Here is a 61633-nt window from a genome sequence, read left to right as displayed (position 1 = left end):
AACATAGTGGCTTGGCGACCAGCATGGATCCAGACCATCCTGCGCATCCGCGCAGTCTGGTCAGGATCCATGCTGTTCGCTAACGGTTTGTCTAATTGCAATAGGCTTTGAAAGCGACTAGCATGGATCCTGACCATGCGCAGGCTGGTCTGGATCCATGCCGGTTGCAAAGCCACCATGTTGGTTTTCTCATGGCGCGGCTCAAATGTCTAATTTATGAGTGAAACAAGTAAAATACATGATAAATAAATACTTATTGTGACTGTAAAATAATGAAAAATGCTACATGTTAAAGAATGGAAAATGATGCAAATTTATGCTTAATTTGTGTTAACTAAAAGAATGAAATAGTAGCAACTGTTTGATGATTTATAGTATAGTCTAGTGAGAAGTGCAATAAATAATACCACACGTCTGTGTGTTCGAGTTTAACGTCTTTTTTTCAACATTTTGTCCTATAAACGACGGTGTCTACTTATATAGCACTGAGCACAATGCCCAACCTCACTGGAATGTGTGACATGATATCTCACCCAGTCACATTATACTGACACCGAGGTGACCACATGTAGTTCCAGACCTAGCACTATTATCCTCTTAATGCTCAGCGCCAAGCTTACACCTTTGGTATGGCGCGGCCAGGGATCGAACCCACGACCTCCCGCACTTGGAGCGGTCGCTCTACCACTAGGCTACCGGTGCGGTTCCCCACATACTTATGTCGATCAACTGATCACAATTAATATACATACCTAGATTGTACCTATTATCATTGCGCCCAAGTGCCAGTAGACAGGCTAAAATAAATTAGACAAAAACAAGGTGTTTTAAAATAACACATTAAAGAATATCTTTGGACGCTGAAGATGTAAAAATACTAAATATTTTGTTATATTTACATTCAATCATTTTGTATGATGTACAAACATGAAAAAAAAATCAGAGGAAACATCAAATTAAACAAATAACTACTTTTGAAAACGTGCATGCCCCCTACATACTGATATGTAATATCTGGGTAAATGTTTAATCAATTCCATCCATGAACGACAAAGTTACAGACCGGACACGAACTCACGATAGACATTCAATAAAGGGAGATAATTCAAAACGTAAGACGGGTTGATTATGGTCCATTGCACTTCCTCTAAATACCCTCCGTCATTCCCTGCACTGGTTTTAGAGTTATGTCCTAGGCAATAACCTTCAAAAAAGGGGATATAAAAAAGCAAGAATGATAGTGTTATGGTTTTTGCGCATGAGACATCATCATGTCATACTGACCATTGATGCTAGATTTTTTGAAATCCTTCCATGAATGACAGTTACATACTGTACATCAAATCCGGATGGACATGCAATAAAGGGAGATAATTCAAAAAGTAAGAACGATTGATTTAAGGTTCTTGCACGCAACACATCATCATATTATGCTGAACATTGATGCAAAGTGCTTTTTTGAAATCCACCCATAAACAGTGAACAGACCGGACACGAAATCAGGAAGGACATTCATTAAATGGAGATAATTCAAATAGTAGGACGGGGAGGTTTATGGTTCTTGCACGCGACATATTGTCGTATCATTATTATTATTTGTGGCAAGTTTATTTTTTGAAAACCATCTATGAATGACAAAATTGTAAACCGGACACGAAAGCTGGACAAACGAAAGAACGAATGGACGGAGTGACGGACGCAACAATTTCTACATGCCGCTACCAAAAGGCGGTGCATAAATACCCATGACTGGCCTTTGGAACAGGTAAAACAGTACAAAATGTAAAGTGTTATGTGTATTATCGTACAAATTTGCACTGGTAAAATACCAAATGAGTATAATTTCGATTTACATATTTCAGATATTAGGCTACTCACTGTATGCATAAGGTGTACCTAGCCGACACTATGGATGCGTGTCTATGCGACTCTTGTGAAGTTTCTAGCCAAAATCACTATGCATTTGTCATGTATATGCAGGCTTCTATTTACGAGCGGATAATTAGTCGGTGCACGAGGTGATTTATTTCACATATTGTTTTATATAATATCAGAACGTTTCCTTTAAAATCTGTGTGTTTCTTTGAAAAAATGAAGGAGTAATACAAATGTTGCATTCCATTATGATAATAGAGATAAACTATCAATTGTGATGTGATAATGCAATTTTATGTACAAATATTGTGGTTGAACATGTACACTAATAGTGTCTGTTACTTATTCGCATTTGAATAAGGAATAAGTAACAAAAAGTACCTAGTTACTTATTCCTTATTCGAAAAAGGAATAAGGAATAAGGAATAAGTAACCAACTTTCTCGTCATGACTTTATATGGTATTAATTAGTCTGTTACTTATTCGCGTTTGAATAAGGAATAAGTAACAAAATGAATCCAGTTACTTATTCCTTATTCGACGTATATCAGTTCTCGGCGAAAACGATGTGACATGTGTTCAGAACACGTTTTGTAGGTGTTATAGTGAGTAATAAAATCAAGTTGAAGAAATGATGAACGAGATGAGGTGTTATCTTAAGTTCATTCATCTTTTACTTTTTCCAGTTCTAATTATTCGACTTCTGCAATTTTCTGATGAAAGAAAAATGTCAAGTGTTCGGAACACGTTTTGTAGGTTGAAAAATGTGTTACTAAATCATATTGAAAAAATGGTGAACGTGATGAGACTTAATCTGGTGTTTATTTCTCTGTTACTTATTCGCGTTTGAATAAGGAATAAGTAACAAAATGAATTCAGTTACTTATTCCTTATTCGACTTTTATCATTTCTCGGCGAAAAAGATATGACATGTGTTCAGAACACGTTTTGTAGGTTTAACAGTGAGTATTTAAATCATGTTGAAGAAATGGTGAACGAGGTGAGACTTTATATGGTATTCATTAGTCTGTTACTTATTCGCGTTTGAATAAGGAATAAGTAACAAAATGAATCCAGTTACTTATTCCTTATTCGACGTATGTTAGTTCTCGGCGAAAACGATATGACATGTGTGATGAACGAGATGAGGTGTTATCTTAAGTTCATTCATCTTTTACTTTTTCCAGTTCTAATTATTCGACTTTCGACTGCAATTTTCTGATGAAAGAAAAAAGTCAAGTGTTCGGAACACGTTTTGTAGGTTGAAAAATGTGTTACTAAATCATATTGAAAAAAAAATGGTGAACGTGATGAGACTTAATCTGGTGTTTATTTCTCTGTTACTTATTCGCGTTTGAATAAGGAATAAGGAATAAGTAACAAAATGAAACCAGTTACTTATTCCTTATTCGAGTTTTTTCATTTCTCGGAGAAAACAATATGACATGTATTCAGAACACGTTTAGTAGGTCTTAAACTGAATAATTAAATCATGCTGAAGAAATAGTGAAAGCGATGACACTTTATTTGCTGTAAATTTGTCTGTTACTTATTCGCGTTTGAATAAGGAATAAGTAACAAAATAACGTCAGTTACTTATTCCTTATTCGAGTTTTTTCATTTCTCGGAGAAAACAATATGACATGTATTCAGAACACGTTTAGTAGGTCTTAAACTGAATAATTAAATCATGCTGAAGAAATAGTGAAAGCGATGACACTTTATTTGCTGTAAATTTGTCTGTTACTTATTCGCGTTTGAATAAGGAATAAGTAACAAAATGAATCCAGTTACTTATTCCTTATTCGAAGTATATCAGCTCTCGGCGAAAACGATATGACATGTGTTCAGAACACGTTTTGTAGGTGTTATAGTGAGTAATAAAATCAAGTTGAAGGAATGATGAACGAGAAGTGGTGTTATCTTAAGTTTATCCATCTTTTACTTTTTCCAGTTCTAATTATTCGAATTCTGCAATTTTCTGATGAAAGAAAAATGTCATGTGTTCGGAACACGTTTTGTAGGTTGAAAAGTATGTTACTAAATCATACTGAAAAAATGGTGAACGTGGTGAGACTTAATCTGGTATTTATTTCTCTGTTACTTATTCGCGTTTGAATAAGGAATAAGGAATAAGTAACAAAATGAAACTAGTTACTTATTCCTTATTCGACTTAATAATATTTCTGGGCCAAAAAAGACATGGCATGTGTTCAGAACACATTTTGTAGGTATTATAGTGAGTAATTAAGTCATGTTGAAAAAATAGTGAGACTTTTTTTGTTGTTAATTTGTCTGTTACTTATTCGCGTTTGAATAAGGAATAAGTAACAAAATGAATCCAGTTACTTATTCCTTATTCGAGTTTTATCATTTCTCGGCGAAAACAATATGACATGTGTTCACAACACGTTTTGTAGGTGTTATAGTGAGTAATAAATCAAGTTGAAGAAATGGTGAACGAAGTGATACTTTATATGGTATTAATTTGCCTGTTACTTATACGCGTTTGAATAAGGAATAAGTAACAAAATAACGTCAGTTACTTATTCCTTATTCGAGTTTTTTCATTTCTCGGAGAAAACAATATGACATGTATTCAGAACACGTTTAGTAGGTCTTAAAGTGAAAAATTAAATCATGCTGGAGAAATAGTGAAAGCGATGACACTTTATTTTGTTGTAAATTTGTGTGTTTCTTATTCGCGTTTGAATAAAGAATAAGTAACAAAATGAATCCTGTTACTTATTCCTTATTCGACTTTTATCATTGCTTGGCGAAATAGATATGAGATGTGTTCAGAACACGTTTTTGTAGGAGATTAGACTTTATCTGGTGTTAATGTGTCTGTTACTTATTCGCATTTGAATAAGGAATAAGTAACAAAAAGTACCTAGTTACTTATTCCTTATTCGAAAAAGGAATAAGGAATAAGGAATAAGTAACCAACTTTCTCGTCATCACTTTTACACAGTCGTGTATATTATACTAACTTCCGTCTGAAAACCAAAATAATGTACTTTCGGCAAAATTAAAAGATCGCCTAGATTTGAAATGTATTAGTGCACATACGAAGTGCATAAAAGATGTATGGGTTTCTAGCAGATGGTGTATTTTTTGTGGCTCTACGATGTTTCCTATATGTTCCATCCATACAGTATGGATTGATAAGGATTGGTTACAGTCGTCGGTTTATAAACAATGTAGCTGAAGTCAATACGATATTACTGTCGTATGTCGTGTCGCATTGTCGCGTCGCGACGGACGACATACAACATGGTCCTAATAATATTCCGCCAGATACATTACTACTTTTGTATTACCTTTTTCTGTTTGTCAGTGCCTATTTTAATAATTTCCTACTGCATTGTGCAATTAATGGTATACAGTGTATTAAAGTAACAAAAACGAGTCCGTGTTAAAGATGAATTAAACACCAATATATCAGCAAGACTTTTGTTTAGAACACTTTAAAATTATGTGCATATATTGCATTTGGCAGGCAGTTCTCCCTAACGGAAACCGACACTACATTTTATCTAGAGTGTTCGAAGAAAAGTAAGAAGTAAGAGCTATTCAACTCACCGGGCGTCGGCGTCGTCATCATCATCGTCGGCGTCACGTCTTGGTTAAAGTTTTGTGTGCAAAATCAGATCACAGTAGTCATTTCATGTATTAAATTGAAACATCCTAGTCATCAAACCTACTGAAATAACCAAGTATGGCCACTCTTGGTTGACTTTGATACAAATTATGTCCCTCTTTAGCTCGCCGTGATGGGATTCACCGGAGCTAATCACCAGCGTCATAGACTCGTCATCAGACAGGTTTAAAATTCTTTCAAATTAAGAATCTTTATAAATATTTACAAGTAATGTAAACTTTGAAAGGAATTCGCAGGATAATTGCATGCCAGTTATATCCTTCGGACACCTTTCAATTTGAAAGAACGACGGTTACATTTTAATTGATTGAGTGTTCTGTTCATAAAAAATAATTTTTTCAAGGTAAGCGTCAGCACAATGAACTGCAGCTTCATTTGCCTAATTACACGAAGCATTGCAAATAACAGCGTAACTAAAAATCCCGAGATTGAGAATAATACAATGTACGTCCAAGCATAACCCATAGAACTGTAAAATTAGGAAAACAAGTAAATGAAAACTGTCGTGTATTGACTCGCATCCTTAGGTGTCGGCTAGACCTACCTAATGCATATTCGGAGTTAACACTCAGTGATGGGATCTTTGAAATAAAAGACGCGACCAAAAAAAAATGAAAAACAACAGCAACGAAAAATCAATGCCGCTCAAATTTGTTTATTCCCCCTAATATACTTAACTTTTGTTCATAAAGTGCTCTGTGGGCCTGTGAAAAGCCGTATGAATCTACTTAAAGGTCCAATACTAAGGTAAGTGAACATTTTAATTTCTTTTAAAAAGCACAGAAACTATTTCATTTTATTGGAAAATGAAAGTTGGTATGTAGAAATTCGAAATAAATCGCAGTTTATGTACAATTATTTTTCTATGAAGTATGAAGAAAGTTAAAAAGACCTGGGGGGTCATTCTGTCGATTCATTGAAATTTCAACATTATACACATACATTTCTTTGAGTTCCAAAGACCTTCTGTAAATTTTGACCTGCCAATCTTCATTATTTAGTGTCTTGCAGAAGTCTATGCACTGGCTATGAAAAAAATTGCCAACTCACTTTCCCTTAGTAATGGACCTTTAATAATGTATCTCTAGAACACAGTAGTCCAATCTCAACACCATTTATACAAGAACAGAACAGAACAGAACAGAACAGAACATAAGTTTATTTTTTCTAGGAATTGAACCAAACTTTCTTTTCCAACCACACAAATGATAATAATATACATGAAGGGTAGATTATTGCCTAAATGCAACCCAGATATGAGAGTATTTTGTCTGTCTGCTCGCCTGTAAGTGTGTAACATATCTACGTACACACAGTATATTTGTCAAAATCTGGCGCTTTACCATATTTGACATTTAGTTTCATCAACTGAAATTTGCATTGTCTATATCCGGAATACAACCATAAAACCATAAGACAAGGTACCGCTGACTTGCTGGCCTCCACGATCTATCTCACTGTCTTCTATAAAACTAGAATAAGATTTTGAGAATTAATTTGCCCAACTCTCCAGAACATCTCATGGGTCCCTATCTGGTATATCTGGCTCGAGGGTAACTGTTTAAGCTGTAACGAGGCACTACCTACTTTTAAAGTGGGCAATGGAAAATAACTATCGACCCTCATCACTAAAACTATAAAACACGAATTTGTCTCGTTCAATAGTTTCCGTATAATATAACAAATCAACTACCTATGTATAAAATGGTCAATGGATTTAAATCATCCAGCATCGGACAACGACTATTGACTTATCAGTAAACTATAAACATCGGTTTCTTCTCGGTAGATAGTTTCCTTATAAGTATCAACAGTCATGTTCCTCGGCAGAATAACAACAACAACAACAACAACAACAACACATTTATTAGCAAAAAATCGGCAATAACATGCCTTTGGCTAATGAACAGAAAATAAAACAACAACACATTTTATATCTTAATCACAATGTGCACATACATGCAGATATTTAACAATATATTTAGATAGTACTATCAAATATAATTGTGGTAACCATATATAAATTATACAATTCAACACAAAGCTTCTTCACTTTCCCAGTTTTTTGAAGTATAGATTTATAAATCTGGATTCCTTGCATTATATGCTTCTTTCAGGTATTTGCAAATTCCTAATACTGTTTTCTTTTTATTTGAAGACATCAGTCTATTGAAAAGGTTAATATTTGGCCACGATGTATTTGGTAAGAATTTAGTGCGAATATGGCTATACTTTGGACAAGTCAATAAAAAGTGACATTCAGATTCGACAACGTTGAAGTTACAATTTCTACATATCCTATCAGTTCTATTTATTCCCACATATCTTCCAGTTTCAATTGCAAGGGCATGCGAAGATAACCAATTTTCTCAGATATTCGTTCTCAACAATGTCAAGATAGTTTTCATATTTAAATTCATTCTTAAATCTAACATAATAGTCAAGTTTAGACATACTATGGACACTACCACTCCAATTTTGAACAAACTGGTCTCTCAAACGACATTTTAACACATTAAAAGAAATATTTTCATCAAAATTATTCCAAAGATACCCGTACCCAAGACTCTCTAAAAGCGACTTAACCTGTTTAGCCCAAAATGAACATCCAGCATTATATGTCTCCTTATATTGTATTTGATAAATGTTATACATCTGCATTCAGTGATTCCCTATTTTTATTAATTCTCACCCAGTAATTCAAAACTCTCTCTTTGCATAAAACAGATATAGGTTATCTTCCAAGTTCGCCCAGAACAGCCATATTTGGAGTAGATGGTTTAACTCCTAGAATCTTTTTACAAAACTTTATCTGAATTCTGTCTAAAACATCTGTCTTGTAAACACCGAATACTTCCGCACAGTAGAGTAAAATAGGTTCAACCATTCTATCAAATAGTAAAAACTTGGTTTTAACATCGAACTTAATTCTTGTGAAAATAGAGTATAAACTATTTATAGCTTTTAATGCCTGGCCAGACAAAGATTTCATTGCACCTATATCATCAACCCATTGTATTTGAAATTTACCCCGAGATAACAGAATGAATCTACAATTTCAATGTTTTCATTGTTAATATACCAACTATAATTAATGTTTGTTCTCCCTTTTCTAAAAACACAAATTTTTGTCTTCTTAACGTTTATCTTTAAACCCCATTTAAGGGAATATGTATATAAGCTGTCTAACTGTGTCTGTAGACTTTGTGCGCTAGTGGTAAACAACACCATGTCGTCCGCAAATAATGACATATATATGCTCAATAAGTTATGGTCTGTTTCAGTCAATGAATTAAAATCAAGATTTTCTGTTACATCATTTACGAACAGTATAAAAAGTATGGGCGAGAGTGGTTCCCCTTGTTTCAATCCAAGCCACACATCAAAAAAGTCAGACAAATTTGCATGCACTTTAACACAGGCTGACACTTTTTGATATAAGGACTTTAACATTGTTACCATTTTACTACTAACACCAGTTTCAATCAATTTGTACCATAAAGCATCCCAAGCTATTGTATCAAAGGCCTTTTCATAATCGATAAAAGCGCAATAACAATTTGCGCAGTTGTTCAGACTAAAGGATAAACATAGAAATTATGTTTGTTTTCAAATGTAAGATGTATATATCGCACGTTCTATCAATAATAATTATAACATGTGATATATACGTTTTACATGAATGTGAAAACAAACAAATCTTCGCTATTACATGTTTAATATGGTTTTAACAAAAATTAAATCATTTCGCCCGCGCAACGGCCGCACAACATGATGACGTCAGCGTAACGCCTCGATGTCCAAATATTCACGCAAGACTAAGTAAATTAGATTTAAAAAATCTATAAAGGTATGAACAATAGATTTTTTCGTTCACGCACTAATTACCGACATTTACTTATACCTTTGATTATTTGTAACTCTCTAACGCATTCATGCAAGTAGCAACAGATTTTAATCTCAACTCGGAAAAACAGATTTGCGTAAACGATAATGACGTCAAACGACGTGTGGCGTTACAAAGACGCACATGACATTAAGTTCCATTTCGATTTGTTATTTACAGCATAAAATTATGAAATTCTCGTAAAGTATCTTTATTTGAGTCCAGAAATAGAATATAACCAACATAGCGCAACTACAATTTTCACCCCGTCTCACGGAAGAAATTAGAAATAATACACAAAGCTTGAAACTATATCTCACTGATTTTTTCAAATATATCACCGAATAGCATAAATATATTTCACTATAGTATCTATAAAATATAATAAACATGATTATATAACATGGAAGATAAAGGTCTGTTGTGAACAGACAAAAATCTACCAAATGCATGGAAAGAGAAACTTTAGCTCTATATACTTTTCAAATTATAACAGTTCTTGCTCCCAAACACGGTATTCAATAATAGAATTTCTTCAAACTTTGCATATGAGTTAGAAACAGAAAAGTAAAAAGAACCAAAAAACAATCATATGTCACCGTGCTTGTTTAGGAGTTGTCTGCCCTTAAAACTGGATTTTTCTTCAAATTTACATATTCAAGGGCAGATAACTCCTGAACAAGCATGTTGACATTCGATATTTTTTAATATTCTGTTTCTAACATAACACTGTGTTCATATACAAAGTTTGAACAAATTCTATTATTGGGAAATTTGTTACCTAAAACTAACGCATGCGTCCCTAAAATAATCATGTAAACTGTCTTTCCCTACTTCTTAATTCCTCCTGTAGCTTATTGATCAGGTCTTTCTGTTTGTCCAGTGTCACCTGCAGCGTTTCTTGTCTCTCCTCAAGCTTTGACAGCTTCTTCAATAACTGTTAAACACAGGTTTAACTAAGCTCTGTTTATAAATATGCATGTAAATCACTATAAATCCTATTACTCTACACATTGGATTACTTTATGGACTACATTTATACACGGTTGCCTAACAATTTTAATAGTCAAACTTCATTGATCCGACCAGGACCTACTGCTAAATAGTGAATAGGTATAGCCCAATGCTGTCACTAGTGGGTATAGTAGTTCGGCACATGTCTATAATTTACTCGGCCCTTGTTCGATGATGGGCAGATAGTACACACTTTATCGCAGAGTGGTAAAAATATTCTGTCACGAATATTTCATAGGTGAACTACTTACCAAAAGGAAGCCTTTAGATGGTAATAGTTTCACATTGAGGTATCATTTACACGATCTTTTTACGATCTCGGGCAAATTATATCCCATTATTTACTTTTTAGCGTCCAATGTTATGACTTTTTCAGAAATGAAAAGTAAACAACAATGTATATAAATCGGCGGCCCATAGTTTGTGCTATATGACCAGTCTATATTCAATACATGTTTGATGGCTAATAAGTAAAAAAAAAACAAAAAACAAACAAACAAAAATCTGTGAAAATTAATTTCTGCTGTCGTGTAATAAAACACTTACTTAATAGCTTGCCGGTCTTACGGACCTCGGGCAATAATGTTTACTATTGACTGACAAAACATTCAATAAGTGTACACTGTTTACCCTTATCAGTAAATTGTTATAGAAGACTAAGTCTGGAGAGGGTAAAAGTTCGGCACCGGGCTACAGTCCACTGGATCCTTAATATCATACAACTAGCTACATATAAAGCTGACAATGATTAAAATTATTCTGCTACGAAAACCGACAATTTAGCCTCACAAATAACTGATTGTCTAAGACAAAGTCAAATGTTTGTTTTTAAAGGGCAATAGTCAATCTTCGAGGTAGAATAAATTTAATTTGTTGACCACTTGCAATATAGGTAGCTTTTACATTGAAGAATGTATTTCATGATTTCTTGGGTAATTTATGTGGAAATACAAAATCGATTCAGATAAACTTTTAGCACCCGAGCTAAAATGAATCAGTATAAACTAACTACCTCAAACTTCTGGATTTCAACATCTCCAAGCGTCTTCGTAATATGATCTGGAGTTTCGTTCCTTTGTACATGGACATAAATCCCTCCAATCAGGCATGCAAGTACACCAACAAATATAGGAACCATCCAAAGCATGCATTTACAACAACCAATTATTTCCTTTTTCGTATTTAAGATTATATCTTATGACTACCCGAAAGAAATAGTGAACGCTCGGTCGAGATTATGGCCTGAATACAAACAACAAAAAAGCTTAAATAAGAAGGGAACTGTCTTCATCGGATTTCCTGCAAAATTGATGGTGAAAAAGAAGGTTGTTAGGGATGAATTCTCGGACTGGAAAGCTGTCATGGCAATGAGCTGACCAACAACCACATACAGGTCGGACGCGAAAAACAGACATCTGAACCGTATCGTTGAATCCGAAAATGACCTCCATATGAACTCTGATAAATCAAGCGAGGACGAGATCAGTTCTGATGTTTCCGATAGTGAATCGGCTACGAGCGATCGTATGGACGCATACAGTCAAGCAATGAGGCAGCTGGAGACCCAGCAGCGGGATATGACGCATCGACCACCCGAATCGAATCCACCGATCCGTCAGGGGGCATCCGAAGGTCCTGTGGACCTACAAGTGTCTGTTGATGCTGAACATTAGGAATTCAGGGGGATATCCCAGAGTAGGAACAATATGAACATACAAAGCAGCAGTGTAGAACAATCTTTGAGAACCGGAACATTAAATGTGTGTTGCCTCAAACGTAGAGCTAACTTTCCAGATTTCGTAGAGTTGATTAGTAAATATGACTTATTTTTTGTTACAGAAACAAAATTAGATCCCACTGATGTTATCTCTGTCCCAAATTACCATTTCATAAGTAAACCGAGAAAGCAAAAATACATAAGGAAATCAGGTGGAATAGGCGCATTTGTTAAAAACAGTCTCAGTAATTTTGTTGAAGTTCTCAAAACCGAGTCTGAATACGTACTTTGGCTTAAACTTTCCAAGGCATGTACCATGCTTGAACATGATGTTGTTTTTGGTATAACATATGTACCCCCATTACAATCACGTTTCTATGATAACGATGAGTTCGAATTGTTGGAAACAGAGATAGCATCAATGAGAAGTGAAAATGACTATATATACATTTCTGGCGATTTCAATGCACACACTGCTGAACTATGTGATTATACGTCTTGTGACGATTTTTTGTCAGATATTTTTGATATGGATGATGATCTTTTTAGTTTTATTGACCAAAAAAGTTCATTAGAAACTAACGGCATTAAGCTGAAAAGAAATTCTGAAGACAAAAAAATTAATAATCATGGCTATAGACTTATAGAAATATGTAAAAATAATAATCTCATTATTGTAAATGGTAGGTTTGGCAAAGATGTTCCAGGCAGAATGACTTTTAAAAATATATCGGTACTAGATTATTGTATTGCAACTGTACAAGCTTTTAAATTACTGAATAGTTTTGAAATAATTAGTTTAGATCAATTGTACTCGGATGGTCACGCGGTTTTGAACTGCAATATTGTAACGAAATGCACCAAATTAGATAATAATCATGTTCAGGCTATAAACAGACCAAATTGGAACCCAACCAAAGTTGAGGAATTTGCAAATAAAATAGATGTTACAAACATACAAAAAATGCTTAATGATTACAGCAACGGGCAAAATATTGATAGCTTGCACTTAGACATGATTTCAGATGAACTTTCTTGTATTTTTCTTAAAAGTGCAGAAACAACCTTTGAATCACGTAGACAATTTGATATAAATAAGCTAGGTAAAAAGAAGCCTTGGTTCGGTATAAATTGCAAGAAAGCTCGAAAGATATATAATAAAGCTCGAAAGAAGTTTCAAAAATATCCGTCTGAATATAACGATATAGCTTTAAAAAATGCATGCCAATCCTATAAAAATACTATGAACAGATATCAAAATTTATACAACAAGCAAAATGAGGAAAAACTTCGTGAAATGCACAGCAAAAGACCAAACGATTACTGGCGTTACCTAAATAGAATTAAGAATAAGAAACAAGTTGACCCTCCTGATCTACAGGATTTGTATAATTACTTCAAGGACATAAACAATATTGATGAATAAAATGATGACGATGATTATGATTTAATAAACGTTGTTGATAGGGATGATAGTTGCCTTAATATTCCAATTACAAAAGTAGAAATTGAAAAAGCTATTAAGGGTTTGAAAAATAACAAGGCAACTGGGATTGATGGGATATTAAATGAGTATATTAAATGCACTTTTGTTAAAATGTTACCTATCTATGAAAAACTGTTTAATTTAGTCCTAGATAATGGTATAATTCCATCCAAATGGACAGAGGGAATAATCAAACCTATATATAAAAATAAGGGTGATTCACAAGACCCTGGAAACTATAGGCCGATAACTCTTTTAAGTTGCGTGGGAAAACTTTTCACGTCAATTTTGAACAACCGTCTAAATGATTTTATTCAAGTAAACAACATATTATTGGAAAATCAAGCTGGGTTTCGAAAGAATTATTCAACAACAGACCATATATTTGTTTTAAACTCACTAGTAGAGATATTAAGAAGCCAGAAAAAAATGTTGTTCTGTTCTTATGTGGATTTTACAAAAGCCTTTGATACCGTCTGGAGAGCTGGTCTTTGGCGTAAACTCACGAATAACAATATAAAAGGCAAATTCCTCCGAGTGGCACAAAACATGTACAGTAACATTAAGTCGTGTATCTCTTCAGGAGAGAACTTTTCTGATTTTTTCATATGTAACTCTGGCGTTCGTCAAGGAGAAAATTTATCGCCCGTGCTATTTTCCCTATTTCTGAATGACTTGGAACAATTTCTTACCAATAGGGATAATTCAGGAATAAGTCTAGGTCAAATAAACGAAGAAATAGTAAATATGTTGAAAATTGTAATCCTTTTATACGCAGACGATACCATTCTATTGGCAGATAACGCAGTAGCTTTACAAAAATGTTTGGATGACTTTACTGAATATTGTAATTTGTGGCAACTTCAGGTTAACATAAACAAAATAAAGTGATGATCTTTGGTGCACGAGATACACGCCGTTTTTCATTTAAAATTGGTACGACGGAACTCGAAATTGTTAAAACATATAAATATTTAGGAACTTACTTCTCAAGTTCATGTAGTTTCTTAAATACAAGGAAGCACTTAGCCGAACAGGCCAGAAAAGCACTTCATTTCCTTTATATGAGAGTTAATAATATACAGTTGCCTATGGATCTAATACTGAAACTGTTTGATCACACAGTACTCCCAATTCTCACATACTCAAGCGAAATTTGGGGTTACGAAAATACATCATTAATTGAAAAAGTTCACTGCGAGTTTTTACGATATGTTACAAAATTGAGAAAAAGTACACCTATATACATGCTATTTGCAGAACTTGGTAGATACCCTATTGATATCACAATAAAAACAAGAATGATTGGTTTTTGGAATAGGATTGTCACAGGTAGTAAAGATAAACTTTCCTATAAGATATACCAGTTTATGTTAAACCTACCAGACTTTAACTCTAAATGGATAAATTATATAAAAAACATATTTACAAACACAGGAAGAATAGATATTTGGAATAACCAAGAAACATTATTGTGCAAAACAGTCAAATTCACAATTAAGAGAACATTAATAGACCAATATTTACAAAAATGGAATGCATCTTTGCAACAATCGTCAAAAGGTCAAAACTATTCAATCTTTAAAGAGTCGATTTACCTTGAAAATTATCTTTTGAAATTAAATAAGTCACTTTCTACTTATCTACTAAGATACAGAACAGGTAATCATTTTTTGCCAGTCGAAGTTGGAAGATGGGAAGGAATTGACATTTCAGATCGCAAGTGTTTTCTATGTGATAAGAATGATACCGGTGACGAAATGCATTACCTTCTTATATGTCCTATTTTCAAGGAACAACGATCAAAATACATTCAGACGTACTTTTATAGATACCCAAATATTATCAAATTCCGACAACTTCTCAACGAAATTCGCCGCACAAATTAAGAAAATTGTGTCTCTTTATCAAGATTATTTTAGATTTTTTCAAGCCTCATTATTAAGTTATTATAAGACCATATAAATCATCTTAAATAATGTTTTGTGCTAACATATATTATAGAAAAGGTTCATAACACAATAAATAAAAGAAAAACAAAACAAAACTTACAAGGTCGTAATATCCAGACTGAATCACTATTGTCTGCCGCTCGCATTAATCTTACAATAAACAAGAGCTGTCCGTAAGACAGCCAAGCTCGACTATTCGAAATATTGTCACAGAAGCAGGAAATTATTACCCAAAATGTGAAATATCAAAAGAGTTTTAAGTTAGAAAGGGGACATAATTTGACCAAAATACATATCAGAGTTATGGGACTTGATGTTATCAACTAGTTTTATAACCCCAAAGAAACATGTTAAGTTTCAATTTAATATCTGCATTAGTTTTGGGGATAGTAACTTGCATGTAAAACTTTAACCAGAATTTTCTAAGTCCGAAAGGGGGAATAATTTGCTCAAAATACATGTTAAGAGTTATGGAACTTGACCCAGTGAGGTTGGTAATTGACCTAGAAAAAGAATAAATAGGTTTCAAAGCTATATGCCTTTTGGTAATAGCTGTATGTACTTGCACGCAAAACTTTAACCAGGATTTTCTAAGTCCAAAAGGGGGCATAATTTGCCCAAAATACATGTCTGAGTTATGGGACTTGGTGCTATCAACTAGTTTTATAACCCCGAAGACACGTGTGAAGTTTCAATTTAATATCTGTAGTAGTTTTGGAGATAGTTACTTGCATGTAAAACTTTAACCAGGATTTTCTAAGTCCAAAAGGGGGCATAATTTGCCCAAAATACATGTCAGAGTTATGAGACTTGACCCAGTGAAGTAGGTAATTGATCTAGAAAAAGAAAAAATAAGTTTCAAATCTATATGCCTTTTAGTAATAGCTGTATGTACTTGCACGCAAAACTTTAACCAGAATTTTCTAAGTCCAAAAGAGGACATAATTTGACCAAAATACATGTCAGAGTTATGGGACTTGACCCAGTGAGGAAGGTAATTGATCTAGAAAAAGAAAAAATAAGTTTCAAATCTATATGCCTTTTAGTAATAACTGTATGTACTTGCACGCAAAACTTTAACCAGAATTTTCTAAGTCCAAAAGGGGACATAATTTGGCCAAAATACATGTCAGAGTTATGGGACTTGACCCAGTGAGGTAGATAATTGATCTAGAAAAAGAAAAAATAAGTTTCAAATCTATATGCCTTTTAGTAATAGCTGTATGTACTTGCACGCAAAACTTTAACCAGAATTTTCTAAGTCCAAAAGGGGGCATAATTTGGCCAAAATGAAGGTCAGAGTTATGGGACTTGGTGCTATCAACTAGTTTTATAACCCCGAAGGCACATGTGAAGTTTCAATTCAATATCTACATTAGTTTTGGAGATAGTAACTTGCATGTAAAACTTTAACCAGAATTTTCTAAGTCCAAAAGGGGGCATAATTTGCTCAAAATACATGTTAGAGTTATGGAACTTGACCCAGTGAGGTTGGTAATTGACCTAGAAAAAGAATAAATAAGTTTCAAAGCTATATGCCTTTAAATGATAACTGTATGTACTTGCATGCAAAAACTTAACCAAGGTGTGACGCCGACGCCGACGCCGACGCCGACGCCAGGGTGAGTAGAATAGCTAGACTATTCTTCGAATAGTCGAGCTAAAAATGTCAATAACCAATCAAAACACTTAACAGAATCTAATTTGAATAATAATGAATGAAAAAACGCACGACTAAACCGTATCAAAACCCTTGAATGAAAATAACTCCACCCTTAGCCGTCAAAACAATTTTTTACGCACGACTTGCATGATTTTTAAATACCGGTCGTCATTGAAATCCGATAATTACCTTACATTTATTTCTACTGCATTATAGAAATTATTATTTTTTTCCAATACAGCGATTCTTTTTCTTTTGAATTGATATAAACGATAGCATAAAGGTTTCTCCCCCTTTTTCTTTCTTTTTTTTTTCATTCTTTTTTAATTCTTCTTTTTTTTTACCTGCATCTGGTTAAATGATCGTTTTTTTTTAGTTTTCTTCAACTTTTCTACATTTGTACTTATATAAGAAATGTATACTTGAAAATATATCTAATGTATACCTATACCATGTCGCAAAATATTTAAAACATTATTTTCACTGTATACTCATGTGTCATGTATATGATTTGAGTTAATAAAGTTGTGTTCTCTTCTGTTCTGTTCTGTTCAATTTTTTCTTTCGCTGGTTCATCGTCTGGTTTCGACATGTTTAACGAAATTATACCATTGTTATTGTTAAATACAATACACTGTTATAAACAGAACTTGAATGTAGTATATATTGAATATAATCAATACCAATATACAACCAATACAGGTAAAATAGTATTGCAATATGAATTATTTCCCTTACTACGTAAAGGGTTTATATTATTGTTTGATTGTTATGGTTCTCATGCATCTCTGAACTCAGAAAGGTTGTCAATGATACAAGTTAATAGGGTTATTATAACAGTAGTTTGATCCGGGATGCAGTATTCGGCTCGAGTGGATTTTGCCAGATCGGATCTCACGAGGCGCGCAAGCGCCGAGTGTGATCCGACCTTGCAAAATCCACGAGAGCCGAATACAAAGTCCCAGATCTAGCTACTGTTATAATGACCCTTTTATTATATACATTTACCATTTTGATTATTGTTTTGTTCTTGAGCGAAATCTTCAATGTTTATCGATATTAAATGGAACTTAGTGAATTTTTTATGTGCGCTATTTATAGAAATGTGTCGGATCATGCATATTAATGAAAATAGTCCGGCAGCATACAATACGGAAGGTACAATACGGAATTTGAAAGATACAATACGGAATTTTTGTCTGTCTGTTCATATTTGATTGTGAAATACAAGCCGATTTTTTACAGAATGTGTATAGGTATATAATAAAAGTGTATACTGTAATGTTATACAAAAATATTTTCTGTATTGAAACGTTTTAATGAAAAAAAAAATCATAATTTTTAAAAGTTATCGTGCGGGATTTATACAATTCGACTTTCAATAGTTTAAGATGTATATTAATGTCGTAAAATTGGATAATCAAGAGATAATTGTAGAAAATAATTGAAATGCTTGTAAATAGTGCTAATACAAATGGATCCATTTTTTTTATTTTCTGTCACTTGGAGATTGCAACATAGATTATGTAAACAACTGAATTTAATTATCATGATAAGTGGTTACAGGATTATACATTTTGTTATGTCACAATTCAGTACAAAGACACGCGCACACACATACGAACGTGCGCACACACGTACACAGAATATATATATGGGGCCTCTGTGGCCGAGTGATTCAAATTTTCAAATTACTTGCCCCTCACCGACGTGGGTAGGAACGTCACTAGGGGTGTAGAATTTTTCATGTGAGGAAACCAACTAGTTGGCTGACGGAAGATTGGTGGTTCTACCCAGGTGCCCGTCCCTGATAAAATAATGCCCGGAGGGGTACTTTGGGACCTCCTCCAATATTAAAAGCTGGAAAGTCGCCTTATGAACTATAACTGTGTCGGTGTGATGTTAAACCCAACAAACCTAACTGAATAAAAGATGTATAATCTTTCGATTTAGTAAGACCGTTCTAATGATTTTATCCTGAAAACTCAATTGACACATGGAAGAAAAAAGAAACCCAACAGAATGTAAATAATGACATTTACATCTTTAAACTCTCTGTAAATAGAATGTAACGTTAACTTTAGGTAAAAAGAATAAAACTCTTCTGAAACTTCATTTAATGACTGAGATTTCTTCTCCAAAAACTCACCAGAATGCAGGATTTAGTGTTTAGCATATCATTATTTTCCTGCAGAGGACCCAATCTGACTAAAGTACATCTCCTAATACGGTACGCTTAGGATCTGACAACGAGCTATCGATAGCCTCGTTCTGGCGACCCTTCCGCTAGCCAATCAAAAGCTAACTTACAACATTCTGCAAGCTTTAAAAAGCCTTGGTTTTTGATATCTACAATTTTTATGTCGCAAGATGTCGGATAGCCAGTTAGCTCAGTCGGTAGGGCACTTGCTCTGTAAGCGAGAGGTCCCGGGTTCGAGCCCTGGATTGACTGCAAATTTTTCTTACTCTTTGACATTCGAACAAGTTGTCTGATTGGTTCAAATAAAAATAGATTTGCGAAAATAAAAATAGCAATATTGGAAATCCAAAATATACAGAAGACGAATGTGAATGGATCGTTCTCAGATCTTCGTTTAGAAGATCAAGTACTTTAGTCAGATTGGCAGAGGACCCTCATTCATCTGGTTGTAAGACTTTCATCACTAGCATCATAATAAACCGAAGTTCAGGAGAAACAAGACAGCAGACTAGGTTTCTTTTGATATTTTGCTTTTCCCTTCCTCTACATACCTAATAGAAAGGTTGCATCTTGCATTTAAGGCCTGGATAAAGTATTTATGATGTTTGTTTATTATTATTATTATTATTATCATCATCCATCATTATTACTTCCTCGCCATCGATGACAACAACGTCTGTCACAGTAATTTCGAAAGAAAAAAAAGATAAAACATCTTCAGTGGTAAGTATTTGAAATTATAGATATGTGGACTATTACTTTGAAATAATAGCCCCGTAAAGACTCTCGGCAGTTTTCGTGTAATTACGTTTTAACCTAAACCAGTTCGGCATTCTACGGTCTTAAATGTAGCAAAAACACGCATATAGCTGGTGAATACTGAAATAGCATACCTGAGAGATTACTTAACTGAAATTCATTACGAGTCCAATACCTTAAATACAGTCATCACGCGATTGCTTCTTTGATAGTTCATTTGCGAGCAAGAAAAACATACTTGAAATCTTTCACTCATTTGATTGTTGCAAAGGTGAAAGAGAATACCTTTACATATCAAATTAAATTGAGATTTCTCTTCAAAAGCTTATGTGTCAGTGGATTAGTTCAAGTCCAGTATTAACTATTTGCGATGCTTATGAAATCAAATCGTTAACATTTAACAGTATATACAGTAGATCTAATTATATTTTCCAGTTTTATTTTATTCAGTATCTAGTTTGATTTACACACAGAAAAGCTGCAAACAATTTTTTTTTCTTGTCACAAAAACTCCGTCTTGATTATGTTGAAAAGTAACGTAGAGCATGTAACTAGTTAAGCTGGTGCTCTATTAAAAGCATCAGGCGGTAATTGTATTACATAATATTCATTCGATTATGTTTTTTTCACGTTAAAAAATTCCATATGATGTTTAAATAATTTCATCTTGTGATTATAGAAAAGTACTGCCTATCAATACATTGGATTTATATATAATGAAGGTTTATTTTCTCTAAGTACCAATGGCTGTAATACTTGCAAAAATAAATCGTAAAGCAAATAAAATGCTTAATTTGTTGTTTGTGCTGCTTGTCGTGAGAAAGCGCTCATTTCTTTAAAAGGATATCTTTTTAGTGCATTTGATTTCAATACGATTTTGTCACTTAACATATTTTGCAAAATAATCATTTCTATTCAAAAGTTCAAATGCTGTCAAAGGCTAGAAGATGTTGCACCAGACTTTCTGACTAAATCTATTCCGATCAGTTATTGAGTTCATCAAGTGCTGTTGATAATATATTCATACATGTCAAGATTTATCAAAAGGAAACAGTAATGCATGCGTTATAACGTATACAACTACTGAATGTAAATACTCAGTGAAATTTCCACTATAATCAGTATTATTTTAGATGAAAATAAAAAAACTAAAATGCACACGTAACACCTACGTGTTTTTCAAAAAGTATCTATATCTGTTTACCAGATGGTAGAGGAATTAAAGCTTTACAATTTTGTAAAACGACACCTTTTTTATTTAGATGTAAATGAGATGTGAAACCAAAATTTGTAGTCCTGTTTGGCGCCATATAACCTATACTGTGTTGGTGCGCCATAAACCCAAATGAATAAACAAGTCAAATGGTTAACCGCGGCCAGAAATTTGTACAAACCGGACAGAAGTTGCGAAATTGTCATTTGTGCAGGAAAGAAGCGTTTACCATAATGTCCAGTACTGGACAGGTATAGTGACCATGCACGGACACAGCCAATTTTCTCAGAGGGGGTCCGATCCCCTGCCCCACTCCCCCCCCCCCTGGAAATTTTGAAATTTAGCACTTCATTTTTTGCATTCTGGGACAGTTTTATGAAATAACCTGTTAAATTTGAGAAAATGATAAAATCAAGCTTTCTTGAAGGTAAAATGTTTAGTTTCTTTTAGATAAATAATATGAATTATGTCGGGGTCGTATGTAGCAGCAGCCGCATATACTTTACATGCAGTCCTAATTTTGCCTTTTTCGAAAAACATTTTCTTTCCTTCTTGTCTTCTTTCCTTTTTTTAAAGATTTTCCAGAGGGGGTCCGGACCCCCCCCCCCCCCACCCCTCTGGATCTGCGCATGGTGACATATCATGCTTTCTGTTTATGCTTGGTTAAATTTCAACAGAGCACAATTGTCTGAACAGTGTACAAACTCATTACTGTTTTTTCAGGCATGGGTGGAAAAAAAGTGGTAAACTATGAAAGCAGTAACATTTTTATTTAAAAAAATAAACAATGAGACAAACATTTCTTGCAAATCGGACTGACGTTTCCGGTTATTTTACCCATGCCGGCAAAACCCATCTGGCACCCCCATGCCAGATGACTCTCGTGTCGTTAATGACAACTACTGGTTCATACACTAATAATATATTGTTTATGTAAAATACGAAAAAAGCAGGTACCTTGATAGTTTCTCTCCATTCCTTATAGTATATTTCTCGGTTCAAAATACGTTAGTTTACCATAAAAACATAACGTTACGCTACAAACGACAAAACTAAAGTGGAACTTTGTTATTGTGCGTAACGCAAAACATCATGACGTCACTTCTGCTTACGGACGTTAATTTCCCGCGCTTTGTGTTCATTCTCCACTATAAGAAAGAGGGCTAAAAAGAAACTATTTCTACCTTTTGTAAAATACGGTATGCAAGAAAAACGTCTGCCAGAATAAAATGCTAATATGTATACGATATGCAAGAAAAAATATCAGTCATGTGTTTACGAATCGGATGAAAATATCCGTCCCTCGGCCACCTGCGCATGGGCGGTAATTCGGCAAGCATCATTACCGCCCAATGCGCAGGTACCCTCGGGACGGATATTTCTATCCGATTCGTAAACACATGACAGATATTATTTTCTCACTTATCGGACAGAAAAATCTCTATTTTTAGAAATGCTGGAAAATCTTATCTCACATGGGTTATCCCACACTCCTGTGACGGACTACTTCATGCACTGAATATACATATTATTTATGTAAAATAATTAAAAATCAGGTACCTTTATCTTTTAGTTTAAACATATTTATTCCCAAAATGAAGTGCATATATTGATACAAATGTCATACTGTGATGAAAGCAAAACAGGAAAGGATAAGAATGAAAGACAAGTCTTATAGAATTCTTCTCCTTAGCGGACAAAATATAACTGTATGAGCGTATCGAACTAAAGTCTGTAACGGGGCTAGGAATATAGTCTTAAAATGTGTAAGAAAAAAAAATATGAATCATTACTGATGAAAAGAAAAAAAAAGGGGGAGAACAATGCATGGTGAAGAGAAATATTTACATAAAAGTGGAAGTGAATTTTGAATGATAGAATAAGTCAAACGTAGAAGAGAAACGAGAAAGAGGCAAGGTATTGGCATGTCTCAGGGTTGCTAAGAGAATCTTTTACTTTCGGATATATATGTCTGTACATGAGTGAATATAGTCATGTCATCCTGATCAGAAAGGTCCTGGTTTCCAAATAGAACAGTATCCAAGTCAATTACAAAATTCCTCAAATTATCAAGAAGATCGTATCGACAACGATTAAAAATTCTGCACTCAAAAAAGAAGTGGAAATTAGTTTCAGTCTGTCCACACTGGCACAATGGTGTGGGAGAAATATTTTTTAGGTAAAGATGTTGATTCAGTGCACTGCATTTTGTTCGTAGTCGTGTATGGAGCACCTGGAGTTTCCTGTTTCCGGTGTAATAATAGGCCGGAGTGCGCTGCTTGTTTTTATTTAAGTTACTTTTAAATGATGAAAGTGTTTCAGAATAACGGATATCTGGTCTCAGTAGGTTCCAATCACATACAACAGAAGGCAAAAAAGAATTGAAATATAATGTTGTTCTAGCGGGTACACCATGTATATTTTCAGAGTTTCTTAGGTTGTAGCAGTTATCACCAGAATCAGGAACTAGAGAGGATAGATATGCTGGTGTCAGATTAGATTTCATTATGAAAAACATGATAAGTCGATGTTTGTAACGTCTGTCGGAAAGTGACTCCCAGGGTTCTTCTCTTTTTAGGTTTTCCAAGGAAACAAGTTTGGAAGCTCCAGAGACAATGCGAGCACATTCATTTTGAATTTTGTCAAGTTGATCCAATTCATACTTAGTACAATTGCCCCACACTACGTCTGCATATTCGAGTATTGGCCTTATAAACGAAATATATATGGTTTCAAGGGAGCGACGGTCAAGTGAAAATTTCAATTTCCGCATTATATATACCCTTTTCCATGCCTTTTCTACAATGTAGTTGATGTGAGAATGCCAGCAACAATCATTTGACAGGAAAACACCAAGATGTTTATGTTCAAGTACCTCGGGAATAATCTGGTTAAACATTCGAAGAGGAGGATGTTGATGAAAGTTTCGTTTTCTTGAAATTAAAAGGGCTTCTGATTTGGAGGGATTGAATGTAACAAGCCATTTTTCTGCCCAGGATGATATTGTTTGGATATCAGATTGGATATTATCTTTTCTCTCCGTTCCTTATAGTGTATTTCTCGATTCAAAATTCGTTACTTTATGATAAGAACGTACCGTTAACAAACGATAAAACTAAAGCGGAACTTTGTTATTGTGCGTCACTGAAATGTCATGACGTCACTTCTGCTTACGGACGTAAATTTCCCGCGTTTTAAATAGTTCCATATTTGCATGCTTGTTTTTATTGTTTTTGTTGTGGTAAGTGAGAAATAGAATCCATCATTGGTGTTCGGTGAAGATCGGAAATCCCAACCCGAGGGCGCACCGCTCAAGTCTTAAACTCGGCACAGCCTCGTTTAAGACTTGAGCGGTGCGCCCTCGGGTTGGGATTTTCTGATCTTAACCGAAGACCAATGACAGATTCTCTATATTCCAACATCTTTGGACGGTTCAAAAATCCCATGTTAAACATACGATAAAGCCCGAAACGCGTGAAAATGTTCCGAATGTGAATCGGGTGAAGTAGGCGCTCTATGTATAGAGTTAGATTATGCGTCTAGATTGATTAAACTGGGCGAGTCTACTTACTTATTACTTGAGGATGAAAAAAAGTCGTATTTACGCTTATGAGACCTGTTTCATCCATAAGTAAAGAATTCACAGGTCCATCATGAAATATTTTCCCCAGCGCGCATATACTTTACCTATTCAATATGATCGCCTCATCGGCCGCGATCAATAAATAAAACGTCACCTCTCTGATTCAAATGTTTATAAGTTTGAAAACGTAATACTTTATAATTATCGAATCTTCTATTAATTTCTGTGAGCAAAATGCATACCAAAGGAATACAGATACATTATATATGGAATTTCGTTCCGAGAGGGGAGGCATCATTTAAAGCTTGTATTATCTATATTTTACATAACGTTAGAGGTTTTGCATATTTCATAACCTTTCGTGAGCAGACTCAATCAAACAGAGTCTCCTTGTATGTTGCTTGCTTGAGATCTATGTTTCCAAAGGATATTTTCATATATTTTATAAGCTATATAACAGTCTTTAAGCTGTAAAAGGTCTCCTTGTACTGGGACTCAGTGTGGTCATATTTCTGGTCATTTGTGAACATGGGAACTATTATAGAATTCTTTTTAAGCAGATGCTAGAGGCACGGAAAGGATCTTTTCAAAATTTTTATCATACTTCCATAGTAAACACACCTACTTCTACTAAGCGAAAATTGTTAACTGATTTTTTATTTATACTTTAAGTTAGATCATCATAACTGATGTCAAATTACTTATCATAAAGGATCATTTTTGTGCCAAACCATTTTTGTAAATGACAATAATAAATGTTTGGTGAATTCTTTGCAAAATACACTATATAAAGGCCTTCCACCTGTTTGCTTTTTGCCTGCCTTGTTGAAAAAAATAGTGAAATAGTTGTATATAACAGCGATTACAGTGAAGCAGGTTTCTAAAATTTCAATTGTGCTGCAATGTTTATAGGTGCTCATCTCGAGGGTAGTGTGACTCTTGTGTATATACATTTCTGTAAGTAGTATCTCTATCCCGGTAGCCCTTTATATATAGCAAAACTGGATGGATTATCGTAGACACTTGAAGTACGAGTAGAAGAGAGTTAACCTGAAAGAAAACACTGCCATCAACTAATACATCAATACTTAATCTGTTTAACACTCAAAGAAGATAAGTTTTGTGACATTCTTCTAAAAATATTTTAAGTTAGTGTTGCAATTTCATAAAAGGTTTTCGGAATTTGGTAACAGGCTGTTATTTATATCCATATTGGACTTTACTAGTATTTCTATAATAATAATAATAATAATAATAATAATAATAACTTTATTTTCTGAAGGTGACATACTAAGTGTACAAATACAGATATTTTACAACTTATTTCCAGTATGGCCTTCATCTGATATACATTCACACATACACACAATCATACAGTCAATTTATAATTTAACATTTATACAAAATACACATATCAGAATTACTTAAATTTTCTCGACAAACACGTCTCAAATTAAAGAAGTCTTAAATAAACGTAATGTAACAATAACTATGTTTTAAAAGAATTACAATGCGTCACAAAGATTATACATGACAATTAAGATACATACAAAAAAGAAAGTCTGTCCCATAACATAATAAATAGTTCCAGATTTGAATAATAAGATAGTATGAATATTATTATTATTGGAATAGAATACAGTAACATCAATTCAACAAAATTCTTGTAATTACAAGTTATTCATTGCTAAAAGCTATTGTAACAAGAGAAAATTCTTTAAATTATGCTTGAAAGTAGTTATATTATTATTATGAAGTTTAATGTAGGAAGGAAGTGAATTCCGTATGTGTGCAGCTTTGTAGCTAAATGTTTGTTTCAGGTAGTTCGTTTTAGGTTTAACAATAGAAAGATCCATATTTTCGATTGAGCGCAGACTGTAATGATCATTATGAACAAAATGTAGTAAATCTGAAATGTATATAGGACAATATCCTCTTTTACTTTTGTACACTAATAATGAAATATGGTATTTGCACCTGTTCTCAAAAGATAGAAGTTTTGAATTTCTTAATACTTCATCAAAGTTGCTACACTTTGATTTTGTAATTATTTTTATAGCGCGTCTCTGCAAAGATGTAATTTTATCAGTGTCCAATTTGTGACAAAGTCCCCAGACATTCTAAGAATGAAGATATGACAATCATAGTCATTATTCTGATAATGTTTTCGTGCGTTACAGGAATGAATTTAGTTTGTAACACTTGAAATCATATCGAAATTCGTAAATAATTGTCGAAATTAGACTTTAATCTTTATAGTGTACCTTAATAACTGCGTGTTGGCGCTTTACAACCTTAACTTTCTTTTAATACAGGCCAACTTACATGTGTATAGGATCCCTCGTACGCCTCATACCACTGGAACAATGGGTACTGAAATAGGCCGCCTATTCCTCCTGCAAACAGTACCATACCCATCAAGTTGTTGAAATAGTCGGCTGGAAACCTGTTTGAAATAAATACATATTTATGCATGTAGCATCAACAACCTTTTTATAAGACATTCATACTATAGTCTGTCCCACCTTATTTTGGACCTCCGATAATTTATTTATACTGTATATAAAACTGTCAAAAATGACATCGTTAATACCAGACGGTTAATATCTCTAGGCACCTTTTTCATTTTTTTCAAAAAATGTAAAACGAAGTTAAAATTCAAGATTTTATGTTTTTCCCCATAGACTGTAAAATGACGCGACGTTCATTTCAAGATGGCGGCGTCCATACAAACGTCATTTGGGGGTTTGCTCAAAGTTAGCGACGTCAGATATATTTATTGTTGAATAACAGAAATGGAAAATTAAAACAAACTTTGTCAAAAACTTGTAGTATTTTTTTGTACGGAAGACCCTGAATTAACATTTTACTTCAAATTAAAAGTTATTTCTGTTTCAGGTTTTCAGCTTTTTTTCTGAAAATGTGTTTATACTTACTCGTTAGCATTGACGTAAAATAAATACATGTCTCAAGTCAAGTGCGTATCATTGTTTCAGCCGTAACTATCATAATAGAGTTGGGGACAGCGGAGATGCGCGCAACCTATTTAACTCATTTTCATTATTGGTTACTATTGTTTATAATCGTATCAAAGGTTCGGATGATAACAGTCTGTTAAAAGGTTGTTTTTAAAAAGCATGTATACATGTTTGTGTACTGACTGGTGCTCATTATTTTTAGTGACCGTTCGATCAAGGTAAATTAATGATTTAAAATATATATATTTCAATTTGAGACAACCGCCTATATAAGGGACTACGTTAAACAAATTAATAATTGCCTTTTTGCTTTATAATAACATAATACCAGTTTTTCAATTCCATCCTCGCGTCTTCATTTCTCAAGCTCGGCCGTTCAGTGAAATCCAAAGTGGCATGTTAAAACATTTTTGTGCTATTGATGGGTATGTATGATAGACCTGTTGACAAAATAATATATATGAGCCGCGTCATGTGAAATCCAACATAGTGCATTTGCGACCAGCATCCGCGCAATCTGGTCAACTGCCTACTGCAATTAGAGAAACCGTTAGCGAACAGCATGGATCGTGACCAGATTGCGTGGATGCTGGTCGCAAATGCACCATGTTGGTTTTCTCATGGCGCGGCTCAAATGACCTTTTGAAGGGGTAGCATGTTCAAACGCGTCAGTTACTTTCATTTTCGATGATATAAAACACGTGTTTTTGTGTGTGTTTTTTTTTCACCAAGAAGTACGTATACGAAACATATACTTCTATCACAAACGGGACAGTAGATCTACATAGCTATATCGAAAATTCAACTAAAAACACGTTGAACGCAAAACAATAACAACAACAAAACACACACACACACACACACACACACACACACACACACACACACACACACAAAACAACAACAAAAAAACAAAAAAAAAACACAAAAAACAATTATTCCTTAAAAAATGATTTGTAGCAATTCAAACTTTATATAGATATTCAGTCGAAAAATTCGTACTTGCAGGAACTTTACCGTACTGTGTATAGGTTGTAAAATTCTGATGTCAGTTGGAAAACTAACTGCTGGTAGCTTTGTATGATCAATGAGACACCATTTCGCGGAAAAATTCAATTCACGGAAGGGTTCTGTGCTTGTTGATTGATACTCAGGAACATTTTCGTTATTTTCCGAAAAAACGAGCTGGATGGGCCCCCATTCCGTTTATGTCCTGACGTTCAGTAAGGACTATTAAATTAAGAAATGCAATAAAATTGGACAGTGTTCTTGCAGCGGGATCATTGTAGACTGTTCAAAAGGTGCAAAATTGATTATTTTGGCACGCTATTTTTCATGGATGATGTAAACCTTTCGCTTTGATAACTTTCTTTATTCTTGTATGAGAATCCTGATCTTGTCATTAATTAAAAGCACAAAACATGCACGCAATTTATAAAATAGCCACCCAAATTTTGCTCATAGGGGAAGTGCAATATTGCGACTCGCTACATGTAAGACTGTCCGTGCCCAAAATTTTCGCATCTAAGTGTACCTTGCTACCTTAAACTAGCTTATTAAGTAAATCTACTCATCAAGTTCAATACAAAAATATACTCAGTATCAATTGCCACAACTTGTAACTAATGCAACTATACTCAGTTCCAAAAGAAAGTGTGCACTTTTTAAGTTTAAATATTTCAAAAAATTCCCCGACGTTTTTGTTTCATTTTTTCATACACTAACTCTCAGGTATAACTCAAAATCTAAAATGCACACCAATTTGTTAACGAACTGATTTAAATTTTGGTACCAAACATTATAAGTTTTCATGAAAATAACCGAGAAAAAATAACAGAAAACTAAGTGCACACTTTCTTTTGGAACTGAGTGTATAGTCTACACAGAATATCACTGCGGTCATGTACATAAGCCGTGATATAGTCACATGCCAAATGAATCCTATCATACGGAACAGGCCCGGATAAAAAACTTTTGACGTAGTGGGGGCGAGGTGTGGCACCAGTCTAGAACGAAGATGTCACCGCCAAGGTGCATAGCGAGGTATTGGAGGGGATGCCATTGCCCATGTTTGGGGTTTTGGGGTATGAAATGGTGTCCTCTGGTGCATTTATTAGTGGGTGTACTCCCCTCATTTTAGTGGGGCCAGGGGGCTTTCCCCTGGAAATCTTTGAAATACCGGCATAAAAAGGTTGCTTCCGGTGCAGTTTTTGGTCTAATATAGATCTAATAATGGAGGGGTTACTCCTTACTTCTCTCTTGATGTGTGTGTGTGGGTGTATGGGGGGGGGGGGGTTCGGGGGGGGGGGTCAGGGGCTCTCCCCCTTGAAAAGTTTGAAATACCTCCGGTGCGTTTCTGGGTACAAATTTTGAGAAAAATTATTCCTTTACCAAAATAGGTTTAGTAGTGTGAATCTTTGGTGAGTAATATGAGTAGGCCTATAGGTCACTTCTCAGCCAACTGGAGGGGGTAGGGGAGGGACACGGGCCCCCTCCATCCGGCCCTGGATCATGGCATGCGGAATCTCACGAAACTTGAGAACTTATGTTGACAGCGAAACATTTGTTGGTTTTCGTGTTGTTGTTTTTACGCTTGGTTTTACGTCACACTGACACAATTACAGGGGCGTACATGGGCATACGCCGATACGCCTGTACGTACAATTAAATTCGACACCGGGCAAATAAAACTTAAAGTGTGAAAAAAATGCAATAAAATGTAAAGCCTAAAGGGAGTTAGGCGGCTATTTCAAGTTCTTCGTTTAACAATATCATCTGCATGAGATTTAACAAATTCGTTTTTGAAATAGATTTATTTGTTCCTGCAATTATCTTGTAAATGGTAAGGGTAGATTCCTTGCAAGCATAAGGCACGGCAAATACTGCCAGAGCCGCACATCGCCAAATAGGCCCGCCTTAAATAGAAACACAGACGCACATATGCATGCACGAACACAAAAGGAACACTGTTGGTAACACCTTCGATATTTTTCTTCAATCGAAATCACATATTGTTTACAAAAATATTTTATCACCAGGGTAGAACCAGCGACATTCCGTAAGCCAGCTGGATGGTTTCATATGAAGAATTCAACGCCCCGAGTAAGGCTAGAACCCACATCTTTGAGGTGCAACTGATTCAAAGTTAGCGACCTTAACCACTCGGCCATAGAGGTCCCAGGTAAAACATTTGTATTCAAGCATGCAAATGGAAAACAAAAATACTTGAGTCAACTGTGGTTGCAAGTAAAAAAAGCTTGCGCTTAATATAACATTTAACTTCTATATCGATGTGCAATTCAATATATCAATCTACATTCAGATCAGGATACCGAAATACCAAAGCAATTTACGCAGTCTGAATTTTCGTTTGCAAAAATTGATGTTGTTTACGTTTTCTAGAAAATGTTTACTTTCATGTGAGAAAGATAATCAATCATTATTTGATAAAACCTGACACATTCGCAATGTATGGGTAGACGCATTAAATTTTATCAAAAACCTGTCAAAATCGGATGTAGAAGTCATGCATGAAACTAAAGTAAACATTACGATGATTTCAAAAACGATAACAACAAAAATAGAATATGTGTACACAATCCAATCAAGACTCTCTCTCTCTCTCTCATCTACCCCATATTCGCAGCATCGCTGTTGGCTCATGGTTATCTGGCGTTCAGTTAAAAATGATCCAGGTACGCCCCTGATTTAGGTCATTATGGCGACTTTCCAACAATCATCTGTACACTTTACAGGTAGGAAGTCAAAATTTCAATTTATAAATATAACGCACCGTTACCGGTAACGTCAAGGTTGTTTGTTTTTGTCGGTGATAGAAAAATCCCTTTTTACACGTTTTCTTTTAAAGTAGATGTATCGATATACATAACGGAAACAAATTAACTATTTTTCTAAGATTTAGTTCTGGGCTCAAACTTAAAAGCAAACTGAACCATTCCCGCCTTTGATTTAAATTTTATCCAGTCAGACTGGCATAGTCGACAGCTAATTTGCTTTATCCTCTTGAATTCAGGACTCAGTAAGCTTCAGTATTTACTTAATTAATTATTGTTGGGGTAGCTATGCGTAAGAGAGCCAACATGTGCCGTCTATGCACTTGATCGCCCGAGATATTTAGTGACGTCATATATTATATGACATAATTGGAATTACTTTTAGCGTTTGAAAAGTTATTGTGTCATGGCGAGCTACTTCAATACACAGGCAATCGGCGTGTGACTTTGACCCCTTATGAATGATAGACCCCCCACCCTGTTCTCTACAACCCAGATCCCCAACATAATAACAGAAAAACACATTTCAAAAAAAAATGCTATATATAAAAAAAATAAAGGTATGGTACTTTACGGCCAAACATTAAGGAAAAAATGGAATTGGCCTCAGTAAACGATCTCACTGCGTACACAATTTTCGGTCGATTTTTGAAAATCTGGTCTTAATCACGCATAAATGCAGAATCTTACGGTAAACATGCACTTTGGTCTCAAGGCTGCATCATTTTGATGACAGTGAGACGCTATTCTTTGACAAAATCATCTCGTACACGATTGTGACCTAACCCGTATATTTCTCGGGCCAATAGACCAAGTCAATGGCAGCCACCTATTCCCTTCGTTATTTCCAAGCACAATCTGGCCATCTTTAGAAACATAAATTAATTAGGACCGCTTACCTTAATACTTTTTCCAGTTTCCGTCAATAACGATGCATCCAGCGTTGGGAAATTTCTCTCAAAACATCAGCTGCCAATGTTTATACGGCGACCCGGAATGGTTTTTACTACGTAGCCTTTTTGCGATTGGTCGATTCTGGAGGTGTGTTCTCCCGTGAGCTGGTATAAAACATGGCGCTGAATGTTTTGAGAGAAATACAGCTCGGGAAATTGACTGGATGCATCGTTATTGACGGAAACTGGACGAAGTAATTATAGGTAAGCGACTAATTATTTATGTTTCTAAAGGCTGGCCACGATTGTGCTTGGAAATAACGAAAGGAATAGGTGGCTGCCATTGACTTGTCTATTGGCCCGAGAAATATACGGGTTAGGTCACATCGTGTACGGATGATTTGGTCAAAGAATAGCGTCTCGCTGCATCAAAATGATGCAGCCTTGAGACCAAAGTGCATTTTTACCGTTAAGATTTATGCTTTATGCGTTGATTAAGACCAGACTTTCAAAAATCGACCGAAAATGTGTACGCAGTGAGATCGTACTGAGGCCATTCCTTTTTTTCCTTAATGTTTGGCCGTAAAGTACCATACCTTTATTATTTTTATATATAGCATTTTTTTTTTTTTGGAAATGTGTTTTCCTGTTATTATGTTGGGAATCTGGGTTGTAGAGAACAGGGTGGGGGGTCTATTATTCATAAGGGGTCAAAGTCACACGCCGATTGCCTGTGCTTCAATATGTAGAAGGCTATATTCTAAGGAGGCTGAAGCAGTTGATGTCTTTGTATCGTACAGGTTCTTCCTGGATTATGCATTTGGAAAATACTGTGATTAAAGATATTGTTTCAAATGCATATTTCAGTTATTTGCCTGAAATTCTTCGAAAGACTGCCCCAGATTGACTGGATCAATTTTCGGATGATGGATTTTCAGTGTAAAACTTCTGACTTTAAAAATATTGTGCATTGAACTGGACATCGTTTGGAAGGATTTAAGGATAAATGGAATATATCGTTGGAAGCCCTTGAGCCGTCCCTTCCCTTGACCCGTTACCATGTTTAGTTTTAACTTGTATCTCGCGAGATCTATCACCGCACATGTGCAGACTGTGGAAAAACTTTTTACTTCCATTTTAATTTTTTTCTTTGAAGAAGATGATGAATTATGCAGAGAAAACATAAATTATTAGCATAATTTCATTTTGAATCAACTAAACTTATTTTTATTCCCATCCTCCAAAGATTCATCGAAGATTCTTTGTATAAAAGCTTATTTTCAGGATAAAAATTTACGTCTGCTTTGTTTACATTCCCTCAATGAGTCACGGATGTGACAATAACTTGGTGTGACGATCACAAGGGCATTCCAAAATGGCCGATATCTAACTGACATTTTGCTGTTTTTCTGTTTAGTTTCTTTTTATAACATTGGAAAACTATTCTGAAAATATTGCATGGATTGAAAGGAATAGGAACATCTATTAAGGTAAGATCAAAATTTTCCTAAAGTGTTAGAGATTTTAAATGCATTTTTGCTGGAAATCATTAAAGGGACGGCTCATGGGCTTCCGAGGATAATGATTAAAGGAATTTATAACTGAATACTTTACTTAATGGCCGGATTCTTTCGTGCAAAGTAAGTTCTTTTTCTCTTTTTCATTTTTACATTTTTCAAAATTTCGTTTGTACTGTATACTAAATTGTAAATTCTATTTCAAACCCATTAGAACTGTTTCTTACGGGAGGAAAAATAACTAGAATCTAGGTGTAAAAAATAAGCGTGAAACGTCCCCAATGAATAACACGTGAAATTTCCCGAAAATCTCCAAAATAGAGAGTATTTGGCAATGGCGACCAGAAATAAACAACAGCGGATTCCCATAGAGAAACTGAAATTTAGTCGCACGGGAAAACCAGACGATTGTTTCAAAAATCCTTGAAATTCTCGAGGGTGACTTTTTTTTTGTTCACAAAAACATGTTTTATGTTCTACCTACCTGTGATCTACCTGTGTCCAGGGCCGTAGTATTAGCCTAAGCTTTAATGGCCCCTCTTGTCAAGTTCCTCATCATACAATCCTCTTCTCTAAATAAGTATTTTTAAATCAATGTTCTCATACTGCGCTTAGTAACAACTACTCTTGAATTTCTTAGTATTCCATTTCTCATCATTTAGTAGGCATTTAAATTGATTTAGATTAGTTGCAGAAATTGTTTCTTCTGATAAATTATTCCAAAAAGAAATTGATCTCTGACTGAAGGAACTTAATCTCATATTGTGTTTACACTTTTTGCTTTTAAACTTTAGATAATGTCCACTCAAATCGTTTTGAGCCAATGAAAACAAACTGTCCCACTTCAAATCATCAAGATTATGAACTGATTTTATAAATCTGGTCATATCGGCACGATCCCTTTGATATATCACAAGACCAAGTTTTCTTAACCTCTGTTCATAGTGTAAATTTTGCAATTGATCTAACGAGCTTGTAGTCGCCCTCTCTGAATGTCTTCTAATTTTCTTTATATGCTTCTTTAAGTATGGAGACCAAACACATGATCCGTATTCAAGAACTGGCCTTATCAAAGATTTATACAGAGGCAATAACATTTCTTCATCCAAGTATTCAAATGACCTGTAGATTAATCCTAATATTTTCTGGTTTATTTGTAATATTTGTAATGTGTTCATCAAAAGTTAAACGTTCATCAAAAGTAACCCTAGATCTTTTCGGAAGGCACTTGCTCTACTTTACGTAATTTCCATCTGATTCTCTAATGGTATAGGTGAACTTATCATTGTTTGATCCTAATGTAAAACCTTACACTTTTTGGCATTAAAAGTTAATTTCCATTCTTCACTCCAATCACACAGTCCATCTAAGTCTGATTGCAATTGTTCACAGGCCTTAACAGTTGTCACTTTTGAGAAAAGCATTGTATCATTCCGCAAAAATTTTAACTATACCAGATACAAACATCAGGTAACGTCATTTATAAAACAGAGAAGCAAAACCGGGCCAATAATACGCTGCCCTGAGGCACGCCACTTGCTCTTTAGACCGTGATGATAATGACGACCCAATCCGTACGCATTGTGATCTGTCAGAAAGAAATACCTTTAATCCCTTAAAATGTTCCTCTTATGCCTAACTATATAGTTTGTACAATAGACGGTCATGTGACACACGGTCAAATGCTTTAGGAAAATCTAAATAAATCTATTGGTACTGCATTATCTATTGACTCCAGACAATTGTCTAAAATTTCTAGTAGCTAACATTCACAGGAAATCTACCAGGTCTAAATTCCATACTGATTTTCTGAAAACAATTTGTTACTTTCTACATGATTCACAGTTTATCTCTAATCAATTTTTCACACAACTTACAAACGACTGATTCAAACTCACTGGACGTATAGTTTGATGGATCTTTTTTATTTCCCTTTTTAAGGATAGGTGATACTATAGCTTTCTTCCAATCTTCTGGAATTTCTCCCTCACTCAATGATTTATTAAATACAAATTGTGTTAGTGGCTCTGTAAGCTCATTTCTGGCTTCATATAACACTTTTGGATGAATATAAGTCCGGTCCTGGAGATTTTGAGGATTTAATTGAAATCAAGACTTTCGATACTATTTTCGTGTGTAACTGCAAATTTTCTAGTTAAAACTCATTAACGTCTTCTGTTTTTATCCGTGTGAAATGGTTTCAGTTCCTCACAAAAACACTCTAAAAATATATTCAACATCTCCGCCTTTTCAAAATCTGTTTTAGCTTTCTGAGTTATCTGATTTAGTCAAAGTACTGATTGAATCTCTGGTTTTTCTCTTTGAATTTACATACCTCCAAAACGACTTATTGTTAGTTTTAACTTCACTAGCTATTTTCTTCTCATAACTTTTCTTTGATTCTTTAACAACATAAGCACACTCTTGCCTACTTTCAGCATATTTTTCATAATTATCTCTTGACCTTGAATACTTATACTTTTTCCAAAATTTCTTTTTCTTATTAATTGCTAATCTAACATTCTTGTCCATCCACAATGGTGTAGTGTTCTTTGATCCCGTTTCATTTCTTCATATCAGCCCAAAGTTGAGGTCCAAAATTAGGTGGGACAGACTATAGTTCATTCTATTTCACTGAATTGTGAATGAATTATTAATTTCATTGCACTATTGTGCATTTTAAATTTTTTACACAAGGAGTATAAGAAAGAAATTATATTTTATTTTCATACACGGAGCAAGTCAGCAGTGATATGTCTCATAACATTAATGTAAGTTCTCTATACGCATTTCTAGACAATGAGAATAAACTCGGTTTTTACGTACGCATATCCCATAAAGGCAACACCAACACTGTACAGTGACGTTCGGAAGAAGGTGAAGAAGACAAATGCAAAATACGGGGTCACGTCATTTTTGATAAAGCAAAACACTGTAACGCATATTGAGTAGAAGATGACCAAAGATACCGACAATACTGCAGGTAAATAGACACTTTTGATTTTACCGGCATCTGCAAAAGAATACAAAGCATTGCGTGTTTGCATTATCAAAACAATGGAAGACATTATTGTACACAAAATCATTTGTATTTCTTGCAAGATATGGATACAATTGTCGCCAAAACGCTATAAAAGTTTAACATGTGCTCCATTTTCCATTGCCATTCCCATTTCTTTCTTTATTGGATCAATTGCTGTCACAAGTACATGAAAACAGTTTCAGCTATTAAAATCGAAATTCCTAAACATGAATACTTTAATGTGTCACTTTAACTGGACTGGGTCTCACCTAGAAAGAATCAATGCGAACTAATAACATTGATGTATATAGTAGAAACTTTAAAACTGTTCTCCCAAGAAGCTGCTTAGAAATAATTTCACAAATATGTTTCTTCAACAAAGGGTTAAAAATTTGATCCTGTTCAAGTATCAAAAAAATTAAACGAATAATTTTAAGCCGTTCATTCGATTTAGAAATAATTTTACAGAAGATTTGAAACCTGCTTCATTGCATTATTCCATTTTGTATAAACATAAGCTGGTCTGGTTTTCCTTTTTATATTTAGAGCAAATTCGTGGAAATTTTCAACAATTTCTTGTCAAAAACATATATGATTTTAAAATTTTACAAGAAATACTACTTGATAGCCACCGACCAATAGCATTCAAAATAAAGTGGTTCAGTTAATAAATAAGACCAAAAGATGCATCAATATTTCAGATTATTGCAGAAACTTCACTGTATCTGACCAAGTTTAGAAACTATGGCAATTTATTTAAACAATGTTGACGGGAAACTGTCTATGAAAGATTTTTTTTTTATAAATTTTCATTTGAATTGAACAAGTAGTTAAGGAAGATATGAAATAAAGCGAAATGTGGATGACCACGTGGTGACGGACAATTGACGTAAAGGTGTACGAATATGATAAGAACGAACTTATACCATTTTACATAACAATCTGTACTTACTTATATATCGTTTACGGTGATAGTCATAAACAAATCCGCAAAACAATGCAGAGAAAATGGTCCCCATAGTCATGTACGAGAAAGTCGAAAGCATGTCACCAACTGAAAAGAACAATGAAAACTTTAGAGAAAACTCTTAGTATGTCTATCCCTTATCATATTGAATTTGGGTTTGTATGTACTGTTCTCAAAATCAAACGTTTACATATTCGAAAAGGATTCGGTATTCTCAATGGTTTATATCAAAATTAATAAAAATATTGCAAAAGATGAATAGACAACTTTGAATGTGATATTGCATTTATATTAATTTATTCATAACATATTGATAGTACCTTTTGTTTCGTCTTTGTGGAAGATACTCTCAAGCCACACGTTTAACTGTCCAATGAACGTTATAAATCTTACGGCGTGAATGAACGTCCAGTAGAGGTGAAAGACGCATGTTACAGAGAAAATTATCGAACACAAGGACGGCTTAGGTTTATCTTTTGCCACCTCAAGATCCAAGCTACTGCCATTTTCTGTAAAAAGATACTAGGCCAGTTATTCTGATATTTGTAAAGTTTAGCTAGTTCTTTAACATACGTTTCATTTTTCATTATTTAAACTTGTTTTTCTTTCTTTTTTGCAGCTAGATGTCATATGATCGATGAACATTCTGGCGTCGGACGGTTGTCATGTTGATCCCTTTAATGCCAACATATTACGTTTTAAACAACTACGGAATGTGAATTTTAAAATCGGCAAGTTTTCAAACTAACGAGAAAATTTAACGAGAACCATAAAGGCATTGAATTAAGATTATTTAGAGGATAATCACTGGTTTTTTTTTTTCATGAATAAGATTTGTATTTTCATCGAGTGTTTGTTTACATTCAATGCGAGCGATACCCAAAACAATAGGCTTTTTGCACAGCCAAGATTTAGTCTTATTTTAAAGGATATCAAATATTAAATTGCTTTTGCACGAGTTTTGTTCAACTCGCTGGTCCCGATAATTTCGACATATTTTGCGGTTACATTTCCTGGCGTTTCTTTCCGTCCTCAAAGGAACATTGCTTGGAAGACGGAAAACCATTCAGATTTTATTGAAATGACGTGTACTCAATATGCATACATACCTGACCAATTGTACCTTAAAGGGTTTGCAATCATAGTGTTTTTCTAATATATTTTGACTTGAAATAGTTAACTTCACTCTCATTACATATTTTTCTCTTCAAAGAATACCGAAGTCACCTACGACGAATACTAAAATAGTTCCGGAAAATAAGTAAAAATGTAGAAATTATGTCTCACTGCAGCAACAAATATAGAGAGTATGTTTCACTGCGTGGCAAATACAGACGATTTGTATCATCAATATATTTTCAAAATGCCACTAGAAAGTATATAATTAATGCGAATGGTCAAGTTTTAAACATCTTTTCAAAACAATTACCAGCGAGTTCCTGTTGCAGTGATTTTGGAAGTTCATCTTGATTTTCCGTCTGTTCTGTCTTTGTTTTATCCGTATCTGCTTGTTTCAGCTGCAGTTTTTTCTGTTTCAGCTTTATCTCCATCTCTTTTAGATAGTCATCACCAATAAACATCTTCGGGAGGAAGAGCATTGTGCTGATAGTGGTTATCACAACAAACACAACAGACATAAAGATATAGGACGTTTGTCTCGAGATGCCATTTTCATATGCAATCTGTACAAAATAAAGACCTGTCCAAATCTATGCAAACATAAACAGTCTGTATAACATAAACAAACCAAACGTCTGAGTATATGATAGATTATGTATTTTTAATTTCTACAAAACAGATGTAATTAAAGCACCAATAATGTCATAGACACTTGTTTTATACATAAGCAAAACGTGATGATCCAAACAAGGTTAGTGTTAAAAAAAAACTTATTCTCACCCGCTCCTTGTCTCAAATGTTATAGCAGAAACATGTTAAACTAAAACAGGACTCGTATTCATTTAAATTTGATATTCTTTTGAAGCGGAAATCAAATACTTAATATTTGGCATTCCTAGGCAAATTTGAATTACAGACTTTAAACTGTCATGAATACGCATTTTTGTATTAGTCAAGTACAAAGAAATATACCTGAACAGGTTTGAATTAATTTCTAATCATTCCTGGCGTATAATTAACACATACGCGCACATATTTAATTTTTAAATTAATATACACGAAAACATCACTTTCTGTCTTAACTTGTATTCAATTTAGTCTAGATGAACGCTGTATAGTTTTGACATGTGTACCCATCATTTTTATGCCCCCGGCATCTACTGATGCGGGAGGCATATAGTTATTGTCCTGTTCGTCCGTCCGTTCATTCGTCCGTCCGTCCGTGCCCGCGAAATGATGGTTAAGTGACTGCATAACGGTACTTTCTCTTTGATGTCATTCATTCCGTTCTGTTTATGTGGCTATTTTTCTTTTTATGTGACTGTTAGAACAATAGAGAGAACAATGGGGGTGTCACATAAAGACCGTTTCGTTAGAACGTCCGTCCTTCCGTCCGTTCGTCCGTCCGTACAAGGTTAATCAAATGGGACCGTTTCGTCTAGCATCAATACCCCTTACTAGAATGACTTGATACTAATGCAGATGTAACCTGTGACCATTCCTCATCTTCAAACATCACCTGACCTCAGTTTGACCTTGACCTTGACCTCGTTTTGGATTTAGGTTGCTTTGTATGGGCCATATCTTGGTTAACCAAATGGGACCGTTTCGTCTAGCATCAATACCCCTTACTAGAATGACTTGATACTAATGCAGATGTAACCTATGACTATTCCTCATCTTCAAACATCACCTGACCTCAGTTTGACCTTGACCTCGTTTTGGACTTAGGCTGCTTTGTATGGACAAGGATGCCACCGGGGACATCAAGCGTTTATTGAACGCAGCTTCTTGTTTATAATTCAAATATGAATTGATTTGGTAAGTTCTAGAATTTACAGGGGGCTCCGTGATCGAGTGGATAATGGTCGCTGACTTCAAATTGCTTCTCCTTCACCGATATGTGTTCGGGCCTCAATTCGGACGTTGAATTTTTCTTGTGAATAAGCTGGCTTACAGTAGCTCGGTGCTTACCCATGATGAAATAATGCACGGAGGGGCACCTGGGGTCTTCTTCCGGCATTAAAGCTGGAAAGTCGCCATATGATCTATAATTATGTCAGTGCTACGTTAAACCTAACAAACAAACTAGAATTACACATCTAGAACACTATATACGTTACAGAGAGTGATCTATCTATAAAGTTGCGGAAATCCTGAGAATGATTATAAATGAAAGGCAGATCTTACCAACAAATCACGATATGATTTGCTTACCCGAATAAGCTGTTTGTTGACTGATGAAAAATCAAACAGTCCTACAAATAAGGACACAATAGTTGACTGTACTCGTGGATGAAGATACGCTACCTATATGACAATGGAAAACATTAACGGTGAAAATGAGGTATCAAATCAATTCAAGTTTAATAGCAGTGTGAAATGATGTGTCAGGTATAAAAAGTAAATTAGAGCTACCATTTAAGGCGATTCGGACGCTGATTTGAAACGTCGAAAAACATGTTGTGGCTATGACTATGGATATTCTGACCTGAATTGTGCGTTCTGCATATCGTTCAGATGAGGTGAACAAATGATACTTAGTCTAGTTTTACATAAATCTTCCTCCCCAGAGGTTAAGAAGATATGACGAGGACATGATGACCGGGCGAACATGCGTTACTCCAATATAGCCACTATAAACTTTGTTGTTATTCTTACCTTACCATAATACAAAACCAGTGAGATAGATTGAAAAGGGTACTATTAGTTAACAGCTTGAAACGCATCAAAAATTACAAAATTACGCCATGGTTGCAACGGTGCCTCCTGCTGAGCCAATACGATATCAACATTACACGCAATGGCAAAATGCTACATGAAACCACGTGTAGTCAATACTAGAATATATAATTATATTCGCCTATAACTATAGTCACGACGCATACGTTTTGCAAACTGATTAGGTTTTGTCATTTCTGGCTGCATCATCGAAATAAATCAGAATAGGTAAAATATACATATTAAGGTAACTTCAGACAGGTTGCGATTCCATACGTGTTTCTTTCGTGTGTTTTAGGTAATCCAACTGACAGAAGACCAGATAGAAATTTTATTAAAGTAAGACGTTGAGTACGTCAATGTAATGTACGGAAAGGTGTCCATAAGGGGCAAAGAACTGCTCCTTTTCAATCGCTTCTCCTCAATTAACGGATTCGACAAATTGTGCTGTATTCTTTTATAAAACAAATTGTTCACCTCAGTCTTGCACCAGTGGTAAGTTCCTAAACCGACGCTACTTAAAAATTCGCGCAAGGTCTTTGTGTGTGTTTGAAAGAAAGGAAAACCATCATATAAACCAGTGCATATGTAAGTGAAACGTCAACAAAAAAAATCGAGAATGTTGCAGTATTCACAGTGGCACAATAATTGTTGAAATGGCGATTGAAAGTGGTTTTAAAATGATTCTAAATGTGAAATAATACATTAGACCATTATTCAGTCACAAGGTCCAAACAGTGATTTTAAAATTTCGTTTCAAAAGTTGTATGAACGCAACCTACTAAGGCCAATGTCCACTGATTTTGATCGTCAGACCCGCCGACTTAAATTGCTGCTATAATAGAGAAAAAAAATGAAATTTTAACAAAAAATTCAGATATTGATGATCGTATATTTCCGACAGTAAGCAGACATTTTTGTGTCACTTGTGAACAAATCGCATATAAGTTGCCATTATATTTCAACAAAATAATGCAAGCGATATCATAAAAACACAGGTTCAAATGTTGTGTTTAAGTTTATCATTTAACCTTATTTGTTTTATTCTTACATTCACACATTACTCATTTGCTTTTTTAATTTATTGGCAGTTTTGTCTATTCCCTATTTCTGGTATTCTTATAGATCATAATTTTTCTTGCATTTCAGTTCAGTTTTTCAGTTGATACACAAGTATACTGTTCATTTTCGCTTTCTGCATCCCTCTCTGTATATCAATGTTTAAAATGTCACTTTCAGAATCTATTAGTCAGATGACAACTGACTTTTGAATATGAAAAAATATCTATAGCGCGCTCTTTACCATTTCATGCATTTAACCACTGCAAGTAAATTTGGCGAAAATGACTATATATATTTAAATGGTCATGTATTTCCCCCTTCACAAGCATGTCTGTATACTACACATATGGATAGAGTATGACATGTATACAACATCTCACTTTGAAAATATTTTCCTTGTCTTTTGCCTGTGGTAAATCCCTTCACATTATTATAATAGCGTCCGATCAATTCCATTGAACTGTTAGCTACAATAAAAATTTATAAATTTGAAACGTTCAGTTGAACATGTTCTAAATTTTGATACCTCAGACAATTTTAAAAATAAAGAATGAAACCTAATACATATGAAGAGTGATTGGATCGCCCGTTTAAGTATGAAATCGCAACCTCACATGTTTTAGAAATACCTGTGTATTTGTGCAGGCTATTACCATTCCTGACATTCCCATCCCTGATAGTCCAGGTAGCAGTAGCCATGGTAATTCTATTAACCAGATCAAAGATATATATCATTACGGAAAGTTAGAAAAAGTATAGTCATTTAATTAAAACGACAGCGGCCGGCTGGTTATGGTCACAGATTTCTTATCACCGTGGCTTTTAACCCAGCTGGACTCGGAATAGATCTTGAGAGGAGGCCATGAAAGTAAGTGACCGACATCGTCAATGACGGTGTTTGCATCACTTACGACAGCCTAACTTCCGAAATTGTCTTGTTTCATTTTGCAGCGTCCTTTTACTTGACATAAAAACCAAGGCAAGACAAAATTTTACAACCAGATAGAGCAAACCTTTAAAGCTGCATTAGGGTCGTAACAAGCAATTTCCGCTGTAAATTCAAAGAACTCAAAAATGTCAATGTTAGGGAAACACTGTATACAGATTACGTTCATCTGAATGTTACCAAGGATGACGAAGATGATGATGGTCTTGGGATGTATTAGGTATACCCTAATGTGTCTTCATTAGGTAGGTCTGGTGGTAAAAATATCGAAATGCAAATCTAAACAGTATGTGATCGCGGTCAATCATCGAAGATACTCACATCAATTCCCGTCAAATTCTTTTGCTTGTGTCGGGTTTAACGCCGTTTTTCAACAGTATTTCAGTCATGTAATGGCGGACAGTTAACCTAACCAGTGTTCATGAATTCTGTACCAGTACAAACCTGTTCTCCGCAAGTAACTGCCAACTTCCCCCACATGAATTATCAGCGGTGGAGGACTGATGGTTGCAGACACAATGTCGTTTATCAAATAGTCACGGAGAACATACGACCCGCCCGAGGATCGAACTCACGACCCCGCGATCTGTAGACCGACGCTCTACCTATTGAGCTAACCGGGCGGGTGTTCCCGTCAATGGATTTAATCATTTTGATTTGGAGCAACTTTAACCTATTTAGAGAGGTACATGCTTCTGTAAAAGAGAGGGGTCAGTGATTTGAGAAAATGAGACAAATGATAGTTAATGGGGTCAAGCCAAGCTTTCTTGTGAGGCATTAGCAGTGATTGGAAGAACATTTTAAAGCAGAAGTCAGTAAAGAAGAAAAGTTGAAACTATAAATACTACTTTGAAGGAAATGACGATCCCATTATAGACTTAGGGTAAATGTCGTATAAAAAATGTGCAACCAATATTTTTAATGTAAATTCATTATTAGATCAAAATTAGACTGTCCACCTTTAAATACGACGACCACCATTAATTTTGCTGCAGATATTGTAAGTAAAAATACTTATTTCATAAAAACCGAATGAAAAAGATTTATTTTAGGTTACTGGTAACCTAGCGGTTGTGGGAAATATTTATCAAATAAAGATACTCATCTAATACCCTGGTCACAAGAACGCTACGAGCTCCGTACGAGTATGTTTTCAGTCGAATTTGGGCAAATTCGTACAGCGGCCGTACGGACATCGGTGACTTTTACGAGCGTCGTACGGATTTTTTGAACTCGTAGAGGACTCGGGAAGTCGGTGTTTCACCGAGCTCGCGAGTTGTCTATGAGCTCGTAGAGATTTTCGAAGTCGGGAGCAGCTCGCAAGAGCACCGTACGAGAACCGCACTGATCCTGGAAGAGCTCATACGAGCATCGCAAGATGTCCGTGCGGATTTGGAAAACTGCAAGGCTTACCGATGCTCGCACGACTATCGCAGAGGACTCGTACGGTCAACGTACGATGTCCGTACGATATTAAAGACACCGTGCGGAGAACTTGCGATGTTCGCACGGGACTCGCAGGGCCCTACGATAGCAGTACGGGCTCCGTACGACTTCCTTAATAATTCATGATGGTATAGAAACAGGAGTATATTTCAAGTTCCTCCAGGTACTGTCGACGCGTGGTTCAGAATGGAGCCACATCGTCTCAGACTGATGCACATGCGGCTCGCGCTGCACCAGGCTCGTGCCAATAATGACATTTTATTATACGTTGCTACTACAACAACAGCTAAACGCTCCGCGGCGGCAGCGGAGAAGTACGTGTTGGATAACACCATGGTTGCAACGGCGCCTCCTGCTGAGCCAATACGATACCCTCGTGCACGAACTAGTGCGAAAGTCCCGGGGGTGGGGGCTTTAAAGGGTTACTTCCGATGGAACCCGAGATGTTCCGGGAGATACTGCAGAGAGTTGTACCCCGAATACGAAAGCGTAAAAGTAAGTGTAAATAAATAATTGTAAATATATGTTGGTATGTTTAAAATTATGTAAATAATTAAAATTGCAAAAGCATACATTATAGGAGGCATCTTAACTTACGGTATTAATTAATATTGATTGATTAATATTGACATTGGATGTAATCGCATCAGCTGAGTAGCTACAGATGGACAATTTTCAGACGCCGCCAAACTGGTTTATTGCTGTCGCATATATACCGTACGTGCCAAAGGATATCGTACGAGGTACGGCCGGGCTCCTTGCGAGCTCCGCACGACTTGTCTGCGATGTCCGTACGGATAGCCTACGATTGAATTCTCTAAAGATCGTAATGGGCCCTTACGTACTGTGACCCCACGCTACCATTGTACAGAGATCGTAAAGGATTCTAAAACTAGTGGACTCGTACGATTTTTTAAAACCGTACGGACATCGTACAGTCTTGTGTCCAAGGTATGAGCTGAATACTATCCGTGTCAGTTGTTACCGATCGCAAGAATATGTAGTAGCGTTAATGAGAAAAAAGTGGCATTTATAGGCACCGGCATCCATTTTTTACGCAAAGATGTTTATCTGTATCCCACTGAATAACATACAGCATAAGACTGAATAGTCAGAAAAATATTTACTCAAATGAATTTTTGCGCTTAAGTTTAGGTTATGTATTTATATAACTATAGGAACAAAAACGCCAGGTAAAAGCTTTAACACCAAAATTATATTGTGAGAAATAACAAAAGAAGAGAAAGTGGTTACAGTTGTCACCACAGTCTTTACAAAATTACTTATGTTGGGTGAAAGTAAAAACCATTTAAACTGAATGGAGTTAACAATTTATGAGATAACTGATCCTGTAATGCTAAACTTTAAAACAGAATATCTATTAATACAAAAAAACTGACAAACAATTTCGCTGTATTTTAAAACATAGGTATAGGCAATACTATTGAAATGTGCAAGTCCAAAGCCCGTCCGCTTATTTCAATAGGGAAAGCGCAAAGGATCGTTGGGGGGTAAGTTCGATTCCTGGGCGAGACGAACATGTCTGGAATCATTCGTCATCCAACGCTGATTCATGTGAGGAAGTTGGCAGTTACTTGCGAAGAACAGGTTATCAAAGGACAGTAGATAGGATAACTGCACGGCGTTACATAACTGAAGTACTATGGAAAAATGGCGCTAACCCCAAAACAAACAAACGTATTATCCAACAATTTTCTTGATACAGCATTATTTCAACACTATTATTCCCTTAAAGTGTTTAAAAACTGAATGCATTTGTGAGTTTCCTTTTTAAGTTGTTGAATGTTCACATAATGCTTGATACTCGTATACGTGTTAACATTAATTTTACTAAGTAAAATGCTAAATGACACTGGTAAAGGGTTAACTTTGGTATTGGTTTAAACGTATGAGTAGGTCAGGTTATTCCAAAGTTTATTGAACAACGGAAGAAAATACACACACATATCTGATGCCTCCATGAAATACCCTTTACATTACCAAAAATATTTCGGTTTAGTTTCTTACAAGATTTCGAGTTGGTGTCGTTGTAAGTTTTGCAAATACTTTTAAAATGTGAATCAAGGAAAAATTTACCTGGACTTGCAAAAGCCATACACAAAGTTCCGATCAAGTAGATTATTCTGTTAAACAAAAGACAATTAAATGTACTGTTATTGGCAATGTTAAAGGCAAATTTGATATTTTATCTTTTGTCTTGCATTTGGATTTCACGAACAAATTGCATTGTTTTATTATTCAATCACGCAAGAACTGGAACTTTATAAACAAAAAGACAGACTGCAGACATATTTTTGTCATAGTCTATGAATATCAACTTATAGTCTGGTGGTTTTAGTGACAAAAGTGCTCTAGAAATCATTTTATGAGGGCCGGCATGTTAATGCCCAAAGACAACATATTTGTTGAAGCTTGAACCTTACCCGTTACTTTGATAGCTGTCTCCAAAAAATATAACGATGTTTTATGTAGATTAGAGGGGTCAAAAGGTCATGCTATGAAATTCTGATTTTGCAACTTTTTTGTCTAGCTTTTTTTCAGTGATTATAAACTGGCAATTTTTCTGGAAAATTGTACCCTAAATGTATTATGAAACTATTTTAGTCACTTAGAATTGACGCAAAGCTAAAACAGAACATGAGAAATAGAAACAATGTCTGAAATTAGGGTCAAAGGTCGTGCACTTTATCTATTTACGCTGAGACAATGTCATCTATAGATACTATTAATATGTTATCCAAAAGTGATAAATAGAATTCATTCAAACTTCATACAAAGATTAAGGACATTAAGGAAAAGTGCTTTGTACAAGTGCAATAAATCTATTTAGCTTACTTTTTGAATTATCTCCCTTTATTAAACATACATATAACATTTCTTTTCCAAAGAATAACTCCAAATTTAACCAATCATTTTTGTTGAAATTTTACACAACGATAAAGACCACTGAAAGAAACTGAAGTGTATAAAATGATGAGTCTATCTCGCTCATTTTTTAAAACATTATCTCCCTTTATAGAATGTAGTTGTCTGAACCATATCGTTAAACACTAAATGACATTACTTTCTATTCAGTGGTCTAAATAGTACTTACGTTACTGGCATCTGTTGATCGTTACAAAGCTTTTGTCAAAAGGTTTGTGGTACCCTATTTGCTTAAGGGATTGTTCAATTATATAGAAAACGTATCAGCAGATGGTCACAATCAATACTATAGACATAAAGATTAATATTTACCGTATTATGTACTTGTTAAATCAGACCTCAGCTCCTTGGCACTTACGTTCACATCAATATATATCATGTACAGCACAACATATGACCTTTGATAGTTGTATATTCCCTTTGTCTGCATATTTAAATTTTTGTATATAGTTTAATACAGATATCTTAAGCATTGTTATAGAATATGGGGTTCCCTTTTGGCTCATCTGATTTTTTGCTCGATTATACGAAGTATAAGGAGAGCTAGCCTACTCGACCAGGCGTCGGCGTCTTTCCGCGCCCCAACTTTGCTTAAATTTTTTTTTACACTTTCTCTTTTTTCTATTTATCTCTGTAATTACTTGATGGATTTGATTCAAACTCAAAATAGATATTCCTCATCATCACCCACATCATCTGACCTAAGGGTCATAACTCTGGAACCAATATTTCGTGATTTATCCCCCTTTTCACTTAGATTTTCAGGTTAAAGTATTGATGCACTTTCACTCTATCTGTGTAATTACTGAATGGATTGGATTCAAACTTAAAATAGTTGTTCAACATCATCACCCTTATCATATGAAGCAAGGTACATAACTCTGGCACAATTTTGTCATGAATTATTCCCCCTTTTTACTTAGAATTTCAGGTTAAAGTTTTAAAGCAATTTCACTCTATCTCCGTTACTGCTGAATTGATCTGTTTGAAACTTAAAATAATTGTTCAACATCATCACCCACATCATATGACACAAGGTGCATAACTCTGGTACATTTTTTCATGAATTAAGCTCCCTTTTACTTAGAATTTAAGGTTAATTTTGATGAATTTTAACTATATCTCAGTTATAATTATGAAATGCATATTTAATTCAAACTTGAAGAAGTTGTTCCACATCATCACCCACATCATATTACACAAGGTGCTAACTTTTGCACCAATATTTAATGAATTATGCCCACTTTTTGCTTAGAATATACTTATATAGTGTTTTGATACACTTTATCTTTACCTCTCTTATAACTAAATATTTTTGACTTTGGCTATTGTGCAATATCTTCGTCCACCATTGGAATCACTCTAGTGACAGCTCCAGTTTCCTCAGATATGCCAAGTTTTACTATTCAACATCGAAATAGTCGAGCGCGCTGTCTTCTGTGACAGCTCTTGTTTGAAAATTATTCTCATCACTTGATCGTCATCGGCGTTGGCGTCTGCGTCGGCGTTGCCTGGTTAAGTTTTATGTTTAGGTCAGCTTTTCTCCTAAACTATCAAAGCTTTTACTTTAAAACTTGCAACACTTGTTCACTTGTTCATCATCAACAGCTGACTTTGCACAGCAAGAAACGTAACTCCATTCTGCTTTTTGCAAGAATTATGGCCCCTTTTGGACTAAAAATATCAAATTTCTTAATTAAGTTTTATGTTCAGGTTAATTATCTCCTAAACTATCAAAGCTATTGCTTTAAAACTTGTAGCACTTTATAACCATTAAAAGCTTACTCTGTATAACAAGAAACATAACTCCATCCTGCTTTTTGCAAGAATTATGGCCTCTTTTGAACATAGAAAATATCAGATTTCTTGTTCAAGTTTTGTGTTTAGGTCAGCTTTTCTCCTAAACTATCAAAGCTATTGCTCTAAAACTTGCAACACTTATTAACCATCAAAGACTGACTCTGTAAAGCAAGAAACATAACCCAATCCGTCTTTTTGCAAGAATTATGACCCCTTTTGGACTTAGAAAATATCGGATTTCTTGCTTAAAGTTTGCGTTTAGGTCAACTTTTATCATTAACGGTCAAAGTCACTGCTTTAAAATTTGGAGCAGTTATTCGCCGTTTAAAGCTGCAAGTACAATAACTCTACATTGTTTTTTGCAAGAATAACGACCCCTTTTGAACTTAAAATATCATGGGTATGACAATATTTCTATTACACAGAGACAAAAAAAGATCAGATGAGGATCTGCACCGATAAGGCGGTCCTCTTGTTTTATTTCAGCATGCTTTCATAGTAACATATGTACCGATACTAATATTTACTTTTGAAAAAAATGTACTGCATAACACAGGTATAATTCGATTTTATTTATATTTGTGAGTTCTTATTACAAGTCGCTTTTACATAATTTTAATGAATGAAATGCCCTCTCCCACAATTTACCACACTTTGAGCAATGACTGTCTACCACTGAGTACTAGTATATCATGTTTTGTTTAGCGTACCATTTATTTCACCAAAATCTACGTTACATTAACACTTAAGATTGACAAACTTTTCAAAGTTACACAATAAGTATTAGGTTACAGTGCTAAGTTAACAAGCATCTTACAATGACTTTTGAATAATTCTTTATGTAAATTACATTAAAGTGCATTCTTTCGCCAGATGCAGCTTATTGGTACATACGTTACTTAATTAGATTATGTCCTTTGTGCATCAAAACTCTCTATTGATAGAGAGTGGGTGGCGCAAAAGTTAGCAGACTGGGCTACAGCGGTCCGGGTTCGATTCAAGGTTGCTGCTGATATCCCGACCTGTGTACAGTACTGGTACTGTTTCCAGCACTAGCGGTCTAGAATGTATGCAGGGAAGGTAAATATCACACCTGCCGTGGGCTCCGCTGGAAATATGTTGTTCCATCCATTACAGTTAGGGACTTTCGTCCACTACCCACTTTAAACAAGAAATTTTATCTTTTTTAAAACTTTTATATCAAACCAAGTAAATGTTGTGTTATATACCGATAACCTAGATGAGTTTTCATATAGGAAAGCAGTTAAATATTTCCGAATGCTTATATGAACTCATTGCCCTATACTGCTATTCTCCTAATTTCACATAAACGAATTATTTAACAATACTGAATATTGTTCTGTAATCATGAGTTTACAAGTACCGGTACATGTACATGTTTTAGCGACTCCCACATACAGCCGACATCATCCTTACATGATACATATATTTGTTTGCAATTTTTGTTGATATATTCCAACGACGCCACTTAAATACTCACCTATATAAACAATATGACATGTGCAAAGGTCAAGGTCACATGCACCCAAATTCAGTTTCCTTTTTGTTTGTAGATGAAATTACTTCCCTTTAATATCATATAGTATAATAAATGTGTTTTTTTCAGTTTTAGAACTAATTCAAAATTGAAATTACGATTGGTTCTGATAGATATATAAAAATGCTATTAAAATATTACATTTCCAGAATATGAACACAAACGCAAGTCACAACTTTATTTAAGGAAAATTTTTTTGGCAATTATTTTCTGTTGTTTTTTTTTTCTTTCTTTTTTTCGTTTTTTCCCCAAATATTAACGTAATTGAATGGTATATCAATGAAACATTGATGTAGTTGATAAATAATACCCTTTTAGATGCAAGGTTATGCATCTTTTTAGTAGACAATATGATCATGTTTATTCATACTTCATAGCACTTATTGCGACCTTTGGATCTTTAACATATATTTGTGACATTTAAACTGAGAAGCATCTGTATGATCAAACTGATTGCATTAGTTAGATAAAGAAAATTATCTTAACAAGAAATCAGAAATATTTGGTTAAGTAGTCTCAACCCGAATTAAAACAAGTCAGAGCTGTCCGTAACACAGCGCGCTCGACATTTTCTCATTGATTGACTCTGAATTAGAGCTTTGCCAGTAAAAACTTTATAAAACTTTAACCAAAAAATCTAAGTTAACAAGGGGCATAACTCTGTAAAAACTCAAATCAGAGTTAGGGAGTTTGATTCTCCTGGTGTAGACTTTGATAGTAAAAAACTAATTAAAGTTTCAACTCAATAGCTTTGATAGTAACAGAGATATTTGACTTTATCAAAAACTTACACCAAAATTCTTAGTCAAAAAGGGGCATAACTCCATCAAAATTCAAATCAGAGTTATGGAAATTGTTTCTCCTGGTGTAGACTTTGATAGTAAATAATTATTTTAAGTTTCAAGTCAATAGTTTGATAGTAACAGATATATTTGACTTAATTAAAAATTTTAACCAACGGCGATGCCGACTCCGATGCTGGGGCGAGAGCAATAGCTCTACTTTTTCTTCGAAAAGACGAGCTAATAAAGCAACGAAATGAAACATTTAAAACTTTACAATGTGTCCTGTCGGAAGGTGAACTTCAACAGTATTTCATTATAAAATGTATACAAATATTACATAAAGATTTACTGGGACGTTTTTAATCTTTAAAATAAAAGCTTTCCTAAAATTGTATATAACTAATATATACTGAACAAAATAGCTAAGTGCCCCCCATATTTATTTGCCATTATCTTCAAAAAAATACATTATTACTTCTTGAAATGTAATGAACACTCAGAACAATATGTAATTGATAAAATGCCGAACTTTCAACAAAACCAAAACACGTCTTAAGATATAATATTCATTCATTTTACGATTTAAACCAATTTTTGACAGGTCACAAAAAGTAAACAAACATGTTTACAGTGTGCATGTACATATTAACAAGAGCACTGCCTTGTGGGTGCTGACGCTCATCTGATTTTTTTGTATAATAGAAATATTGTCCTACCCATGATTTTTTAAGTCTAAAAATGGCCATCATTCTAGCAAAAAGCAGGATAGAGTTATGTTTCTTGATGTACAGTGTCCACTTATGATGGTGAAAAACTGTTGCAAGTTTTAAAGCAATAGCTTGGAAAGTTTATGAGAAAAGTTGACTTAAACATAATATTCAACCAAGAAAATGATTTTTCTAAGTCCAAAAGAAGCAATAATTATTACAAAAAGCAGGATGGAGTTATGTTGCTTGCTGTACAGGGTCAGCTTATGATGGTGAACAAGAGTTGCAAGTTTTAAAGCAATAGCTTTGATAGTTTAAGAGAAAAAGTTGACCTAAACATAAAACTTAATCAAGAAATCTGATATTTTCTTAGTCCAAAAGGGGCCATAAATCTTGCAAAAAGCAGGATGGAGTTATGTTTCTTGCTGTACAGGGTCAACTTATGATGGTGAACAAGTGTTGCAAGTTTTAAAGCAATAGCTTTGATAGTGTATGAGAAAAGTTGACCTAAACATAAAACTTAACCAAGAAAACTGATTTTCTAAGTCCAAAAGGGGCAACAATTCTTGCAAAAAGCAAGATGGAGTTATGTTTCTTGATGTACAGGGTCTGCCTATGATGGTGAACAAGTATTACACGTTTTAAAGCAATAGCTTTGATAGTTTAGGAGAAAAGTTGACCTAAACATAAAACTTAACCAAGAAATCTGATATTTTCTAAGTACAAAAGGGGCCATAAATCTTGCAAAAAGCAGGATGGAGTTATGTTTCTTGCTATACAGGGTCAGCTTATGATGGTGAACAAGTATTCCAAGTTTCAAAGCAATAGCTTTGATAGTTAAGGAGAAAAGCTGACCTAAACATAAAACTTAACCAGGCAACGCCGACGCAGACGCCGACGCCGACGCCGACAACCGCTCAAGTGATGACAATAACTCATCATTTTTTTTCAAAAAATCAGATGAGCTAAAAACGAAAACGTATTTTGGGAGGATAATGAAATAACTTCGTTAACTTGCTTTTTCTAAAAACAGCGTTCACCATTCGTGTCATACTTAACCATTTGCTAGAAAAAAAATGTTAGTATGAACAGTTCTTATTCTTACAAATGGTTTTCACTTATTCACTAAAATACAGCTTTTATGTGTTAGAAGAAGGTGATAGTACTAGATATAAATGGGAAAATTATCTGCAAATAGCTTCCGGGTAGGTCTGATCGCAAAATTGCCCGATTTTAATCGCCTTACGAGCGATATTGATAAAAATGATCGCGGGTCCATTAATACTATGTTAAATAGTTTTACAGGTTTAATTAGAGAAGTAGCAGACCCGCTTTTTTCAAAACATTTTAGAAGTAAAAAGCATGTTACATTTGCAGATAGCTTTTCTGTAAGTGAAACGGACTGGTTTGATGCTGATTGTAGGTCATTGAAAAGAGCATACTTAGACGCACTGAGTGCTTTTAATAGTTGTAAAAATTTAGCCAGTAGGCAATATATGTGTCGGTGTAAAAAAGAATATAAAGATTTAATTGGTAGAAAAAAGAAAGCTTATGTTAAAATGAAACACTCTGAAATTGAACGATTACGGTTTTGTAATCCTAAGCAATTCTGGAAACATTTTAAGAAAAAGAAGTCTGCCGTTACAAAAGACAACATATCTGTAGATGAATTTAGTAAATATTTCGAAAATTTGTCAAACAATGTATTTCAGTCACAAAATGATGAATGTAAATCTTTCTGTAATGAACATGATTTTAATTCTACTGACTGTAGTTATGAGGAATTAAATGTCCCCATTACGCTTGAAGAAATACAGAAGGCTGTAAAGTCACTAAAGTCAAACAAAGCTGCAGGTTCAGATTGTCTTTTAAACGAGTATTTTATTTCATCTATAGACGTATTGTGTTCACATCTTTGTGATGTATTTAATGCTATTCTAGAGTCTGGTTTTTTTCCAGACAAATGGACAGAGGGCATTATTGTACCTGTATATAAAAAGGTGACCCCAACGTTGTAAATAATTATAGGGGAATAACTCTAGTTAGTTGTATGTCTAAGTTATTTACTACAATATTAAATAACAGAATTGAAACATTTTGTAATAATTATTCAGTCATTTCTGATTGTCAGTTCGGTTTTAGAAAAGGAAAGTCGACTGTTGATGCTGTGTTTATTTTGCACTCTGTTATACAACATTACCTTAATAATAATAAACGCCTTTATGTAGGATTTATTGATCTAAAATCTTGTTTTGATAGCATCTGTAGAAATTCATTATGGCTGAAAATGTATAAGTGTGGCATACAAGGAAAACTTTTGCGTATTATAAAGGATATGCATGATAAAGTAAAATCATGCGTAAGATGCTGTAATTCATATTCTGATTTTTTCCAATATGCAATAGGGTTGCGTCAAGGGGAGGTAATTTCGCCCATACTCTTTTCTCTCTTTGTAGAAGACCTTGAATTGTATTTGCAAGGCAATTTTAATTCGGGTTTATTGATTGATGACCTTGTATTAAGTCTATTACTTTTTGCCGATGATATGGCAATTATGGGTAAAACTCCGGAAGATTTGCAGAATAGCCTTGATTTATTACACACATACTGTATACAATGGGGATTAGAAGTTAATGTTATGAAAACTAAAATTGTTTAGGAAAAGGGGGCCTATTTTTGCTAGAGAAAGATGGTTTTACAATGACCAACCAATAGAAGTTGTAGATTGTTTTAATTATCTTGGTACATTGTTCAGCTACACAGGGAGTTTTGTTTTAAACCAAGAACATTTGATTGGTAAAGCATTAAAAGCTTTAAATGTTTTATTATGTAACTGTAAAGATTTTGATTTTAAACCAAAGTTATTATGTCAGTTGTTTGATTCTTTTGTAGGCTCTATTTTGTCATACTGTTCTGAAGTGTTGGGCCACAATAAGTCAAAAGATATTGAGCGTGTACAAATGAAATTTTGTAAACGGATCTTAAACGTTAGAAGTAGCACGTGTAATTCAAGTGTTTATGGTGAGTTAGGTAGGCATCCTCTGTATATTAATAGGTATGTGAGAATAATAAAATATTGGTGCAAATTAATAAACACTGATAATATTATATTAAAGAAAGTCTATGAGCTGGGCGTATCCGACTGTAATATAGGCAAAAATAACTGGGTATCGAATGTAAAAAAAAATATTAGATATGTATGGCTTTTCTGAATGTTTCAATAATACTTGTTTGTTAGATTGTAAAACGTTTCCAAAGATTTTTAAACAAAGACTTATTGATAATTACATGCAAGAGTGGCGTGCATCTGTTGAAAATAGTGCCGTGTTAGATCTGTTTAAAAATTGTAAAACAACTCTTGTATATGAATGTTACTTAGATTTGTTACCTAAAAGTTATAGATATTTTGTTACAAGAATGAGAATGTCTGCACATACTCTTAGAATTCAAACTGGCCGATACGGGCAAAATAGAATACCACGTAATGAGCGATATTGTCTATGTTGTAACACGATAGATATTGAAGATGAATACCATTTCATTTTAATATGCCCATGTTATATAGATATTAGGAGAAAATATATTAAGAAGTATTATTATAGCAGACCATCGATGTATAAATTTATTGAACTTATTACTACAAATAAAAAGACTACATTATTAAATCTTGCAAAGTATATTAAAGAATCTATTAAAACTAGAAATATGATTATGAATGTTAACAATTAATATTAACATTTTCGCCTTATATTAGCAATTTAAAGGACATATTTATGTTCTGTTCTGTTCTGTGTTTTTGTGACTTTTTTACAAATGGGGTGAGTTAGTAAATTGAATAAAATTTATATGTTGGCGTCACTTAATATTTTTGAAATTTTATTATGTTATTAACAACACTTTGTTCTAAATGTATGCTGAATTTCAAATTTGTATTTACAGAATTTACAAAGATATTGGAAAATTAGCAAATGCGGTTAGCTATTTTGTTCTGTATATACACCCTATGACCTTTAACCTTTATATATGAGCATACAATACATTTTCGAGTGCGAGTCATAATTTATTAATTGGATACAAGTGTATGGTTTATTTAATCCTAATATTGTAAATCAAATGCTGTATAATGAGAAATCATTCATGAATCATTGCATCAGTGCCAAAAATTATGTGAAAATATCAGTTTTAATGCATGACCTTTTGACCTCTATAATTTGCATATAATGGCCATATATTTTTTGGAGACAGCACCCAGATGAACCAGGGATGTTTAAACTTTAAAAGTCTTTATCTCCAAGCATTAACATTCCGGCCCTCATAAACTTTTTTCAGGGGCTAAAACCAATAATGAGTTACGGTATTTTATGAACTATTTATATGAAATTTTCAACTTTATATCTGGAAGAATTTATTTATCAAATCTATTTTTGTATATAAAAATGTCATAAAGAACTTACTTTATTTAATATTGTTAATTCATGAACCAACATAGTTTTGCCAAAACATGTTTTGCTTAATAAGCTTTTTTTTTCAGTTGACAATATATGAAATACACAATGATATATCGACTTACTGAAATATTACACGTGTAATTCTTGTACCAAACCGCCTCTGTAAGTGAGAACTCCCAGCATAAATTAGATATAAAGCACTTGCAGCTATAGAATACCAGAGATTCAACTTTGATTCCTGCTCAGGACATCCATCACCAGACGCTTTGTTTGGTCTGAAACTTTGAGATGACATAGTTTCGTTATCCAACGAGTTGTTTGATACACTGAGAACAGAATTTGTATCTGGAAGTGTCGAATTAATTTTGTTGAAAATGTCACTCTGTTTACAATAGTCAGAATAGAAACCTTCTTCTTTGAGAATAAGCACTAGTGAGCCCCATCCAAATACAACACCAGCAAATAGGAGGTTTTCCATGAGAGCCCATATCGTGATTAAAACAGGGTACTTCCGGTACAACTCCATAATTTATCCAAATTTTATTTGTCCGTAAAAAGTATCTTTCCTACGCAGAGATTATACAACAAGTAAAAGCGTTTGATGCAAAGAGTTAGATATGATCAGAGGTAATACCATTTCACGCGTGTCTGAATGTGTCAGTCAAGTTAAATGCAAAAACATATATTATACGCATAACCAGACAGTGTAGTCAATTAAAATGCAATTAAATCGCTAAAATCCAATCTTATAATTTTTCATAATAATAAGATAATAAGTGGTTGTTATACAGGGCTGGTGTGTCTTAAGGCGATATTGGCATGCTAGAAAAGGTATTGGCAAGTACTGGTATAGTGTACTAATATCGACTTTTGTTTTACCTTCAATAAGGTTCTATCATTTTCATTGGTTAAAAGATGGTCACTTGCTGGCCACCCTATATTTCTGTAGAGGGTCAATAGATTTTATTATCAGTTTAGGCCATAATTAAATGGGCTAGAAAACAAATCAATGAAAGAGTTTGATAAATACAAAATGTATATGGTCTTGCCCCACATTTAACATACTGACTTTGCATATACATTTTGTATTTTGTGGAGGGTCACTAACCAAAAATTTAATAAGGGCAGTCAGCCCTTAAACTGCGTATGTTCAACTCTAATTTATTATGTTGTACAGCGATGAATGTTCATGTCATGCGCAGAAACTTGTCTGACGACGTTGACGTCATTTCTATGCGTTGCATTCGAGGTAGATACTTGTGCCGCTCATAAAATTACATAAGAGGAAGCTAGCGATATCATGTTCGGCATCCTGTTATTGAAAGTATAGAATCTGGACGTTTGTGCACTTGGAAGTATGCCTCTATGTATATCACCGGAGCTAGTATGCCAATCGATATCTGACACACCACTAGCTCGCATGGACACTGGTATCGACCTCTTATATGTTAGTATTCATATATTGTTTGTTAGTGTATTTAACAACACATGCAATAATTAGGTTATTATACAAACAAAGAAAAATATCAAACAGGGAATGCCACGCACCAAAAGCGCAAGACTGGTGCATACCAGTCCCGTTTTATAACCTTTTCATTGCAAGTGTTCCATCCTACACTACAGTTTATTTCAATACAAGATGAAAAATAGTTTTATCAGCGTCATGTAAAAAAGTTCTCCATGTTTAGAAGGTCATTCTTTAAATATCAAATATTTCTACATTTACGTGGACAGGAAGAAATACATAAATACATTTAGCTATCATTTCAAATTTAAAAAAAAAATGAATTTTAAGGTGCCATCTCTATAATGAATCTTTCGCAATTCTTGCAATTTTTTGTGAAAAGGTTAAACGGTCCCAAGTAAAGCCAGAAGGAAAGAAAATAAATCCTTGTATTCTGATGACTTACAAAGAACAAATCTAAATTACATCTACTGTTTTCGTGTCCAATCGAATTTCGCCCGTTACGAAACGGTATGATAGTACAAAAGAGGGACAAATGTGTTGAACTAAGGACGTTTTGTTACCCGTTGAATCCGTAAATCTCAAATGAAATAAAAAATATGAAAGATCTGCATGGTTAATTTAGTGATCAAGCTCAAATATGCCATGCATCCGTACTTCCTTATGAGACAGTAATTAACTACTTTCTTGAACAAAATCAAATATGTTTCTGAAATAGACAGATCTATTCAGTGGTAACTTAAAACATAAAATCATAAGTATTCATGTCAGGTTTTGAAATCGGATTCGATGATGAATTCATGTTTTTTGGTAAGATGAAACAGGATTAGCGCATTATACGTTAAGTAAATCTGATCAAAATTAAAACCACTCTATCGGTTAGTGAACGCAATTCTTAAAAGCAATTAGAAATCATGAAATCTTCTTAAATTGCATTCGAATTAATTTTTGCCTTTTACAGACATTGAAATATTCGTATTTAAATGTGGTAATTATATACAATATTTTCAGTTATCTGTATTTTATTGTGACACAGTATCAAATATTCTATTTGACATACGTTCCTGTAATAGATCATTGGAGAACTCTTAGATCAAGATGGTGAGATTGTATTTATACTTTCTTTGTCTAGTTTCTCGAAAAGAGCCTTTAGAATCCATTTCTAGGATATTTATCAAGTTGACCTTAGTCTTATGTCAAGACAATGGCCGTTTAGACGTATGACTGGATTCTTTATGACAACCTGATTAGCCCATTAGGGTACAGATTAGAGAACAGATCTTCGGATCTTGGGGTCATGAGTTCCATCTTCAGGCGGGCATACGTTCATCTAGACGACTTGATAATCTGAAATCATTCGTCCTCCACCTCTATTCATGTGAGGAAGTTGAAAGTTATTTGCGGAGAACGGAGTACAGAAACATGCTAACATGCTATTCATTTGTTTATTTGGGCAGAGTTGAACAGAAGAACCTTGCAATTTTCCGCTCCCTAACATGATTAAAAGTTTCAAAACAAGAAAAAAGTCGTTATTAAGGTGACACAAATGTTCTTACGCAAGTAAATTCGCTTTTAAGATCATACAAGCAAATTATGTAAAATCGATAGCTGTTGCGCTCTATGCCATAGTTTTGATCACGTCCTGACTTCAAACAAAGTTTCATTGTTCTTGTACAGCAAACACGCCATTTTTTTGACAAATCATTTTTGTAGCACTTTTCAGTTAAGACTGGACAAGTGCGTTCGTTAAAGAAATATAGCATATGTAGGGTTAAAGAAATGTGATATCCGAGCTCATCTACCATTGCCTTATACTCTGAAATGAATGGTTAGTTTTAAAAAACCCAAGCACTACGCCCATTTATTTGTCATTTATCTCTGCCTATACAACCTGCACTTTTCGAACCAAAGTACCTGCGATATACCGAATGAGATATATACCATCAAATCAAAAACATGTGTACATCCGGCAAGTGCACAGAGCGTCTGACTTCGGATAATACACATAACTTGTCCGAACCGCAACGTCTTGCGCATCAGTACAAATATGGGCAGTGCTGTTTTTATTCCAAAAGTTCTTTTCATATCTTATGTGATGAGTTGAAGTCGGATAGATTTCCGATTGAGGCATTGCCTTATCATATCATAAAATTAGTTTGGCTGAATATGTCGCTATGTTCAAAACGAGTCAAAATAGAAGCATTCATCCCTAAAAATAAACACAAACGAGCACCATCCAAATATTACTCCAGAAAATAGTAGATTTTCTATGAAAGCCCGTGTCGTGATTAAAACAGGATATTTTAGGCATAATTCCACACTGAATTTAAGACCTGGACATACAAGTCAAACTTTTTTCTATGTGAAAAGAATAAAACAATGCAAAGTATCTAAGTCACTGCAAACTAATAACAGAAAGAAATATAAGCCCAGCAGTTCTCTTGGAA

The 61633-nt window shown here is 34.4% G+C and overlaps 1 protein-coding gene across 1 annotated transcript; it reads right to left on the bottom strand.

Annotated features, from left to right (window-relative positions):
• Positions 1–25651: 25651 nt before the first annotated feature.
• On the bottom strand, positions 25652–58322 carry LOC123542782 (equilibrative nucleobase transporter 1-like). The gene is made up of 10 exons (XM_045328783.2): positions 57844–58322; positions 47575–47621; positions 43715–43791; positions 41520–41612; positions 39613–39865; positions 38504–38692; positions 38169–38270; positions 37021–37207; positions 27338–27458; positions 25652–26062 (listed from the first exon to the last, which is right to left on the bottom strand). The coding sequence occupies exons 1-10, from the start codon at positions 58245–58247 to the stop codon at positions 25919–25921; spliced, it is 1617 nt and encodes a 538-aa protein (XP_045184718.2). The 5' UTR covers positions 58248–58322; the 3' UTR covers positions 25652–25918.
• Positions 58323–61633: the final 3311 nt, after the last annotated feature.

This window comes from Mercenaria mercenaria, chromosome 1 (genome assembly GCF_021730395.1).
Source record: "Mercenaria mercenaria strain notata chromosome 1, MADL_Memer_1, whole genome shotgun sequence".
Classification (NCBI taxonomy): domain Eukaryota; kingdom Metazoa; phylum Mollusca; class Bivalvia; order Venerida; family Veneridae; genus Mercenaria; species Mercenaria mercenaria.
Note: the sequence above shows the minus strand (reverse complement) of the source record. Positions and strands in the feature narration are given on the sequence as shown.

What these genes read in the sequence shown, in the direction of transcription:
- LOC123542782 (XM_045328783.2), bottom strand. Translation starts at nt 58,247, where the DNA reads ATGGAGTTGTACCGGAAGTACCCTGTTTTAATCACGATATGGGCTCTC. An exon ending in ATTACACGTGTAATATTTCA is followed by an intron (nt 47,622 to 57,843) that starts GTAAGTCGATAT and finishes TTTGTTTAACAG; the next exon opens with AATAATCTACTTGATCGGAA. An exon ending in TAGCCTGCACAAATACACAG is followed by an intron (nt 41,613 to 43,714) that starts GTATTTCTAAAA and finishes ATTGTCATATAG; the next exon opens with GTAGCGTATCTTCATCCACG.